Here is a 68,844-nt window from a genome sequence, read left to right as displayed (position 1 = left end):
ACCACTTGCTCCAGGATTGACGGCCCCTCCTGGTTCGTCTCCTCCCCTCGGGAGGACGCGGTCCTCGTCTCTCCCTCCCCCCTGGAGGACGCGGCCTCGGTCTCTTCTTCCCGACTCGGCACAGCCGTCTCAACGCGTGCCGAGTCAGGTGCCGCCTGAGGCTCCGAAGCAGCAATCGCCGTCTCTTCCGCCCTTTCGTCCGGGTCGGGAATCACGACGACGGAAGGAGCTCGCTGGCTCTTTCTCCTTCCGCAGCACCCTTTGCCTTTTCGGCGGCCGAGGCTCCGAAAGAAGAACCGACCGCGGAGGAGCCTTCAACCTCGTAACTGGCCTGAGGGCAGGACGAGCTCCAGTCATCTCCGGTTCAGGGACAATCCTGAGGTTGGGACGAGCTTCGGGCAGATCTGTAAAAAAAAAAAAAAAAAAAAAGAGGATAAGTTATGACGAAGTAAGTCGGGGGAAATTCGGAATACTCAGAAGATACGTTTTCAATTACCTGTGACTTACGAGTCTAGACCTGCAAGATGAAGGCGTCTGTAGAAGCACCTTCCAAGACCTGTCTCTCGGATCCAACGACCTCAACTCTTTGATCCGAGCCGAGGCAGTAGTACCGAGCTTCGGCCGCTTCTTTGGAATATCTGCCAAACACAAGCTCGTCAGAAGAATATTACAAAAAAAAAAAAGGGGGCGAGAGGGAGAGAAGACCCAAGTCACCTGCTCTTTGGAACGCCCGAGGGACACGAGCCTCGTAGGACTCGGACTCATCCGTCTCCCAGCGACCACATGCCCAAAACCAACGCTCTCTCCAGTGTTTGTTGGAAGTGGGAGGGTCGGTTATCAGGGAACCGCCTCCGCCTCGCCAAGCAGCGAAGACGTAGAAGCCGGGGTAGTTCGGATTTACCCGCACCTGATACAGGTGGAGAAATTCGTCGACTGTAAGTGGTGGCTGTTCCATCTCAGCCCACAACACTGCACATCCGAGTAAGTTCCTCCACCCATTCGGGACTATCTGCCTCGGGGCAATCTTTATGCGAGACAAAACTCCCCGGACTATGGTCTGAAGGGGCAGACGCAAGCCGCATTGCATCGACACTTGGTAAATCGCGACTGCCCCGGCAGGAGGGTGATCCGGTAAATCATTCGGACGGGGAAGATAGGTGATGACCGACTCGGGAATATGGTACCCGACTCGGATTCTGTCCAAGTCCGCCTCAGTCAAGACCGAAGGAACCGGACCGCTTAAATCTTCCCCCGATCCTTCTTCTTCAGATTCGGCCTGCGTCGACTCACCAACAGGAGCAAGATCAGGGGTTCCTTCGGCGATTAAAATTTCATCTTCTTCCTCCTCATCCTCCTCCATATCCCTTGGCAAGTTAGGCCTTCCCGGGCGGGTTAATAGAGACGACCCGCCCCGAGAAGGAACGACGGAAGCTGGACGCTCCGCCGGAGCTTCGGTGACTCTCTCCGGTAGACAAGCAGCGTTGGCGTCCACTGCTATCTCCGTCAGTAAGGAAGGCGATTCCGCAACGTTCCAAAAACGTTGCGCTTCGCCTTCGTCTCCGGAAGCTCCCCCCTGGGGACTTTGAGAACTCCTATCCGCCATTATTACCAAATAAAGAGGAAGGAGAAACTCACCGGAGGGAGAAAGGAAAACGGAGATGGCGGAAAGAGGCACCGACGGTAAAGAGAAAGAAAAGGAAGGAGACGAAAGGCTATGTAAACCCTAAAGAAAATACGGAGCGGGAATGGCAAGAGCAGTAAAAGTTTAAAGTGCGGGGCCCCTGACGTTATATAAGGTCGCCATACGGCGGAGACAATTAATGAGGAAATGATTCGACGCCTGCATCGATTCCCTCGCTCGACACGTGGCGCACGTCAACTGGCAACAATAATACCTTCGCTACGTGTCCAATCCTCATTGGCGGGATGTGTGATTTGACGGCTGACGGCGCATGCGATGTCAGAAGCTGAACCGTCCCCCATCAAAGGCCTCATGGAATGCATTTAATGATCACGACTCATCTCGGACTGAGTTACGAACCGACTCCAAACTCGCTACTCCTCAGTGTCATATGAAACACTCTATTAGATGCCCACTGTTGGGGCAAAAATACAAGTCCGAAGACTCGGACTTAATGCCTCGGGACTCGGACTTGATACTTCGGGTCGCCGAAGGATGCGTCAAATCCGAGGCATGATTCGCTAAACCGAGGCAATGGTTGAGTCGGTTCGAACGACTTATCAGCGTTCCGGGGATGTGTCGGGCGGACCGCCTTGCAAGACCGACCGTCGCTAGGTCAGATCTCATCCCGGATATCTTGGGATAAGATCTCCGACCCCGAAGCTCACGAGATCGGATGATGGCTCAAGATGGGCACGATCCTATCTCCGTGATACCAGGAGAAGATCCCGCGCTCGATATCAGGAGGACCCGAGAAGATCCCGCGCTCAATATCAGGAGGACCCCAGCAGCTATAAAAGAAGGACCCTTGTCACCTTGAGAGGTACAAAACAAATTCCTCCTAAAAACCTTCCAATACTTTGAGACCCCGAGTCCAGGCCTGACTTTGGCATCGGAGGGTCCCTTGCTCGAGCCAGGGTCTCCTTTGTTTTCTTTCTGTGCAGGCATACAAGGGTTCAGGAGGACGAACCAGATAATTGCATCAACAATTTCAAACCTCCTGTTTGAGAGGAATTGAAGGGATTTCAAATTGCCATATTATTTGGCAATATAAAGTAACTGATAAAAGCTTGGATTTGAGGGGATTTTAAATCCTCTCAAACAGGAGGTTTGAAATCATGGTAAGGGCTTGGATTATATTTAAAATTCTTTTAAAAGTTGCATGTGTTACATGTGTGTCACTGGACTAGTATTCTAATGGGCACATGAACTCACTAATGATATCCCGAAACAATTAGATTATCAATTGCATTACTATAATTACTTTAAAATAATGACCAGTACCGTCCAAACATTGTCTATGTAAATTAATAGTTAAAAATCATTGATTAGTCACTCAGACATGATCCCGTGCTTGTGACTCATTCTAGACTTGTAATTTCATCATTTTCAGGCAAAACATATATTTCAACAGGCTTATTACTACTACCGTGTCAAACATTACATATGTTACTAATTAGAGACATTAAAGTTGATTTAATAACTAAATTCAAACCCATGTAAATATACCATGCATAGCTACTCTTGGTTTAAAGTTGATTCCTAGTCTAGGGTGCCAAGCACAATAAGGCGATTTTAAATCCCACAGGTTTCAAATCTCCCAAACATGCCCGTGGTCTTCTTGTTTATGGGTCCAGTTTGGACCAAGTCAGAAAGTATGCACTCATATATGAGCTAATTGGGTTCTTGTCTAGCTAGGCTTGGTGTGATCTTAAGATGTTGTTTGGTTTGTGGGATTAAATGGTATGAATTTGCATTAGATGGAATTAACACTATTATTGTATGATAATTGCATGTTTGGAAATATTATAGTATTTTAACCATCCACTCCCCATATTTGGGATCAAATTCTTTCTCTGGACAAACACTGCATTAAGCGAAGCCTATGTTTTGTAGACCATGGAATTGTAATTAATAGATCAGGTTCACAATTGATGTCGATTACTTGCACACATATACAATTATAATTCCACGTATAAATTAAGGGTGCATATGGCACCCAGATCTATAGCTCAAGTGGTACACTGAGTGAAAAATACCTTGTTTCAACACTGTGGTCTTGGTACCGATTTCCTAGAGGGGGTGGCTAACAGTGAAGTGTCACTTTGAGACTTACATGATGGTGGTAGACTCTCAATAGCTTGGTCATGTGGTACTGGATTGAGTACTCAGTGGTATAAAAAAACAATTGTGGTGTGTAAGTGTGAGGGTGTGAGTGCGTGTGTTAAAATTTATATATATATATATATATATATATATATATATATATATATATATAAAGACTTACATGGTGTATAAACAGGTACTATGAGGTTGACCTAATGGAACTTCCCATGAGGTCACACTGTGGGCCCCACCATGATGTATGATGGACATCCATCCCATCAATCAGATTCCCCCTTCCATGGAGCATCATGGGACTAAAAATTGGGCCAATCCATGAGCTAAAATGATCTCACAAAATGGATGGACAAATTGGATTTCCCACAAACATGACGGTGGCCCCTCCTAGGTTTCCAGCGCAGGAACTTCCTGCAAAGGGCTAGCCATGGATAGGTTGAGTAGCCATACTCACTACTGAAGAGACGTCACCAGGTTCTATAGCCCCCACCATAGTGCATGTTTTGTATCCACACCATCTATCCATTTGGAGAGATCAGTTTAGGTCATGACCCAAAGAATCAGCTACATACAAAGCTTTAGTAGACCCACCATAGAAAACAGTGGGGGGAGTGACGCCCACAGTTAAAATCTTCTAAGGGCCACCAAAGTTTTCGATCAAGATGATATTTATGTTTTCCCTTCTTTCATATCTACGATTAACTTATGAGCAATTTGGATCTCAAATAAACATAATGGTGAACCTTAGGAAGTTTCCATCCATGGGCGTCACTCTCCCCATTGTTTTATGTGATAGGGTTCACTACAACTTTGGATTTGACTTATTCTTTGCTTTAAAAATAATCTCTCCAAATGGATGGATAGTGTGGATGTAACACATAAATCATGATGGATCCCACAGAACTTGATGACGTAAGTTCAGTATCCAGTCACATCTGCGTGGATCGCGTGCAACCGCTGCCCGTCTCTAGCTATGAATGGGCAGGAGTTTTGAGTGGTCACGTGATGTATGGGTTTTATCCACACCATCCATCCATTTTTTCTTATCATTTCAGGGCATTATCCCAAAACTGAGGCAGATCCAAATCTCAAGTGGACCACACCACAAGAAGCAGCGGTGATAATGATTCTCAATGTTAAATTTTCTTTAGGGCCCACCATGATGTTTATTTGACAACCAAAATGTAGATTAGGTCATACGGACCTGGATGATGGCAAAAAACAAATATCAGCTTAATCTAAAACTTTGATAAAATGGTGAGAGTTCAATCAACATTGTGTTGCCCGCTTGAGATTTTGATCTACCTCAATTGTAGGTTCATGCCATAAAATTATTTTAAAAAATGTATAGGCTGCATGAATTTATCATTAACATTTTAGTGGGACCCACTTAACATCTCAACGCAAGAACTTCATGAAAAGGCTTCCGCCACATCTTTGGGAGAGTTAGAAAAAAGAGAAAAGAGGCAATGCCAGAGATAAAAACTCGTAGGTGAGCATACCCCTCTCTCTCTCTATATATGTGTATGCGAGGGCGCCAGAAATGGTACTACGAGGTCGACCTCATGGGAACTTCCCATGAGGTTGAGCTGTGTGGGCCCCACTGTGATGTGTGTCAAACATCTACCCCATTAGTCAGATGCACCATTCCATGGTGGGCCACGAGTTTAAAAATCCATGACTTGGGTGGGCCACACCACATATAACAATCTAAAGGGGTTATCCTTCAATTAAAACATTCATAATCATTTATTAGGCCCACCGAGATATGGTTCACAGATCCAACCCATCCTCTGTGTGTGTCCCACTTGGATGAGAGGTCAGACGAAGTATCAGCCCCTATACCAACCTGAATTCCATATACGACTGATTTTGGGGAATACCATGACCTAAAGGTGACCCATCAAATGCATGGTGTTGATTTTTGACACACTTCACAGTGGGGCCCACACAGCTCCACCTCATAAGAAGCTCCCATGAGGTCGACCTGATAGTATCATTTCGCTCTATACACACACACACACACACACACACACACACACACACACCCCGGCTTATCTTTTTAAGTGAGGAAAAAAAAAAAAAAAGAAGAGGCAGATCAAAAGAGGGAACTTTCATTTTGGATCAAGCTGAAAATTGGACCAGATGATTGATTTCATGGTATGTTGCATCATATGGACTGTTTAGATTTTTTGTCCATTACATGTGTGCATGGGTGCTTGCTTAAAAAAGTGTGCGGGTGAGAATTTCTCCATATATTTATAAAAAGAGAGATTATTAAAAGTGACAACAACGGACCTGGACCCAACTGGACTCGACCTGAACTGACTTTGGTGGGTCAACTTGTACGGACAATCTGGCCTACTCTGAGCCTTGGTGGTCCGGCCGTTAATGGGCCAGGTCCGGATCAGGTCAGAAAGTACCTATACTCGGGCTAATTGGGTCTGGGTTTTGCCGAGTCAATTGGGCTTTTGGATTGAGACAGTGAGGAATAAATATGAGACATTAAATGGTTGGGCCCATCTGATAAATGGATTAGATCTTACACACATGTGACAAAAGTGTGTGGGAAAAAGTACTGTCAGGTGGTTGATCTTTTTGGGCTACACCATGATATATGTTGGACATCCACCCCATGAATAAGATGCACCCTTCCATGGTGGTCCACAAGCCGAAAATTCAAGACAATTCATGATTTAGGTATCCTAGAAAACAGTTGAGAGTGGATACCCACCCATTGAAATATTTATGATCATTTATAGGGCCCACTGAGATGTGATTCACACATCCAGCCCATCCATTGTGTGTGTCCCACTGGGATGAAGGGTCACACCAAGTTTCAACCGTATCCAAAACTCAGGTGTGCCCCACCAAACGCTTTTAGATGTTTTGGCCATGATTTCGCACAATTTCAGATGGTGTGGCCTACTTTGGTTCTAGATATGGATGAGTTTTGATTTTTGGGATATCCCATAACCTAGAGGAGAGCTAGCAAATGCACGGTGTGGATGTCCAACATAGATCGCAGTGGGCCCCACAAAACTCAATCTCATGAGGTCCACCTCATATAAAATATGTATAATTTTACTATTAAAACTAGAATCAAGACGACCTGAACTGAGTTCAACGGGTCCATGACATGGTTCGGGTCCCTCGGGTACCCATTGACAACACTAGCTGGTGGGCCACGCATATACGGTCACAAATCCCACTTGTGGGACCCATCAATGATTATTAAGACTTCAGAGACACAGAAAAACAAGAGAAAATGTCATTTCAATGGGACTAAGGGACCCACCTATGCATTGGTCAAATCTCATTTCCATTAGTTTAAAGGCATGGGAATTTTTCTCAGATTTTTTAAGTTTTTCTTGAGATATTCTTATAATATTAATATGATAATATCACAAGGGTGCGTTTGGTTGAACTAAATATCATGACATTTCATGATACCTTGTTTCAACACTGAGCTCTTGGTATCCATCGCCAAAAAAAAATAAAAATAAAATAAAATAATATCAAGAAATTTCTTCATCTTTGATGCAACCAAACACGTCAGCCATATTTGTGACGGTGGATTAGATGTGTCACGTGTAAAAGTGTATTTCCTACGTGTGAATGGCATGTATCAGATGTGGCAGGTGTGACCATTTGGGTGGACCCCACCGATGCCCTGGCACAAAAGTCGGGCCGTACAGCTCAGCAGATATGGGATCCTAGTGAATCTGAGTCGACTCAGATGAATCACGTCAGACCCGTCCAAATCTTAAAACCAGAAAATGGACGACTGAGAAGGAACTGTCAACATTTCATATTTAACGTACATGTTCGACCGATCTTATGCAAGGGCGGGCCCATGTTTTGGACCAGGGCACTACATGATGGGGCCCACCTGATGAGCGGCTTAGATGTTGCACGTGTGCCACATTGGCATATGTGAGCTAAGCAGATTGTATCCGGTAGGGTGGAGGGTGCTGGATGCGGTTTGGGTACTAGCCAAGCTGGGGCTCTAATGGGCCACCGTGATGTATGGGTTTCATCCACACCGTCTATTCATTTTTCCATGTTATTTTAGTTTATAAGCCTAGAAATTAGGCAGATCCAAGGCTCAAGTGGACCACACATTGTGGATTAAATGCCTACCGTTGAGAATTTCTATGTTATTTTAGTTTATAAGCCTACAAATTAGGCAGATCCAAGGCTAAAGTGGACCACACAGTGGGGATTAAATGCCTACCGTTGAAAATTTCTTGAGGGCCACAGAAGTTTTGAATCAAGTTGATATTTGTGTTTTCCCTTCACCCAGGTCCACATAACTGGCAAATAAATATCGCAGTGGACCCTAGGAAGGTTTCAATAGTGGGTGTGGTATACAACTTCTTGTGGTGTGGTCGACTAGAGCCTTAGATCTGCTTATTTTTTGGGTCCTCCGTAGCCCCGGCCTGTCCCAAGCATGGGATAAGCTGGGGTAGTACCGAATAGGGACCCTGTGCGTCTTATTCGGAGCCAATGAAAAGCGTCATGTGTGTATGTACAGGCATGAAACATATTTTAAAAGTAAGATATTGGGCTCTACTCAAAGCCAATGAAAAGCGTCATGTGTGCTTGTACATGCATGAAACATCTTTAAAAAGGGTAAAATGGTGGTTTCAAGCTAGGGTGAGTATTGACAATGAGAACTTCCTTTGGTGTGAAGGTAGGTGGGGCCGTCGTGAAGTTTGTGAGAAAGAGGAGAAAGTGCCGAGGAAAATGCCCACTATTGAAACCTTCAAGGTCCACCTTAATGTTTGTATGCCATTTAAACTGCCCATAATGTCATTTCCATTGGAATGAACTGAAAATATAAAATTATTTGCCCGATACAACTTTCGTCACCACAAGAATGTTTCAACAATAGACATTCAATCCCTGCTATTTCTTGTGGTGTGACCTACTTGAGTTTTGAATCCACTTCATTTTTCGTCTCATCTCCTTAACATGAGTTGTCCAAAACCGGTGACTTTCTCAAAAACATCGCAATGAACTCTACCTAGCAGGCTTCCTCATGCAAGGGTCTATAAAGACATCCTAGCCAATAAGCCAAACGGTCAACATGCATCCACATGCCTTGCCCAATCAACGAAAATCTACGTCCACATTATCTAATCTTGTAAACTTATGCAAAGCTAAAGATAGATGGTCTCCTTCCAACAATCCACCAAAACTATTACAAGAGTACAAAGGAAATATTTCACACACCACCCTAATTAAGGTCGTCCAAATTCAAATAGGGTTGTATTTAGGGCATTTTGAATATGTGCGGTAGTTGAGCTTGTATGTTGTCCATGAATGGTGGCTCGATTTGTTGAAGGAGAACGTCAGTGGATATCGAAGTCGTTACTCAGTATGCTTATTGGATATTAGCGAGCTGGTTTCAGATCTATATAATGTCTGGCCTTGAGGAGACCTCGCTTTCTGTCATGGCTTCTAGGGTTTTCTTTTCCGGACTTATTGGCTGAGGCCAGAAATAACCATTATCCATAGTTGGAATCTCCAAAATTGCATTTCTCTATTGGCTTAAGACATGCCCCATTGGCCAACCTAGATCTCCCACCATCCAAAAGTACATTATCCGATCATATCCACCGTCCAATTTCTATATGATCTGAGCAATCTTGATCCACGAGGAGATCGAACGGCCATCTCAATCGCCAGCCATTGGATGCGGGTCCTTTGCTCAGCCCTTGCACCACAACACCCCACCACTCATGATAAAGAACCCCTTCATCATGGTTTTTTCCCAATGGCCGTGAAACGCAAGTTGGTCAGTGCATTGACCTGATTTTCATGCCAGGTGACCTTCATGGAGGGGTCTACCATTTACACGGTTCAGATGTCTTACACAAGGGACATGATTATATGAAAGATGGGGCTGGATGATAAGTTAGCGTACAGTCAGCTGTATGTGATGGTTTCTTAAGCAATCTCTGATCTTGCTTTAAAATAGTAAGGGCCTGTTTGTTAACACTGAATTTTTGTACTAAACACCAAATTTGGAAAAAATTTCATGTTTAGTGGTGTTTGTTAATGCAGAAGTTCTCCACCATTTTATGTTGAAATTTTTTTATGATGGGAGTCTAGCTTAACGGGAAACCAAGAATGCTCTCTTTGATTGATTTTTTAATCCGAAATTATCCTTCGTGAGAGAGATTTTCTCCCTTGCGATATACATATTCCAACTTTTAACATGGGAGCACTTCTCTGAGCCCACCATGATTTATGTGGTTAGATCCACACCGTTCATCAACTTTTTCATATCATTCTAAAGCATAAGCCAAAAAATGAGGCACATGTAAAACTCAAGTGGACCACATCATAGAAACCAATAAAAATTGAATAACTATTGTTGAAACTTTCGTAGAATCCAATGTGACGTTTATTTCTCATGTAACCTCTTCATAAGGTCACATGTACATGGATGAAAAAGGAAAAAGATAAATATCAACTTGATCAGGGCTTCTATGGGCCTAAGAAATTTTCAATGATAGGCACCAAATTTTCACTATTTCCTGCACTGTGGCCCACTTTAGCGTTAAATCTACCTTTTTTTTTTCTTTTTTCTTTTTTTTTCTATTTATCTTATGCTCCTAAATGATATAAAAAGGCAGATCGACGATGTGGATAAAACATATACATTACGGCAGGCCCCACATATCCCCTAATAGGGTTGCCCTTCTCCGCCGGCATTGCCTAGATGGCATGCGGATGAAGCGACTTTCCGTTAAAGCCTTTCCTAGTAGGTTCGTTGTTAGGATGTAAGGTGGGGTCAATCGTGATGTTCATGAGAAATCCAATTTGATCCATCAATTTTTTGAGCTTAATTTAAGACATGCTACCAAAAATGAGAAGGATCAAAAACTCAAGTGAGCCATACGAGATGAAAACATGAGTTCAATTCCCACTGCTTTCTCTAGTGTGGCCCACTTGATTTTTCGATCCACTTAATTCTTGGTGGAAAGTCCTAAAATGAGCTCACAAAAAGGATGGATGGGGTGGATTTCCCACAAACATCACGATGGGCCCCACCTTGCATCCCAACGTGGAAACCTTTGGTGGAAATCTGCTTCTTGGTGAAGTAGTACCCAATCGGACGCAAATTTCCTTCGAAAGCCTTCCGCGGAAGTTCCTGTGTTGGGAACCATTGTGAGGCCCACCATGATGTTTTTGATAAATCCACAATGTCCATCCGTTTTTTGAGCTCATTTTAGGATAAAAGTCCAAAAATAAGCTAGATCCAAGACTCAAGTTACTGCATGTATAACACTATACAATTATATCAGAAAAGAATCCATATTCACTCTTCCAACAATACAATGATAAAAATTTTCTTTTTAAGATGAATATCAAATCAGAAAATGATATGCCTGAAGTGAAATGGGTATTTGAAGACTTTGAACAAACTATTATGTCCAATATGTGTAAAGAAATTACCGCCACACTTATACATGCAAATCCTTGATTTTCTTTATATATATATATATATATATATATATATATATATATATATATATATGGGAAAAGGTACTATGCGCTCGACCTCACGAGTCCGTCCCATGAGGTCGAGTTGTGTGGGCCCCACCGTGATGCGTTTCGAACATCTACCCCATCAGTCAGATGCACCATTCCATCGTGGGCCTAGGTCTCAAAAATCAAGTCAATCCGTGACTTGTGTGGGCCACACCACATACAGAAGTGGAGAGGGGCTGTGCACCATTAAAACATTCATAACCATTTTTTGGGCCCACCGAGATGTGGTTTGCAAATCCAGCCCATCCATTATGTGTCCCACTTGGATGAGGGTTCAGACCAAGTTTCAGATGCATGAAAATTTCAAGTGGGCCCCACCAAGTGCTTTTATATGTTTTAACGGTGTCTTCACATGATTTTAGATGGTATGGCCCACCTGAGTTCCGTATATGGCTGATTTTTGGGATATCCCATAATTTAAAGGGGACCCATCAATAGGGCCCACACAGCTCGACCTCACGGGAGCTTATGGTGAGGTCAAGCGCTTAGTACCTTTTCCATATATATATATATATATATATATATATATATATATATATATATATATATATATATATATATATTACGAATAATGATATTTTGGTTTATTTGAATTAAATATAATGATTTTATTTTCATTTAATAAAAATATTTTCTTTATAATGTAAAATATTTCCAAACTGAAGATAAGGGCAAATGCATAAAATTAACGTATTTCAGACATTTCAGGTATTTGTTATCAAACAAGTTTTTTTACTGCACATTACATATTTAACATGCAGGGCCTAAGATAAGAGATGCATTGCATGAGACATAATACATGCCAGATTTTCTAGCCCCACATGCGCCTCTACAGGCAGCCACACGTGCCAATCTAACAAATATACAGAACAGCCGTGTATCAGGTAAGGCCCACCTTATAGATCAATTGGCCGAAAACCCATGTTGTTTAACTATCAAGTGGGCCACAATCATAGCGAAATAATGGATGGCCTAAAAACAAATCTACTGTTTGCAGAAATGGACGAACCAACTAATTGTCAAACTGCCTGGGTTTTTGGCCATAAGATCTATATGGTGGGTCTCACCTAACAGACGGCTCAGATAAATCTCTATTTAGCTAGTTATGCTCTTTAAAAAAATTAAAAAAATAAATAAATAAATAAAATCCTTTCAGGCTAAATCTAATGATTGAGGAAAGGTCTCACCTACAACTAGTTGTAGTGTGGGGCCCACCATGGTGTATAGAATCCAATTGGTCCAATATGGTTGCCTCATATTGAAAGTAGGAAGCCCCCAAAATCATGGGGATCCAACGATTGAGTGGATGGCGTCGGCCATTTCATGGTCAAACGATTGGGAAGGAACGCCCACCCATGATTTGCACATAGGCCAACCTGAGTTGCCGAAAAAAAAAAAAAGGGCCTGATTGTTTGTATGATCCGTCATCCAGATCAGAAGAAGGGTATGAACGGCCTGGATTGTATATAAACAAGTGGACCCCACCCAAATCAATTGGGGCATTCCATGTCAAATTATTTTTGACCGTATGTGTTGAAAATCGAATGCCTCATATCTATGCTAAAACAGGGGCCATCAACCGGTCAGATGATCAAAGAATATGGCAAATACTTGGATTATAACTCTTTAGACAGATTTTGGAGTTCATCGGAAGCTTTAGTCGATGGGTCAATCCAACCGATTGAAGCATCTTGATTAGTCGAATAGAGAGATTGCCGGATTGCATAGCTTGCGCAAATTTGTAGAACTAGTTTCTATTACCTTTTATTATTATTATTATTTTAATTAAAGGGTGTAATTGAGATTATGGCATAGGAAAGATGTGCTTAAGGGTTTAAGAGGGGTTTTAGAGACGGAAAAAAGCTAGGGATTTTCTCTTGAGCTTTGAAACGATAAGGTTTCATATCTTGTAACCAGTGTTTGAAGTATTGGTATCACTACAAGTTTCGCTAGCCAGGGATATGGAAATAATATTGATATCGCCGATAATATCACAGATAGCCGGAAATACAAGAAAACATAGGAAAAACGGTGGAATTTTCAGCGAAACTTTAGAAAATGTTAAAATGTACATATTTGCATATTTAGGAAAAAAATAAAATTAAAAAAGAATGCACACATAACAATTTTCCATTTAATGGGGCCTTAAAAACATGTGCTATTGTAAGAAATCAATCCAACCATCTAGTAAGAAATCAGTCCAACCATCTCATCCGGCCTATTTAACCATCCAACCTTCCAGATATCGATATTGCAAAATATCAACAACACATGAAATTTCACTAAGAAATCATCAACAATTGAAAAGAAAACAAAAGATAATGGTCTCAATATCGTGCATGTTGTAATATCAATAATATCAAGATATTATCAATCTTATCAATGACAATTTGAACACTGCATAGAACCATGTACCCATGAAAAAAATTAGAATAAATTTTATTCTAATAAACAAACTTTTGATGATATCAATACGTTGGCGATGTAATTGAAATATCATTGATACACTTATGATATGAGCATTACCTATATTTTACATAGTAAAAAATACTAGCAATACATTGGCAATATTGATGCAACACCTAGAATTTACATAGTTGAAAATTTAGGTGATTACATTAGCAATATGGATACGTTAGTGATACTGAGTGATACATTGCTAATGCCTGAAATTTTCAATACTACCAACGTTATCACTATTGCTACCAGTGTTCTAATGCCTGAAATTTTCAATACTACCAACGTTATCACTATTGCTACCAGTGTTTTCGGTATCGCTAAGCTGGAGATAAAGATAATATCAGAGATATTTCGAACATTGCAGTTTTTTACCACAACGGTTTTTTCATGTAAATTCAGATTATTCTCTGTTTGGATTTTTAAGCGTGCAATTGTGATGACTTTGTTTGACTCTGCACTTTGTATTTTTCTGCAAGTCCCAACAGTATGACCCAGCTAACTCTTGGATTGTCCCCATTTTTTGGACCAGGCCAAACATGACTGAGCATCTGATGATGAACAATCTGGATTTCATCCATGCACCGTGTGGGTCCCACTTCTGCCCACTACTACTGGAGTGCACACCTTTGTACATATGGTTGTAGGTTAAGTTAACATAGAACCAATGAACTAACCATTTCAATTCAGTTCTTCAAACCTGAAACTAGTTGCGATATAAAAGTATTACTGATTTGTAGCATCCCAAATGCCAATACATACAAAAGTAGAGATCAAGTAAAGATCAATGGCTCCATTATAGATATAATAGATTAGTGGGCCAGTAGATTAAGACATTACCAGATCGACACCCTCTCTCCGGCGTCAATCCCCACCATTCGTTACTGGAAAATGCTGGGCCAGCAGAACTCTCACTCCTCAAGCTCTTCCATGACGGTTGTGATTGGAAATGTACAGATCTTTGTATTCAAACAACCCATTACTGACATTCATATTTTCTCTACTTCTGCTACGGCAACGTCATTGATGCTGTCTGTTTCCTTCTTGTGTCCCACACTTTCTTCTGTTTTCTCTTCAATTCTTCCCTTCTCCTTCACAAGCTGCCCGACCTTGACATACTTCTCCATGAATTTCAACTCCCAGTCATTGAGAACTTCTAGCTCATCAGAACTGAGACCTTCTACGTTTCCTGTGAGGTCATTGGGGTCGAATGACATGAGGGCTAGGGCCCGGCTTGCATCCCGTCCCGCAAACAAAGCATACGGCCCGCCAGGACCATAAAACATCCTACAATGGGAAAGCAATTGAAGCATCTCATTCTCAATTCTGACTTCAAAGGAACAGATTACTCTCTATAGAGCCTTTGCTAAGCCCACATGCATGTGCAATAAAGCTCATGTACATGCCACACATGTGCCCGCATGGCATGATAGGTCTGAGATCCAATCCATCCATCAAAACAGTACTATCATATTGATGCCCTACTTTGCAGAACAAATGTACAGCTCTGAAAAACTTGGCTGAATGGACCAGATTTATTTTTGGGAAAAATGTAAATGGTTGGACCCACTTGATGGATTGGGTTGGATCTCACACCTGTATGAGATGCTGGCTCGCATAAGTGGCATGTAGATGAATTTTATTGAACGCATGTGCGCTTAGCAAAGCTAAGCTTATACTGCCTTTGCCTTATCGTCATTCTGGAACAGAGTAAAAATAAGTTGTGGTCTGAGTTTCTACCCTTAATAGGATATCCTATGAAACCCAAGATGGGCCTCTTTTGGAGTTGTATTGGAAGGAAAGAGATCTTCCATATCCAGATTAGCATGGGACCCGCCATACATCTGAAAACCCAGATGGGTGTAAGAGAGAGAGAGAGAGTTTTACTTATCATCGTTTTGGAATTTTATTGAACGCATGTGCGCTTAGCAAAGCTAAGCTTATACTGCCTTTGCCTTATCGTCATTCCGGAACAGAGTAAAAATAAGTTGTGGTCTGAGTTTCTACCCTTAATAGGATATCCTATGAAACCCAAGATGGGCCTCTTTTGGTGTTGTATTGGAAGGAAAGAGATCTTCCATATCCAGATTAGCATGGGACCCGCCATACATCTGAAAACCCAGATGGGTGTAAGAGAGAGGAGAATGAAACTTCAAAAGACATTAAAAGACAAATTTTACGTGTAGGAATCAAAATATTGCAAAAAACAACTAACAAAATAATTTTCCATTTTATAGTAGCCTAAACATGTTTTGTCAACAAAAAAAGAAGAAGATCAATATATATATATATATATATTGGCTAACATTCATTGAAATATAAAATTTCCACACTAATTATCAGTAGAAAGCATATATTTTTTATATACAAATGTGAAAATTAGTATTTCACTTATTTCCCCAAATTTTCACTTAAATGTTCATTTTCTCGCCACAAATCCATGTCAATGCATGAAAATCATGCATAGACATGGATTTCCATTGCAATTCATACTAACATTTGAAAAAAAATAATTCCTATGGATTTTTCGTCACTTTTTTAAGTTCATGCCTGCCTTCGTTTCAAGTCATGATTCTCCCAAAATCCAAACTTTCATTCAATAAAAACAAAGAGTGATCGAAATCACCTAAGGAACAAAATTCCAAGAAAAAAAAAAAAAGAAGAAAAGAAAAAATAAAATTAAAAAATAGAGGAGATTTTTGGATTTTCGGAAAATTTTCCAATTTTCTGTCAATTTTTACCTATTTATGAATGTTTTCTTGGTATCGGGGATATTATTGATGGCACTGCTAACACTAAGGAACTTCTATAAGGAAATCTTCTCAAATATTGTTGATATCAATAATACCGCCAATACTATTGAAAATACGGACAACGATATTTCAAATATTTTAAATTGCCAGTAGTTTTGATATGACTGACATGGTGATACTGATAATATTGGCATTATTATTGTTTATATCACCAAAATTTGGAACATTGGGCGGGTGAATGTCAAATTTGAAAAATCCACAGCATCAATAGAGGATCTACCATCTACATCACGAAAAACATGCTACAATGGATTGGCAATGGCCAGATAGCTTGCTCAATCCAACTTTAAGCCAAATTAAGAGGAGAAAAACGAAAAACAAAAAAAAAAAATCATCAAAGAAAATGCAAAAAAAGAAGCGTTTTTTTTTGTTGTACGGTTATTTTGATCTATAATCTTAGTGGGACTTGGCTATATCCTAAACTAAGTTTGCCTATAATAACTCCGTAAATCATACCACCGGAAATCCCCATTTGAGATCGTAAATTGGATGGAGTCCATATCATGTACTTGGTACTATCACCAATACGAGATCAAGTGAGTGAGATGTTGATGCTTTCACCAAGCACATCCGAGAATTGCAAGCTGAGAAGAAGAAGAAGATTGAAGAAAGCAAGAAGCCACAAGTGAAGATCAGCTAAAAAAAGGTATAAAGAAGGTGATTTAGTTAGAGTTTATCTTTGCAAAGAAGATTTCTAAGGGGAACTTGCAACAAGCTCAAGTCTAAAAAGATCGGGTCCATGCCAGGAAATTGAGGGTAATGCCTATATGATCAAGAGATGACTTAATATCTTGCTGACTTTCAATGTAGTGGATTTGTTTGAGGACAATCGCGAGGTATCTAACGTACAAGATGAAATCATTATCGATGTGGATAAACAACTCTTGAAGAAAAAGAGCACGAAGTTGAACAAGTATTGCATATGAAGACTACTAACACTCGGCGGGGCCAATATAACTAATATTTGGTGAAATGGAAGAACAAGCCCTATTCTGAATGCACACGGATCACGAACGACAAATTGAAAAAATTGGATTTGTAACGCTACTAATTGTATAAGTGTCCAACTCGTTGGATTCGAGGCCGGAAAATTGATTAGGCATCTAGGGCCCAAGCTGGTCCGCAACCAAGCTAGATGGATTATTTTAAAAGGCATTTCTGACTAGATCTAGATCAGATGTGAAGATCAAAACTCGTGTTTTTTTTTTTTTTCCATCAAATCGAAGAATCAAAGCTCCTAAGTCCGATTTTACAAAAATCAAACAAAAAAAAAAAAGTATTTTTTCTGTTTTGATCTAGAATCCCTCTGAAACAACAATATAAACTATTTTGATGAGATCTTAGTTGATTTGATACGGATTTGGAGTGTTTTCTTCTTCTTTTTTTAATTATTTATGTAGGTATTTTCTGAAATTTTTGGAAAATATTTAAATTAGTTTTTTAATTTAAATAAAATATTTAGGAGTATTAGAATATTGATTTACTGATTTTTTAGAAAATTTGGGTTTTTAATTTCTTTTTTTATCTGCACATGTATTTTCTAAAAAAATCATAAAAATGTTTTAAAAACAGTTTTCTTTTTTAATTCTTATTATAATGCTTGAGAAGTATTAGAAGACTGAATCTAATGATTTCATACATACATTGATTCAAAAAAATATTTTCTACATTTTTTCTATTTTCGAGTTAATTTTTTAGCATTACTGTTGTTTAAACTAATTTTAAAAAAATTACGTTAGTAAATAGATAATCATATTTGCAATATATAATATCAATTTCTGACATATATTAATAACTTATATAAAAAAATCGATACCACACTTTACAGTAGGTTAACCCGTTAGGACAACATTCTTACCAAAGAACGGTTTGATGCACCATTGAATACATGGTAAAAATATTTTAAAAAACAAAACAAAACAAAACAAAACAAAAAACAAAAAGATAGATTCTTGAATATCTCATTTTTCTTATTTTTCTAATATATTCTGCATTTTTTTTGCTTTAAAAAAATTCCGAACAATACAGGCTGATACAGCCCCGATACCAATATGCAACGCCGTTTCGTATCATTTTTCCACCAGGCCAATACGGCGACCAATGCCGTCATTCAAAACCATGACTAAGATACGTTGTCGCCGATGATACTCCTCAAGAAGTTACTAAAGGCTCCTATTGATTATCTCAGTTTGGCCATCTATTTGAGGATGATATGCACTAAAGAAATGAAGCTTAGTCCCCAACTGCTTCCCTAAAGTGTGCCAAAAGTGCCCCACAAACTTCAAATTATGACTCGAAGTTAATTTTCAGGCCTCCGTGAAATCAAACAATTTCTATGAAAAATATGATGGCGATATACATAGCGTCTATAGTCTTTTCACATGGAATGAAATAGACCATCTTCAAAAAAGGGTCCACCACAACAAAAACTGAATCTGCTCCCCTTTGAATCTTAAGAAAACCCATAATAAAGTCCATAAAAATGTCCACCCACGGTGCGATTGAAACGGGAAGTGGCGTATAAAGGCCAAAATTCTACACGTGACCTTTGGAGACTTGCCATCGACAACGCTACTAACCATTCACGTCACAACTCATACAAGGCCACTTGTATTTTTTTCTCTACCATAGTCAATGTTTTATCTCTTCCTAAGTGTCCACCTGGTCCTCCATGTAACTCAAATAGGATTTTCCCTCGCAATGATCCTTTAAGAATGCATAAGTGAGAACCTTGAATAAATATACATCATGTGAAATGAATAAATACCCAAATCGCAAAGAAATGGACAAGAGTACACCCAGAAGAATGGTGGAGTAGAGAGAGAGAGAAATAACTTTATACATATCGAACTCAATACTTGAGAAAAACACACTTGGAATATTTTGGATTGCTTACCTCTTACACCACCTCCCATTTTATAGACTCTAAATGAATCTTTAATACGAATTCCCCCAACTACGAGATTGATTTCAAAACAATCATAGTTGATTCAAATAAATCGAATCTACCTAAGATGTAAAAGCCTAATAATAGTATAAGCAAATCTAGGAAATAATCCTCAAAATCTTCAATCACATCTTAAAATCAGCCCCCATATCATTAAATACATTCCCCCATATCTTCCACAAGTAGTAAATTGTAGCTCTTGATATTTGGGAGCCAAAATTATAAACAAACAGTCCAAAATCAACATATTCCTAGCCCTACGGTGGTAAGCATCTGTTTCTAAATTTTAGCAGGTAGAAATAATTAGGTGGGAGTAGGAGAACGAGTCCCGAAGTGCAATTCGAAGCAAGAGCAGCATCTGTTTAGAAGGATCAGGGGAAAGCCTAAGGGACCCTTCAGAAATATATTGCTTAATCTAGGAATATGCTTCAAAATCGTGTAGCTGAATGCAACAACTGAGTAGCACTTACCAATCAACTGCTTCAAACATGGCTAACAACGAGTTGGGCTTCATGCTACCCAATCCCAACCCAAAATCTTCTAGTTTTTATTTTTTCCCAACCAGGGTCCATCCTTATGAACCTTACGACTCTTAAACTTTTAGATGGATATTATTCTTATTCCCTTCTTTCTAGTACCCAAACAGGCCAGATTTGAAAAACTTTATATGCCTTCACCTCATAACGTCATTCACCGAGCCATTCATCTATATAACATTGAGTTAGGAAAGATCTCATTGTTTAGAGATCCACAACATCCATATAAAGGTGACTTAGAAAAGATGGTGTATGGATGATCAAGATCTCTAATCTGCAATACCTATTTTCCATGTGGGCTATCCACTCTGGAACCATTACAAGTGACACCCATGTCCATAAACCCGATAACCCCATACTCTTGGCACATTGTAAGCATGGTGCATCTTTGTGAACCCTATTACCCTGGAACTTTAGGTGAATATGCTTCTTATTCCCTTCTTTACATCACAAAAATGCTTGATTCTAGCACCGAAACACCCCTACACATATTTCTTATACCATTACTAGGGGTGACAATGGGCCTTGCTGGGGCCTGGCTAAGGTTGGCCTTGGCCCAGACCTAAAGCCCTAAGCCCTAGTCTTAACCCGGCTTCGGCCCTAATTGGTTAAAGAGGCCCTGGCTCTAGCTCTTGGCCCAGAGGGCCAGGCTGAATTAGGGCTGGGTCTGGGCCAAGGTCTGCCCTGTAAGTTAAAGATAAGCTTCATGTTCAGTCAATGTACAATTGGTGAGCATGTATGAACAATCATGCTCTTCCAAGGAATCAAAGTATTTTTTTTTTTTTGTCGCACACCTATGTCAAATAAGATCATTAATCAACCAAGAGTATTCCCCACCCAATTATCCATCAAATGCATGGACTTTCAATTGTATCAATATATTGTTCACTATTTAAAGTGGGGTTCACGATTGGGATAGTTTACAAGTGCATGTGCATCATCCATCACGCTCTACAAGAGTCTCAAAGTTCTTCATGTTACTATATACAAACTCTACAGTCAACATAACCAATGCCTATGTACTATTTAGTATACACCAGGAAATGGGCCAAGCCGGCCTGGCTATTCATCATTGGCCCTAGCCCAGCCTAGCTGGAAGAGCAGGCCTAGATTTCAAGCCCTAGCTCAGCCCTCGGGACTAGTTTGGTGGCCCAAGCCTTAGCCCTTTAGCGCCGAGTGACTCGAGCTGGGCCGGGCGGCCCGGCCTGTTGCCACCCCTAATGATTACATAGTTGTATCCTTGTATTGTAAACCTAATTTTTCAAAAAATTCCAATAACAAACCTTATAGGTCATAACAAGTGGAGCTTGCACGGTTTTTAAGACCCTGCAACTCAAATTGAATCATTTCGTCTCGAATCAAGTTGCGACTCGCTCGAGTCAGCAGTGACTCAAGGAGTGACTCGTGGCATCGACCTAGATGAGGCAATACTAAATCCTAATCATCTCGTATGAGTCATACCAAGCTCGTCCAAGTCTTAAAACCATGGGAGCCTGCTAATAGCATGACCTAAATAATGCAGGGGCATTTTCACACCGGACTCAAGTGGGGTAGCCTATGGGATGCAAGGGCACACTCAGGGCAGGCCCCACCCATGTGAAGCGGGTGGCTCGTGTGAAGCAGAACCCATGTAGAGTGGGGCCCACGAGGGGGGTTCAGCTGAAGTCCTGACCCATTGGATGTGGGGCCTAGGCTATGAGATAAAGGGATTAATTCGCCATGCTCCACCAATTCGAGCTTTTAGAGCAAGTGGTTAATTGTCCTGCATCACTAAAATTACACACCATAAGCATCAAATCAAGTTGCGACTCGGTTGAGTCAGTAGTGACTCAAGGAGTGATTCGTGGCATCAACCTAGATGGGGTAGTACTAAATCCCAATCGACTTGTATGAGTCGTACCAAACTCATCCAAGTCCTCAAACCATGGGAACCTGCTAGTAGCATAGCCTAAAATTGCACATCATAAGCATTTCCCCCCAACAAACACTATAGAAGTTCAGATACCTTCAGAATATCCAAAGTCTAGATCACAAATTCACCAAAACTCAAAAACCATCATGAACTAATCACTAAATTCTTAGTTGTCTGCCCAATTAAAAGCTTGAAAATCATAACCTTGAGGCAATCACAATGTAAGCATGAATGATCGTAAGAAGCATGCGATGAAGATGTGTGCCTCAAAAGCCCAATTTTTTTGCCCTATGGCCCATCCAATCCCCACATTTTCAGTTATACTTAGAGATTTTTAAGAGATGCGTATCCTATGTGGGGGCCTAGCTTAATTCCTTTAGGTCTTTATTTAGTAAAAAATTGAAAATATCTTTAAAGGGATATTTAGTCATTAATGGTTTTCTATTTCAAGTTATGAACCTAAAGAGATATTTAATAGGATATTAAAAAAAAAAAAAAGTTGGCAGATCTTTAATAAAACAAATTAATACGTAGGAGATCTTAATAAATTAGAGATAAGCATAAGCAAATAAAATGAATGGAGAGATGTGTCTTAATTTGGGATAACTGAGCTTTTTTCTACATTTATCTTTGTAGATGACGTATGGCAACGAAGATTGGAATTAAATGAGTGTGTGAGAGAGAGACAGAGAGAGAGAGAGAGAGAGAGAGAGAGAGAGAGAGAGAGAGAGAGAGAGAGAGAGAGAGAGAGAGAGAGAGAGAGAATGAGTTTTGGGAGAAATTATTTTCTTCTTCTCAAATCTGGATTTTGAGGCATGAGTGTGTGTCCATTGCCGTCATTAACATCGTCATCTTCTTCCTCCTTTTTTCTTCTAAAATTTTATAACATGGCCGACTCGGTGAAATCGTGTTGATTCAATTGCATTCTAAGTCAACTCTGAAAAGTAGGTCTAAGCTAAGGACAACCTGGTTTTTCTGAACCAATATCCATGCCCATGACCACTCCGAGTTGACCCATTGTGTTTGCAAGTTATAAGTAGGTATTTGAGATTACTAAGAACTCATGTGATATTTATGTATGGGAAATAGAAAGGAAATCAAAGTTTAGCTTCTTGTAGTAGCAAAGAAATGAGCCAAACGGTTAAAAAGATAAGTAAAATTGAAGGGATGTACCCAAATTTTCCTTTTATGTGGCACACCGCACATCTGAGTTATAAATCACGCCAGATTTGGGGTTTTGAGCCTAAAATTAGGGACACATCCAATGGTTGGTTTGATGATACCCATACATCATGGTGGGCCCAACAAATCTCCAGTCAAACTTGACCTATCGGGTTTTGCCATGCCCTTAGTACACATTAACCAATAAAGAGATTTGAAAGGAAGTGAATTAGACATTTGTTCCACCTTCCCAAGGCACTTACCCCTCTTCTCCTTTCAATTTCACTTATACTCCTCAACAATAAGCTCATTTCCATGTTACTGCAAGAGAGTAAACTTCAATTTTCCATCTATTTCTCATACAAAAATATCACGTGCATTCTCAGGCATTTCAAATACCATACTCATAGTTTGTAAACCAAGTGGATCAACCTGGGACTTGCCGGAACAAATCTAGCCCAGTCATGAACTTGGTTAGTAAACCAGGAGTCCCTTAACTCGGACCTTGTTTTCTGGTTTTTTAATTATTATTGTTATCACAATTTTAGAAGAAAAAGAGGAAGATGATGATGTCAATGACAATGATGACAATGGATGTCCAAATCCATGGTGAAATATCCAAATTTGAGAAGAAATAGCAAATTTTCATATTTGAGAAAGAGAAAATGGTCATGATAATGGGGACAGCAATGGCAATGACGGATGCCCAAAAAACTCCATAAATCGACACCCAAAAAATAAACAAATCTACACCCAAAAATCAAGGTTGCTTTTGTAGGTTTTTCTCCCTCTACAAGAGAATACTTTCTCCCAAAACTCACTCTTTTTTATTTCAACCTTTATTGCCCTATGGTATCTACACACAAATATAAGCTCAACTAACCCACATTACACAGAAGAATCCAAAAAACAACACCCAAAAAACACATAAACCCAAGTATCCAAATTAAGAAAAATAATCCGAAAAACGACACCCATGATGACGAATGCCCAAAGATTCCCACATATAGCCACCCAAAAAACACACAAAAAAACTATCTCACAAAACCAGTTGTCCATCGCAAAATGGATTTGGTCACCCTAACCAACCAAGAAGAGAATGCCTTAAAATCATAGCCAACTCTACTTGATATTAATCCATGCCCGATTTCCTTGATCTAGACATCAATTTTGGAAGACTTTCAAGTCAGCTCTCCAATGGGCCTAATTTTGGCTGAATCCAATTTTTGAGCACCAACTTCTGCAAAAGACAGGAAAGTGTGCAGAAATCAGTTGACCATAGCAGCACCGACAGTTTTCTTATTCCTTAACTCGCATTCCTAACCTCTAGGAATTTCAAACCCAAACCATTAGTTAGCCCCATTTAATCAGCTTTCCAACAAACAATAGATCACTAAAATCCAAAACTCAAGCACTAAGATCCAATCGAAAAACCAAGAGAAACACAAGCTGATTTTCATGCAAGAAACAGTTTGGCCCCTTGAAAATTCTAAATCCTGGAACCTATAAGAACAAAACACTTTTAACTCTTAGACAAAATTCTGCAACAATTCAGAGAAGAAGGTAATAATAACCAGTGTTCACAATATCGATACTATCAGCTCATATTAGCAGTATTGGCAGGTCAAGCTGCCCAGAAATACAAAAAAAAATATTGAAATTTTGCCAAGACTCCTGTGTATCGTGCAATATATCGCATGATATCCCAAAATATCGTGAGATATTGACGACACATCGCACAATAATGCCTGATATTGCAGATTTTCACTTGATTTGATACATGATATCGTCAATATTGGCAATATCGCGCAGGACTGTAGCCACCTACCACGAATCACTGTAGCCAACTACCCCGTGATGTCGATAAAATAGGCGCACGGCGACATCATGCGACATCTCTTCCTATCCAAAAATTCCATACACACACACATTTGTGATCTGTCTGAGGGAGTGGCTTTCGACTAGATTTGGTGGGCCACGGCCAATATCACCAGATTCATGTAAGAAAAACCCCAAAACCCCCTTTTTTTTCTTCGAAGATAATTGTTTTGGAAGGAAAACAAATTTCCGGGGAGGATTATGGGGATTTGGGTTAGGATTTGCCAAAAAAGGAATTTTGTGAGAGAATTTTGGGGATTTTGTGTTGGGATTTCCAGCGAAGATTTGGGTTGGGTTGTGGTCGTGCGGTTGTCTTTAACGGAAAAGAGTATTTCGTCTCTCTCTCTCTCTCTCTCTCTCTCTCTCTCTCTCTCTCTCAAGGTAGGGAGCGGATTAGCTATTATGCGGGTAACAGCTTAGTGCATATTACCCTTACCGTGTGGGGCCCATCTTGATGAATGTGTTTCATATCCACACCACCCATCCATTTTTTTCATATCATTTAAGGACAGTATGCCAAAACTTAAGCAGATCCAAATCTCGGGTGGACCATACCACTAGAAAAAGTAGTGAATGACCATTAAAAGCATTTTGTAGGCCACAAAAGTTTTAGGTCAAACTAATCTTTGTATTTTCCCTTCATCTAGTTATGGTTGACCTTATCAACGAGTTGGATGATAAATAAACATTACGAATCTTCTTACATTGGGCATTGGAAAGTTTTTAATAGTGAGCGTTCAATCATCACTGTTTCATGTGGTGCGGTCCACCTGAGATTTGGATGTGCTTAATGTTTGGGACCACGTCCTAAAATGGGTTAGAAAAACAAATGGACAGAGTGGATATACAACATATCATCAAGGTGGGCCGTACAGTAAGGGTAACACCCACTAAGCTATTACCTAGGTAACATCTAATCTGCACCCCTTAACTTAAGGGAGAGTGGATTTGGTGCGACTTGACCACACCAAAGATGGTGCGGCCCTTACGGTGGGGCCCACCTTGATGTATGTATTGTATATCCATTCCTTCCATCCATTTGGAGAGATCATTTTAGGTCATGAGACAAAGAATAAGTCGTATCCAAAGCTCAAGTGGACCCCACCATAGAAAATAGTGGGGATTGAATGCCTACAATTAAGTGGTCATTTGGATGGTGGTAAATGAGTAGAGTTGTACACGAACCGAGTCAACTCGATTAACTCGCTCGACTTGGTTCAATAAAGCTTGACTCGACTCTGCTTGAAATTGGGTTCGGGCCGCATCAAGCTAATTTTTGGGAGCTCGAAAAAATTTGAGCCGAGTTCGACTTGACTTAGTACGTGGTGAAATTCCACTATGGCGTGAGTGTGTGGGGGTGTGTATGAGAGTGTAAAAATTAAAAATAAAAATAATTTAAATATATATATATATATATATATATATATATATATATATATATATATATATATATATATATATATATAGAAAACCCTCCCCCTTTCTCTTCTCTGTCCAATGCCTATTCAAAACCCACCCCACTTTCTCCTCTCTCTAGCACCCATCCAGCGGTCGGACCCTAACCCACCACCCCACCCATTTATCTCTCCCTCGCTCTGTATGAAGTTCCGGCCAATCCCTCTGATTCGGCGAACACCAAGCCCAAGCCCTCTCTCTCTCTCTCTCTCTCTCTCTCTCTCTCTCTCCTTGCCCAAGTTAAAAGCACAAACTTGAACTCGACTCAAAAGGTTGAGTTGGCCTGAGCTGATGACCAAACTGGGCCAAGCTGGACAGTTGGGCTCAAGGATCAAGGCAAGCCAAGCTTGAGCTAGGGTTAGCCAAGCTGAGTCGAGCTGTGCCAAGCACGATTCGACTCGTGTACAGCTCTATAAATGAGGCAAGTTGTAAATCATTTACAGCTTGCTTTTGGATGCCCTAAAATGCTTGTAAATCATTTACTAGATGTAAATGATTTACCACCTTTTCCCCCATTTCATTTGCTAGCAAAAAGTTGGGATTTCATTTGCTAGCAAATGATTTACCAGCAAGAATCCTCTTATGACTCTTTTTTGAATCCTGGGAGATATGCACCTCTCTCTCTCTCTCTCTCTCTCTCTCTCTCTCTCTCATGCAGGAGCATTATCACATCGGGCTCTGGTGGGATGACCTGTGTGAAGCGGGGGCACACTCAGGGTAGGTAGCCCATGTGAGGCGGGTCTCATGTGGGGCCCCAGAGAGGGGTTCAACTAAGGGCCTAACCTGGGCTATGGGATAAAGGGATTGATTCACCACGCTCTATGAGTTTGAGCTTTTAGAGCAAGTGGTTAGCTGTCCTGCATCTCTCTCTCTCTCTCTCTCTCTCTCTCTCTCTAATCTCACAATCTCTCCCTCCCTCCCTCCGCCAACGGCTTCAGATCTTGCTACCGGCCTTATAAAAGAGCATTTGAATTTGTGGGCTCACTTTTATGGCTCACATAGTACTTGGTTTTATGTGAAGATCAACCCTAAGCTTTAGTGAGATGGGCTTAACCCAATGATCCACTTTAAAATTCACTCTTATATGGCATTTGAATGTTTTTTAATGAATTACTTCACTAAACTATCTCAGGAGTGAATACACAATTACAGGATATAAACCATTTACAAGTTATCCAAACACGGTAAATGATTTACTAGTAAATCATTTACAAGTTAAAGCCAAAAAGACAGGCTGTAAATCATTTACTAGTAAATGATTGTCTTGAACCATTTACAACTCAAACCATTTACCACAATCCAAAGGACCCCTAAAAACTTCGTGGGGGCCACAAAAGTTTTCGATCAAGTTGATATTTGTGTTTTCCCTTCGTCCATATCTATTTGAACTTATGAATAGGTTGGATCTCAAATAAACATCATGGTTAGACCCCAGAATGGTTTCAAGTTTCAACGGTGGGCATTATTGTCCCCACTATTTTCTGTGGTGGGGTTCACTTGAGCTTTGGATCGGCGTCATTCTTTGGCTCATACCCTAAGATGATCTCTCCAGATGTTGTATCTAATAATTTCATTTTCCAAAATTCTCCCACCAAACATTTTTCCTTCCACAAAGTGGAATTATTAGATACAACATCTGGAGAAATCATTTTAGAGCAGGAGCCAAAGAATGACACTGATCCAAAGCTCAAGTGGACCCCACTACAGAAAACAGTGGGAGCAGTGATGCCCACCCTTGAAACTTAAAACCATTTCTAGAGGGGTACCATGATGTTTATTTGAGATCCAACTTGTTCATAAATTTAAACAGATATGTATGAAGGAAAAACACAAACATCAGCTTGTTCGAAAACTTTTGTGGCTCCCACGAAGTTTTTAATGGTAGTTGTTCAATCCCCACTGTTTTCTGTGGTGAGGTCTACTTGAGCTTTGGATATAACTCATTCTTTGTCTCATGACATAAAATGATCTCTCCAAATGGATGGATGGAATGGATATGCACTAAATACATCAAGGTGGACCCAAAAATAAGGGTCGAACCATCTTTGGTGTAGCTGAGTTGCACCAATATGGATGGATGGAATGGATATACAACACATACATCAAGGTGGATCCAAAATTAAGGGCCGCACCATCTTTGGTGTAGCTAAGTTGCACCAAATCCACTCTCCCTTAAGTGAAAGGGCGTAAACTAGGTGTTAACCAAGTAACAGCTTCGTGGGTGTTACCCTTACTGTAGGGCCCACCTTGAAGCACACCCAGATCTCAGGTGGACCACACCACATGAAACGATGATGATTGAGCGCTCACCATTAAAAACTCCCCAAGGCCCACTATAAGCAGATCTGTAAAGTTTATTTGTCATCTAACCCATTGATAAGGTAAACCAAAACAGGATGAAGGGACAATACAAATATTAGTTTGACCCAAAACTTTTGCGGCCTACAAAATGCTTTTAACGGACATTCACCACTTTTTCCAGTGGTGCGGTCCACCTAAGATTTGGATATACTTAGGTTTTGACATAACGTTCTTAAATGATTTTAAAAAAACGGATGGGCGGCATGAATATGAAACATATTCATCAAGATAGGGTAACTCCCAGTAAGTTGTTACATGTGTAACAGCTAACTCGCTCCCTAACTTGAGAGAGAGAGAGGGAGAGAGAGAGTCGAACGACTCTTCTCAGTTAAAAATGGCCAAGTGACCGCAACCCAACCCAAATCTTCACCAAAAATCCCAACCCAACCCAACTTCAAAGGACGACAATCAAATGATTGAATATTCTTTTAAGCCAATTTTGCCATTTTGCATTAACTCCAATTCCAAATCTTCAATTCTCTTAAATAGATATCACACATTACATGGGGGTGGAGGCAAGGTATTCAAAATAGTTAAGTAACAGCCGCTACAACCGTTATGTAAGGGCAATGGAGCGAACCGTTACATGTTACATCACTTATGGAAAAAATTGGCTTGTAAATACATTTTTTTTAAAATGGCCATAACATCCACCCATATCATAATGGTAATTACAATGGCCACTAACCCCTTCTCCATAAATGAGGACTTCACACTCTAACAAAGGCCATATTAGAATCAACTCACCAAAGGTGGAGAGATTTACATAGGGTGTCAATGGGCCAAGTTGGCTCATTGGGCCTTGAGGCCTAGCCCACCTCGGGCTGGATAATCAGACCCGCGGCCAAGCTTGGGCTTAAAATTCAAGTTTGTTTTGAAACTGGTCTAGGCTTAGACTAGATGTCCAAAAGCCTAAAAGCCCGTCAACGTAGCCTCTCTCTCTCTCTCTCTCTCTCTCTCTCTCTCTCTCTCTCTCTGTGGCTGGGTTTGGGATGTGCGGGCTTTGACAGATCTCGGCCCAGCCCTAACCCGGCCCATTGACACCCCTAGATTACACCTCTTGACATTTTGGGAATATATAATTCTCTTAACAAGGATTCTAGCCATCCTTGAAATACACCATTAATTGACTAGTGGCGACTCCAAAGAGACCATCCCCACCGCGTAAAGTTACCAGTTCCGTTCAAAAACATGGCCCACCTGATAAGTGGACCACCATGATCCTCATGGTGGGACCCTCCTACATAGCTAGGATGGCCCCACACACATGACACGCTTGGCACGCGAGACATTCTACATATAATAACAACATTCATGAGTTTTGTTTTGCCTCCGCAATTGGATCGCCGCCCACTGGGACCCACATGCTGTATGGTCCGATAATCAGGACCGTCCACGTCATGCAACCAATCCACCACAGGAAAATTACACTGAACAGATGATTATGACCATCAATATCTGTAGATAAATTTAGAACAATGACATGAAATTTTTCAACGGCCCATATTCAACTCTAAAAATCAAACGTTAGTATTATAACTGAAGCTTGACTATGGGACCACATCTTATCTACGCTACTAAAAGAAATATGAACGGTTCAAATCATCGGAAAATCTCGCATGTGGGCCTCTCGGCAGGCAGCGACACACGCTGGACGGTGAGTCGCGACGGACGCAAAACGAACTCTAATATTAATAAGCTTCCAACAACATAAACCCTCGAATCGAAATAAAATTACAAAAAAAATAAATAATAATAATAAGAACCCAATACCTCGACATGGAGACGTCGTAGATCTGTCCCTTGATAGACATCAACAAAGGCTTCTTGGGATCTGAGCCGTTGAAAGCTCTCAGCTCCTCCTCCGTGACATCTCCCACCTGGACGGGTTCGGATGGTGTGACCCACGGCTCCACCTCTCCCACCGCCGCGACGGACCGCTTACCGTCCGTCGTGAGCTCGTCGGGCCCCACGAAGAACCCGCACACGATGCGGTAGGCCCCGATCATGAGGGCGAGGATGGTGAAGAACGCGGTCGGGGAGAGGCCCGTGTATGCTGTGATTGCATCGAAGAGAACCGAGTAGAATGGCATTTTGGGAAATTTGATAAAATCGTAGGGTATTTACAAGAAGAAGCAGAGAAACGAAAAGAGGTTTTTGCAGAAGAAAAAGCAAGGCCGAAAGGGGTTTTGTGGTAGAATTTTGTAAAGTGGAATCATTACATACAGCAGCTGTACCAGAACTTATGATACAGCGCTTTTTTTCCATTAAAATGACCTTATATATAATATCCGATCCGTTAAAAGAGTGGACCACACAATGTTAGTAATTTTTTATGAAAATCAGACTGATTAATTCATTGGTTAGGATACATCGTCGGAATCAATGGACAGCCAATGGTATGTTTCAATGTATTGGTGTTTCCCACTCAATGATTTTGATAGTCTCATTTTCTTATGAAGTGATAATCATGGAGTGGCCCACCTTCTCCATGGACTTTATATTTAGATAGATTTTCTATTGGTGAGAAACAAATAGCTGTATTGTAACTTACAATACAGCCGCTGTATCTGATCGTTTTTTTCAACCAGATGAAATAGGTTTTGGAAAAGACGTTTTCTTGAATACATTCCCACTTATTACAATATATAATACGTCGGGACTTTATCCATTCACGTTGGATTTTTTTTAAATTATCTGGACTGTCCATTTAATATTTCTTTCCATTAATGTTAGATTCCAAAAAAAGGAAAAAATCCCTGAATTGGATTCATCAACACTTATAATAGACTGTCAATTTTCAGAGCAAAAGAGCAAATTTTTAAGAGGATTATATAATATCGGATGAAGATTTTCATTTTTTATTTTTTTATAAAATAAAAGGTGAGATACATTCTATATACGGTTTGGATCATTGTAATGTGAGCCAGATACATCGAATAAATGGTTTTGGATCAGTCAGGTGCTAGAGTTCCGACGTATTGCATTGCAATATTCATGCAAGAAAAAATTAGCACGGTAGACGAGATATGCCCTTTTTTTCGCCCCCGCCCCTCTTCCCAGAAAAAATTCCTACCTCTTCGAGGTAAATTTTCAAGGTACGAAGGTAAACTTTTTGGCGAAAAAAAATCCTATCCCTTCGAGGTAAATTTTTTAGGGTACGAAGGTATATTTTTTGATGAAAATATGCTTACCTACTAAGGTGTAACAGTATAATAGGTCTAGGTCTATACTAAAAAAGTATTCATATTTTAGGGCCCACCTTGATGTATTTATCCTATATTCATTCTGCCCATCAATTTTTATAAATCATTTTAAGACATGAAACTAAAAATTAATTAGGTACAAATTGTAGGTAAACCATATTATAAGAAACAGTAGTGATTGAATGGTCTAACATTAAGAGCTTCTTAAGACCCACTGTAATGTTTAAGTAATTTTTATTTTCCATTAAACTTGTTAATAAGCCCAAAAAATTTTGGATGAATGGAAAAAAATAAATATTAACTTGATTCATAATATTTTGAACCACAAAAAGTTTTTAATGGCCAGTCCCACTATTTCTTATAGTATAGTCCGCTTGGGATTTGGATCTGTTTTGATTATGGGCTCATTCACTATATATATATATATATATATATATATATATATATATATATATATATATATATATTTCTTATAGTATGGGATTTGGATCTGTTTTGATTATGGGCTCATTTACTATATATATATATATATATATGAAGGTGGGCTCACAGCAAACAGTCTAAGGTGTATCGGGAGCCGCACCTAATCCACTCCCGTATGACCCAACACCACCCACGGGATGGTGTAAAAGCTATGTGGGCCTCACTGAGATGTACAAGTTTTATCCGAGCCATCCATTCATTTTGTAAGCTCATTTCAGGACAAGAGCCCAAAAACGAGGCAGATCCAAAGCTCTAGTGGACCACGCCACAGTAAACACCTCCCCCCAACATACTGGGGCTTTTGTGGGGCCACCGGCTAAAATAAAGTCTTGATTTCCTGGCTCTTATTGTCTTAGATAAGAGATGACAAACAGGCTCTGGATTTGGACAGAGGGCGTGTTGAAGGTGGGACCCACTCGACTTCACTTTAGCTTATGTACAGCCAATAATCTCTTAATCCCTGACTGTGGGCCCCACCATAATGTATGTGACTTACATCCACGCCCTCCATTATTTTTGACACCTCATTTTAGGGTATGATCCCAAAAATGAAGCATATCTAAATCTCAGGTAGACTACACCAAAGGAAACCATTGTGATTGGCTATTAAAAACTTAATGTGGGACAAATAAGTATTGGATAAAGCTGATATTTATGTGGTGCCTTCGTCCAAATCTTCGTGACCTTATTAACAGGTTCGATGGCAAATAAACATTTATGTGGCCTACTGAAGTTTTTAATGACAAGTATTCATTCACCAATTTTTTCTGTAGCGTAGTCCACTTGAGATTTGAATTTACTTGGAGGTAAGTAACATACATCAAGGTGGGCCCCACAATTAGGAATCCACTGAAGCTATGTTCTAGTGGATCTCTGCTATGTATGCACTGGGCTCACCTGAGGGCATGAGTCTAAAATTGAAACAGATATAAAATGGACACATTATAGGAAAAACCAGATTTGACCATTAAAAGCTTATCATAGGAAAAGGAAGTTTTGAATTAAGCTAATATTTGTGTTTTTCCTCCATCTAAGTTTGTGTGCCCCATCATCAACAGCTTCGATGGAAAATAAACATTGCGGTGGGCCCTATGAAGTTTTTAATAGTGGGCATTCAATCACCATTGTTTTATGTTGCATGGTCCACTTGAGATTTGGATATGCTGAATTTTTTAGATCATGCCCTAAAATGAGCTAGCGAAATGGATGAACGGTGTGGATATAATACACATATATTACAGTTAGTCAGCATTCCCAAGGGAAAGGGGATGTCTCCCTGAGAAGGTAATGGAGCTCATTTCCATGTTTTATGAGAAATTCACCATGTCCACCTATTCTTCCGTATCATATTAGGGTATGAGATCAAAAAGGAGGTAGATCCAAAACTCTAACATGCCACATAAACAGGAAGCAATGAGATTGAAATATTCAAGTGGCCACGAAAGTTTTGGATAATACTAGTATTTTGTGTTTCCAATTCATCACAATAGAAATGACCTTATAGAGGGTTAGGAAGGCATTTAAACATAACTATAGACCTAAGGAGGTTTAAACTGTAGGCATTTTATTCCTCCTGTTTCCTTTCATGCTGCCCACTTGAATGTTGGATCTGCCTCATTTTTTAGCTCATGGCAAATGAGTTGGCAAAATAGATGAACAATGTGGATTTCTCACAAACATCATGGTGGGCCCCACTAAGCTTCTTGTGGCAAGAACTTCCTATGTCGGGTAATCTGCGTCCAAGGGAAGCGAATTGCGTCCCACCCCACCTAAACAAACTGGGCTCTGTGGGGCCACCAAGATTTATGATTTTATCTACATCTAGAATAAAAGTCTTAATTTTCTAGCTTTTATTGGATTAGATAAGAGATGCCAAATGAGCTCTAAATACGAGGGCACATTCAAGGTGGGACCCACAAGATGAGTTGAGCTGATTCACTTTTGCGTGTGCGATTCTCTCTTTAATTCATCACACACGTGTATGAAATCAGGCCCAATCACAGGGAGGGACCCACCCAATATGCCCTATCCCATGAATCAGGCCAATCTACTCATTAGATGTAGGTTGTCAATGGACTGCGCTTGGGCCTGAAAATCAAAATTTTAAATAAGCTTGGCCTGACAGCTCGGCCCGAAACAGTTCAAAGTCTAGACCAAGACCTTTACCAAGCCCGGGCCATTGACAACCCCAATTAGTTGGGCTTGTTTGAGATTGAAAGAAAATTAACTGGTGGTCTGTATTAAATGGAGGCATGTGACCCACTTAAAAACATTGACCAGCATGGACCGGAAAAGGTATAATTCATGTGGGGCACACATACTATATGGTACGATCTCATACACATATTCCATGGGCCTGATGCTGAGCCCAGCCCTAATTCCCTAAGTGCCTGTTTGGCCAGGCGAATCCCATGGGATTAGGTGGAATGGGATGGATTTTAAGGTAATGATGGTGGTGTCAGTGGATTGGTTTAAGATTCATGGGATTGTTATATCCGGGGACAAGTTTGCTCGGTCTGTTTGGCATGCCTGGCACATATCCCAGGATTTTACCTTCCAATCCGCCCAACCAAGGGATGGAATCAATTTTAAGGTAATGATGGTGATGTCAGTGGATTGTTTTAAGATCAATGGGATTGCTTATATCCCAGGACAAGTTCACCAGGTCTGTTTGGCTTGTCATGCATATCTCGGGATGTCGCGATCCCATCCCTCCTACTACTGTGGGATCGGTCTGGCCAAACAGGCCCTAAGCACTAGTCCTAGCCGGGCTACAAAGGCTATCACGATACACAGCTGATCCATGTTAGAAAGAGTGAAGTTTCACACACGTACACACTCTCTTTCTCTAGAAAAATAAGAAACTAGGCATGACAATTTATATAGTTTAACAATGTGCCCATGTGAGTCTAATAATAATATAGAGCTTTCTCATTCACTATAAGGATAGAAATAGGAAATACAATCTTCCGCCAATGATCTCTTGCTAATCAATCATCTTTCAAGGAGATTATCTTTCTCTATATATGGTCCCCTTTTGTCAGTTTGGAATTCGGCGGCGTGGTATATGTGCAAGGATTGCAGGTGTGTCATAACTTGATTCAAACCAAAATCACTAACCTTCAGGTCGAGATAGAGCGGTGCTTAGTCAAAAACATTACCTACCTGTTTATTGAGCCAACTATCGAGTGCAATATCAATGATTTGCAAAAATTGGAGATACTCTTCCAATAAATACTTTTTGCCTGAGAAACCAAAGACTTTTATAGGTGCTACAACTGTGTAGTCGAGTGGAGGTAAGTAGGAAAATGGATGCAAAAGATGACAATGGATACAAAAGTCAGAAATCAACTTACTACCTAAGTCGGGAGCACTAACCTGGTTGAGAGCAACCGATACTTTATGGAACAATGCCTGGTTTTCAGAATCCTGGCCTTCCGTGGTCTGTCAAAACATATGGACGGAATGGATTTTCCAGGACATCTCTGTGAGCCCCACAAAGTCACAGGCAATCCTCATCCTTGCCCTATTCAACGGTTCAAAACGAGAACCTCCCTACGGTAAACTAAGTTTATACACATGGGCCCATTTAACGGATTATCCAAGCCATTGATGTGAGGGACCCATCGTCCTATATGAACCCTGTCGAAAACGTCTCCCAGATTGGAAGATCCTAACCATATAACCTTTTTACTTTTCTTCAATGAATGTAGATTGATGTTGCATTTCTTTCTAACCATGTATTTGCATGCTAATATTGGATGGATTAGAGAGACCAATTGAAAAGATTACCTGGGAATTGTCCATCCATGATTTCGGTCATCAGATCAATGGTTTGGATTAAGCAATTATGGCCCCACATCTATAAATTAGGTAGAATTTGAAAGTTTTTTTTTTTTTCCTATAATGGAACGTTGACTTAAGATTTCCTTTCATATTATATATATATATATATATATATATATAAAATTAGAATTTGATTGGACTGCAGATCTCTATCAAGATTGCTGACTTCTCCGACCGTTCAATCAAATCTCACAATATCAAGGTCGAAAGAGCTCCGTTCAAACAAGAAACGGGGTGCCCGTAACAACTCAAGTATGTCACCTAATTGAATAGGTGATGTTGGGGGCAAAAATACAAGTCCGAAGACTCGGACTTAATGCCTCGGGACTCGGACTTGATACCTCGGGTCGCCGAAGGATGCGTCAAATCCGAGGCATGGTTCGCTAAACCGAGACGATGGTTGAGTCGGTTCGAACGACTTATCAGCGTTCCGGGCATGTGTTGGGCGGACCGCCTTGCAAGACCGACCGTCGCTAGGTCAGATCTCATCCCGGATATCTTGGGATAAGATCTCCGACCCCGAAGCTCACGGGATCGGATGATGGCTCAAGATGGGCACGATCCTATCTCCGTGATACCAGGAGAAGATCCCGCACTCAATATCAGGAGGACCCGAGAAGACCCAGCAGCTATAAAAGGAGGACCCTTGTCACCTTGAGAGGTACGAAACAAATCCCTCCTAAAAACCTTCCAATACTTTGAGACCCCGAGTCCAGGCCTGACTTTGGCATCGGAGGGTCCCCTGCTCGAGCCGGGGTCTCCTTTGTCCTCTTTCTGTGCAGGCATACAAGGGTCTAGGAGGACGAACCAGATAATCGCATCAACAGTTTGGCGCCGTCTGTGGGACCGTGCAAAAAGCCATCCGTACCTCTATACCGAGTCCAATGGTGATGACTAGAAGGACGGTCCTGAAGAAGATTTGAATGAGAACGCGATTACAGGGCCACCGGGCCCAATCGCCGTCCCGCAGCCCAGAACCCACCTAACAACCGCCGACGAGGGGCGACCGGAACAAGCAACAATCAGCGGGGTCGCGACGATGGGCGGTTGGACAAGGAGGTTCAGGAAATCCGCTCTGATATGAATACGATGAAGCAGATGCTGGAACGAATGTATCAGCAGCAAATGCAGCCACTCCCGCATCTCCAAGGGGAGACAGCGCGCGTACCAACGGCGGCGGTTGATCCTCAACCTTCTGCGCCGCAGTCTTTCCGGCCGAGCCAACCTCAAGGCGGGTCAGAACCATCTCCAGCGCATTCAGCCAACGCCTCCCTCCCCCCGACTGATCTTCGGCACGAAATAGAACGAAGAAGGCGCAATCGCCCTTCCATGGAAGGCACGGCAGAAAGCAGCGAACCTTGGAAAGCCGACATTCAAAATTTCAAAAAAGAAGTGCGGGAAGAGATGGCAAAAGAGATGGCAGACATAAAGCACGGCCGGAACGTATATTCAACCGGGTCCGAAGCGAAAGCGTCCCCCTTTGTGGACTCGGTAATGAAAGCCCGATTGCCCGAGAGATTTCGATTACCTCAAATCACTCCTTTCACCGGCAAGACTGACCCGACCGAGCATATTGAGTGCTTCAGAACCTATATGGAACTCCATGATGCCTCGGATGCGAATGTGTCGGGCCTTTTCTCTTACATTGATGATGTAGCTCGACCGTGGTTCAAACAGGCTGAAGCCAAAGTCCATCGGTTCATTCGTTGCTGAGCAACGCCTTCCTCACCAACTTCATCGGCGGAAAGAAAAATTAAAGCCCCCTGCACATCTGAATAACCAAGAAGAATCGGGAGAGCTATTGAAAGATTACATCAAGCGTTTTAATTTCGAATCCCTTCAAGTTCGAAAACATTCGGAAGAAACGGCCCTCAATGCACTCATGCAAGGAGTTAGGGATAAGCCATTCCTGGCATCTCTAGACAAAACTCCGCCCGATACTCTGGCAGAGTTTATGGCACGGTCCGATAAATATGCCAACGCCGAGGAAGCGCGAATCCTGCGTGAAACTAAAACCTCGGCCAAAGAGTCGGCCAAAAAAGAAGCCGACTCGGCCGGGGGAAGGAAACGCAAAGGATCAAGCACGTGACGAGCGAAGGTCAGAAAGCCGGATCGAAAATTTTCCATATACACTCCCCTGAATAAGACTCGGGAAGAGGTACTGATGGAAATAAAACACGAAGGCTTTGTTAGCTGGCCCAGTAAGCTCAGGAGTAATCCTAATCGGCGGGATAAGGATAAGTACTGCCATTATCACCGCGATCACGGGCATAACACAAGTGATTGCCGTCACTTAAAAGAAGAAATCGAACGACTCATAAAAGACGGCCGACTCAGAGAACATATGGTCAAAGCTGGGGCATCCGAGGCGCGCCCGACCGAGAGTCAACCTATGGAAGAAATCCGGACGATTATCGTCGGTCCACATTGTGGGGTCGTCTCAAACAACGCGCGAAGGAATCACGCACGAAAACTTAGCCTCGGTCCGAGCTCATGATTATAGATCGGCCATCAAAGGAAAAGAAAAGAGAAAGGTATTGCATATCGTTCACTGAAGAAGACGCCCGAGGTATCCATCACCCCCACGATGATGCGCCGATCGTCTCCTTGGCGATCGCTAACCGAAAAGTGTTTCGGATACTCGTCGATACGGGGTCATCTGCAGACGTGTTATTTACTCAGGCGTTCGACAAAATGGGGATCGAACGATCCATGCTACGCCCAGTTCGGACCCCGTTGATCGGTTTTTCCGGAGGAGTATTGCCCGAGGGGACTGTCTCATTACCACTCACTGCTGGCACTGCCCCACATCAGACGACGATGATGGTTGACTTTCTGGTCGTCGATCAACCCTCGGTATACAACGCGATACTCGGCCGACCTTCATTGAGTCTCCTCCAGGCCGTGGTATCCACATACCATCTTACAATGAAATTCTCGACCGAGTCAGTCGGAATCGTTAAAGGAGACCAGCAAGACGCGAGGCGATGTTACATGATAGCTGTAAAAGGAGCCGCCGACAAGAATCCGACCAACATATTAACAATCGAATCGTTGGACCCTCGGGCGAGAATTATGAACGAGGACAGGGTCGAAGATCTTGTCTCAATCGCCTTAGTCGAAACAGATGGATCCAAGACAGTGCGAATTGGCTCATCTCTGCAGTCCCCTTTGAGAGAAAAGCTGATCGCCCTGCTCCGAAAGTACGCCGACGTATTCGCTTGGAATCATGAAGATATGCAAGGGATCGACCCCTCCGTGGTGACTCACCGACTTAACGTCGATCCGTCATATCGACCGATCCGACAGAAGCGACGACCGCTCGGCCCTGAACGATACGCCATCATCGAGAAAGAAGTCAACAAACTACTCCAGGCTAATTTCATAGAAGAAATACACTATCCAGAGTGGGTCGCGAATGTCGTGCTTGTAAAGAAGTCCAACGGGAAGTGGCGAGTCTGTATTGATTATACCGACTTGAATAAAGCCTGCCCCAAAGATAGCTTTCCGCTTCCGAGGATAGACCAGCTAGTAGATAGTACAGCCGGACATGAGCTCCTTAGCTTCATGGATGCTTATTCGGGATATAATCAAATTGTAATGCATCAAACAGATAAATCAAAAACTACCTTTGTCACCGACAAAGGCCTTTATTGTTACCGAGTGATGCCATTTGGTCTGAAGAATGCCGGTGCAACTTATCAAAGGTTAGTTAACAAAATCTTTGCTCGACTTATAGGCCGAACCATGGAAGTATACATCGACGACATGCTTGTCAAGAGCATACACGCGGCGGATCATGTGAATGATTTGGAAGAAATGTTTCTAATCCTGCGGAAGTTCCGGATGAAGCTAAATCCAAGTAAATGTGCTTTTGGAGTAGGCTCCGGAAAATTCCTCGGTTTCTTAGTCAGTCAGGAATAGAGGCAAACCCTGAGAAGATAAAGGCTCTGATTGATATGGAATCCCCCAAAACCATTAAGGACGCCCAAAGATTAGCCGGACGAGTCGCAGCACTCAATCGTTCCTGTCAAGAGCAACGGATAAGTGTCTCCCTTTCTTCTAACAATTGAAAGGAAGACAAGCGATGGGTTGGACGGAAGAATGTGAAGCAACATTCCAGCAATTAAAATTATATCTCGGTTCTGCACCTCTCTTATCAAAACCTGAACCGGGGGAGTCGTTGCTCCTCTATCTAGCCGTATCCGAGGCAGTTAGCTCGGCTTTGATACGAGAATCAGAAGGAAAGCAACTACCGGTTTACTACGTCAGCAAAGTATTGCCAGCAGAAACGAGATACCCAAGCTTGGAAAAAGTGGCCTTGGCTTTAATAACTTCCTCTCGGCGACTTAGGCCGTACTTCCATGCCCACACCATCATTGTAATGACCAACCTTCCGCTTCGCCAGGTACTGCAGAAACCAGAAGCTTCCGGCCGACTCACCAAATGGGCTATCGAGCTGAGTGAGTTTGATATTCAATATCGACCAAAGGCAGCAATCAAAGGGCAAGCCGTAGCTGATTTTATCGCCGAGGGAACGTCTTCAGCCGAACTTTCAGCAAATGATACACCGAAGGACGGTGTAGCTCCGACCTCAACCGCTTCCCCTTGCCCTATTCCATGGAATCTGTATGTCGACGGTTCTTCCAACTCGAAGGCCAGTGGGGCTGGGGTGGTGCTGGAAACCCCCGATCACACCTATATACAGTATGCCTTACGACTTGGATTTCAAGCGTCGAACAATACGGCGGAATATGAAGCGTTGCTACTCGGCCTCCGACTCGCCGCTAGCATGGAGGTCACGCACCTAAGCGTTTTGAGCGACTCTCAGTTGGTTGTTAACCAAGTTACCGGTGTATACCAGACACGGAAAGACCGGCTAAGGGCTTATATGGAGAAAGCGAAAGAACTTATCAACAGATTTCAATTCTGTCGTGTAACTCGGATACCTCGTACGGAAAACAGCAAAGCCGATTTGCTACACCTCGGCCGAAGAAGACGATATACCCAGGTCCGTCCCTGTCGAATACGTCGATAAACCAAGTATAGACGAGCCAATTAGCGAGGCCGTCAATACAATCGACTCGGAACCATCCTGGATTGATCCAATCCGCCAATTCCTTGACGAAGGAAAGTTGCCAGAGGATCGCACCGAGGCCCGACGAATTAAGATCCGAGCTTCCCGTTACACCATACTCAACGGGACCCTTTATAAGAAAGGATACTACACCCCGTTGCTGCGGTGCCTCAAACCCAGCGAGGCAAACTATGTGTTACGGGAAATTCATGAAGGAATCTGCGGAAACCACTCTGGAGGGCGATCCCTCGCCTACAAGGTCTTACGACAGGGATACTACTGGCCCACTATCCAACACGACGCTCGTGAGCTCGTTCAAAAATGCGACAGATGCCAACGGTTTGCGGTAATTCCGAGGCAAGCACCCGAGGCACTGACGCCGATGACTGGTCCCTGGCCTTTCGCACAATGGGGCATCGACCTCATAGGACCGCTCCCTATGGGAAAAGGGCAGACCAAGTTTGCTGTGGTAGCAGTGGACTATTTTACGAAGTGGGCCGAGGCAGAACCATTAGCCAAAATAACCGAGTAGAAGATCACCGAGTTTGTATGGAAAAACATTATCTGCCGATTCGGAGTACCCCGTACCATTGTCACAGACAATGGAAGGCAATTTGATAATAGGAGCTTTCGTGAGATGTGCAAGAACCTCGGGATCAGGAATATTTATTCATCACCGCATCACCCTCAAACCAACGGACAAGTCGAGGCAGTTAACAAGATTATCAAGCAACATCTTCGGACCAAGCTTGGCCGAGCCAAAGGAGCATGGGCCGAAGAGCTCCCGAAAATTCTTTGGGCTTACCGAACTACAACCCGAACGGCCACAGGAGAAACTCCGTTTTCACTCGCTTACGGCTCGGAAGCAGTCACTCCCGTCGAAATCGGATTACCTTCGGCTCGAATCACCTTATTCAATGCAGAAGAGAATGAAGAACTCCTTGCACTCGGACTCCACCTTCTGGACGAACAAAGGGAAAGGGCGAGGCTGCGCACGGAGGCTCGACAACGACAAGTGACTCGGTTCTACAATACCCGAATTAAGATTAGAAGATTCCGAAGGGGAGATATGGTTCTTCGGAAAGTGTTTTCCAACACTAAGGAGTTTGGGTCGGGTACACTGGGACCCAATTGGGAAGGACCCTATATCGTCTCGGGCACCATTAGACCAGGAACATATCGGCTAGAAGACCTAAACGGACAGTCATTGCCTCATCCATGGAACGCTGAACACCTCAAGGTCTACTATCCTTAGCTTGCTATTTGATGTTTAAAGACCCTGAGGAAGAGTAAAGCCGAGTCAAATGAATAAAGACATGCTTTTCTTTTTCATTCGAATATGTGTAAGTACAAAAGCAACCGAATACATCGGAGCAAAAAAATATATACATATAAAAAAACCAAAGTCTTCATGCGTCGGCCCCGTCCCCGGCAGTTGTGCCTTCAGCGGCGGCGTCCGGATTCTCGGACTCTGAGGCTGCCCCGCCTTCGATTTCTGAAAGGTCAAGGTCAGGAAAAGACTTTTTTATATCCTTGACGCATTCCAGATATCCGCTCTGGAACAGGCGGTCCCTTTCATCCTCGAACTCCGCCGACTCGAGGAATGCTTGGACGGCTTGGTCCCTAGCCGTCTCGGCCTCCCGAGTCTTCTCCTCGGCCTGTTGAATGCGCTCCGCCGCCTCAAGCTTAGCCCGAGCTAAGTCATCCGCGCACGAAGCATGGACTGCCAGAACTCGCTGATTCTCCTCTTCGGCTTTGGAGAGTCGAACCAGTGCCTGAGCGACCTCTGCCTTCGCTTCGTCCAGGGCCCTTCTGGAAGAAGCCGCCTCTGCCCTCGCGTCTTCGGCAGCTTTCCGAGCAAGGGACGCCTCGCCTGTCAGGACGCCGACCCGGATCTCGGCCTCAGACAGAAGAGCCTGCAGCCGATGAGTTGCTTGCTGGCCTTGATTAAGCAAGGAGCGAGTTCAAAAAGCATCCGGGCAGCGTGGCCGACGGTCTGCGACGACGGGGCGTTGTAGAGTTTCACGAACTCTCTTTCACACCCATGGGCCAGGGCCCAAGGAATCATCCCCGACACCACTTGCTGCAGGATTGACGGCCCCTCCTGGTTCGTCTCTTCCCCTCGGGAGGACGCAGTCCTCGTCTCTTCCTCCCCCCTTGAGGTCGCGGCCCCGGTCTCTTCTTCCCGACTCGGCACCGTCGTCTCAACGCGTGCCGAGTCAGGTGCCGCCTGAGGATCCGAAGCAGCAATCGCCGTCTCTTCCGCCCTTTCGTCCGGGTCGGGAATCACGACGACCGGAGGGGCAGAAGAGCTCGCTGGCTCTTTCTCCTTCCGCGGCACCCTTTGCCTCTTCGGTGGCCGAGGCTCTGAAAGAAGAACTGACCGCGGAGGGGCCTTCAACTTCGTGACTGGTCTAAGGGCAGGACGAGCTCCAGTCATCTCCGGTTCGGGGACAATCCTTAGGTTGGGACGAGCTTCGGGCAGATCTGCAAAAACAAAAAAAGGAGGGGGAGAGTAAGGCGAAGTAAGTCGGGGGAAATTTGGAAAATTCAGAAGATTCGTTCTTAATTACCTGTAACTTCCGAGTCCAGACCTGCAAGGTGAAGGCGCTCCGGCTGTAGAAGCACCTTCCAAGACCTGTCCCCCGGATCCAACGACTTCAACTCCGAGCCGAGGCAGTGTTGCCGAGCTTCGGCTTCTTCTTCGGAATATCTGCCAAACATAAGCTCGTCAACTTCAGGGTAAAAACAAAAAAAAAAAAAAAAAAAAAACCAAGTCACCTGCTCTTTGGAAAGCCCGAGGGACACGAGCCTCGTGGGACCCGGACTCATCCGTCTCCCAGCGACCACATGCCCAAAACCAACGCTCTCTCCAGTGTTTGTTGGAAGTGGGAGGGTCGGTTATCAGGGAACCGCCTCCGCCTCGCCAAGCAGCGAAAACGTAGAAGTCGGGGTAGTTCGGATTTACCCGCACCTGATACAGGTGGAGAAATTCGTCGACTGTAAGTGGTGGCTGTTCCATCTCAGCCCACAACACTGCACATCCGAGTAAGTTCCTCCACCCATTCGGGACTATCTGCCCCGGGGCAATCTTTATGCGAGACAAAACTCCCCGGACTATGGTCTGAAGGGGCAGACGCAAGCCGCATTGCATCGACACTTGGTAAATCGCGACTGCCCCGGCAGGAGGGTGATCCGGTAAATCATTCGGACGGGGAAGATAGGTGATGACCGACTCGGGAATATGGTATCCGACTCGGATTCTGTCCAAGTCCGTCTCAGTCAAGACCGAAGGAACCGGACCGCTTAAATCTTCCCCCGATCCTTCTTCAGATTCGGCCTGCGCCGACTCACTAACAGGAGCAAGATCAGGGGTTCCTTCGGCGATTAAAACTTCATCTTCTTCCTCCTCATTCTCCTCCATATCCCTTGGCAAGTTAGGCCTTCCCGGGCGGGTTAATAGAGACGACCCGCCCCGAGAAGGAACGACGGAAGCTGGGCGCTCCGCCGGAGCTTCGGTGACTCTCTCCGGTAGACAAGCAGCGTTGGCGTCCACTGCTATCTCCGTCAGTAAGGAAGGCGATTCCGCAACGTTCCAAAAACGTTGCGCTTCGCCTTCGTCTCCGGAAGCTCCCCCCTGGGGACTTTGAGAACTCCTATCCGCCATTATTACCAAATAAAGAGGAAGGAGAAACTCACCGGAGGGAGAAAGGAAAACGGAGATGGCGGAAAGAGGCACCGACGGTAAAAAAAAAAAAAAAGGAAGGAGACGAAAGGCTATGTAAACCCTAAAGAAAATGCGGAGCGGGAATGGCAAGAGCAGTAAAAGTTTAAAGTGCGGGGCCCCTGACGTTATATAAGGTCGCCATACGGCGGAGACAATTAATGAGGAAATGATTCGACGCCTGCATCGATTCCCTCGCTCGACACGTGGCGCACGTCAACTGGTAATAATAATACCTTCGCTACGTGTCCAATCCCCATTGGCGGGATGTGTGATTTGACGGCTGACGGCGCATGCGATGTTAGAAGCTGAACCGTCCCCCATCAAAGGCCTCATGGAATGCATTTAATGATCACGACTCATCTCGGACTGAGTTACGAACCGACTCCAAACTCGCTACTCCTCAGTGTCATATGAAACACACGGAGTAAGGGGGCTTACTGTTGGGGGCAAAAATACAAGTCCGAAGACTCGGACTTAATGCCTCGGGACTCGGACTTGATACCTCGGGTCGCCGAAGGATGCGTCAAATCCGAGGCATGGTTCGCTAAACCGAGACGATGGTTGAGTCGGTTCGAACGACTTATCAGCGTTCCGGGCATGTGTCGGGCGGACCGCCTTGCAAGACCGACCGTCGCTAGGTCAGATCTCATCCCGGATATCTTGGGATAAGATCTCCGACCCCGAAGCTCACGGGATCGGATGATGGCTCAAGATGGGCACGATCCTATCTCCGTGATACCAGGAGAAGATCCCGCGCTCAATATCAGGAGGACCCGAGAAGACCCAGCAGCTATAAAAGGAGGACCCTTGTCACCTTGAGAGGTACGAAACAAATCCCTCCTAAAAACCTTCCAATACTTTGAGACCCCGAGTCCAGGCCTGACTTTGGCATCGGAGGGTCCCCTGCTCGAGCCAGGGTCTCCTTTGTTTTCTTTCTGTGCAGGCATACAAGGGTCTAGGAGGACGAACCTGATAATCGCATCAACAGGTGATCTTGACCATTCAATTGGTGGCCATCAAGACGAAAGAATAGAAGACACCATAAAAAGTCTACATACAATAATATCAATGGTTCGGATAATACAATGAAAATTATTGAATGATCCTGATCATTCAATTAATGACCATTAAATGGATGGTTGAGATTTATGAATGATGGCTAAGATAATTGTGTTGATATCATTTAAGGTCCCTGACTTGATCTATCTTGACTGAGTTAGCATCCCGACTGTTCCAAGCTGCCTGGTCAGGACTATTCCTGACTTTTTCCCACCAATTTTAAAAAATGGCCATGATGGTCATGATTTGGAAGTGGATTGCTTGGGACCCTGTCATTGGGGACCCAACTTTGTGGGGCCCACTATGATGCAAGTGTTTTATCCAAGCACTCTACTAATTTTTTTCCATATAATTTTAGGGCATGCACCCTAAAATTTATTGAGAGCTGGAGATGTTTTAGATCATGCTTATATTTTGAGAGCTGGAGATGTTTTAGATCATGCTTAAGAAGAAGCCTGAGTGAAAGGGAACATATTCGGTCAAATTCGAGCCTAGTCTTACATAGGGCATGATGTAACTAGGCCGCATTCAAGACCGGATGAAATAAATTTAATTCAAACAAGTAAAAATTATTGTTCAAAATGTAAACCATAAATTGGTCGTAACTTTTGATTTGGGTATCTTCACGGGACACACAATATATGAATTCTTACTTTAACACTCCATTTGGAGTGAACCCGACAAGTGTAGTAGGTTGCATCATTCATTTCGCAAGAAAACAACTCATTCCACTTCAAAATTGTAGTTTTTAAAAAAATTTCGATTTTTTGTAAATAAATTTTTAGTATATGATATCTTTTTAAAAATTAGGTATAATCATGCTAGGACACATTATGCATAATTAAATTATAAATTTTTACTTTCAGTATATTTTACTATTTTAATTTATTTTTAATTTAGATGAATTGAGACCATTAATTAGGATTTGATTTTAGTCAACTATCTGCAGCCCAGAGCAGCAATATGGGTTAAACCTTGACTATAGGCCCACGTTAATGTAAGCATTGTATATCTATGTTGTCTATATGTCATGCGATATCAATCTCAGTATGGTAAAAAATGCAGCAGATCTGCATTATATATCTATGCCATTTATCTGTTTCATTCGTATTATTTTGAGCATGGTCCAAAAAAATAAGAAAACTAAATCTAAGGTGGACCACACCACAAAAATCAGTGGTGAATGACCATTAAAAACTTGTTGCAGGGCACAAAACTTTTGGAACAAGTTGATATTTATGTTTTCCCTTTATCCAAATTTATCCCAGACTGTTTATGTGACCTTATCAGCAATACGGTGGACTATTAGGAAGTTTTTAACTGTGGGCGTTCAATGACCACTGTTTCTTGTAGTGTGGTCCACATGAGATTTGGATCTTTTTCATTTTTGGGACCATGCTATAAAATGATCTGGGAAAACGGATGAACGGTGCAGATATACAACGCATATACCAAGGTGGGACCCACGGTCATGGTCCCACCCACATCGTTGGTTCCGCCGTAGCTAAGTCACGTCCGCCCACGACCTGTTCATGCCTGTCCATTAAGATTGAACGGTACATGTAAACGATGCGGCCTTCGACACGTGTAATTAATCCCCACCCTTAAATAACAATGTCTTTCCTTTGTATATATAAAATGTAAAATAAAATAAAATTTGAAAGGGATAACGGAATCCAACACCCGTTTAAACGGCCGTCACAGATTTACCTTCACTTTACAACTACTGGAAACGATCTTCGAACCCTCCGCTAGCTTATCCAACGTCAAATCGCACCGTACCTTAACGGTAATCTTCCACGTCTTAACGGCGCCGACCTTGATCTTAACGGGGACCCTCAGATCCAACCCTAACGGAATCTCGCCCTTTCTCTGCTGCGCCGTTAACGAGTCGGCAAGCGAACCAGACAAACGGATCACCTCCCCCGTTAACGCCGTTTGGAAGACCGTCACGTTCCTGCTCCCCTGATAAAACGTCGGCAAGACGCCGTTACAAAGCGCCACGTCAGCATAAGAGACGGTGGCCGAGCTCCCGTCCACGTAGTAAATCCCGATCTTCTTGTTGGGATTCTCGGCTCTGACGGTAACGTCGAACTCCGGCGATAGTGTCAGACTCGTCTGAAAGGAAGTGAGGTTGAAGCCTCTGACGGAGAGAGATTCGACGGAGTATTTGGGGGATTTTGGCCGGACGACGAGGTAGAAGATGCCGACGGCGGCAGCGACGGCCACGAGGAGGATGGCGACGACGGCGAGGAGCCAGCAGAGGCAGCAGCAGCAGCGGTTCCGGCGGATTTTCCGGCCGTTTTTGTACCGTCGGGCGTTTTCCGGCGGGGGGATGCGGTATATCTGGTCTTTGGGGACCTGAATGACGTAAGTTCCCGGCGGGGGTTGGGGTTTTGGCAGGAACGAGGAATTCTCCGACGAGTTGATGGTTCCGGGCGGGGGAGGGGAATCGGCAGCGGGATGGACGCGTTCTGACATTGCCGGAATCTGACTGCGCCGGCGAGGATTTGGTTTTCTGGCTTTTCGGCGAAAATCTGTTAAGACAGTAGAAAGAAGGGCAGTAAATATACCGGCAAAAGTGCCACTGGCTTATTTTAAAGTGGGATCTTTTTTATAGTCTGGCTGCGCATGATGCTTGATACACTGGCACTCAGAAATTGTATACGTGGCATGTATTGAGTCGAAAGTGGAAGCCACTTTCTCCAAGCTACAGTCCAATGATAAGATTGTTTGAGCAATCCTAACCTCTGATCTGTGGACACTTGTGGACACTTGTTTGTTGAAATGCGACCTTTGGATTTTATTTTTTCATTTTTAACCGTCCAATAAATGGACACCAATCTGATACATGGGCGCCATCGTTTAGACATTTTATTTTGACTTACCTGCATGCCACGCGTGCAATTTCTAATTAACTGCGTATCATCCATCGCACTCTGCCAGAGTATCAAAGGCTGTCTAAACGTAAAACCGTGTTAGCGTGTACAGGAGCGGTGCCCACTGCCCACCGCTAATCGCGTGCCACGGGAATGGAACGTGCGTGAGATCCACTCCGTCCATCAAGCGTGCTGACTCTCGTCATTAGTTGCATGTGATCCGTGGTGTTTGTATGCTATTGATCACACACTATTGAAAAACTCAGGTGGGCCACAACGCATGAAGAGGTCTTATGCTTTTCTTTTCTTTTTTTTTTTTTACAATGGTCTCTGGTGTGTGGCCCACCCGATTTTTGAATCGGCTTGATTTATAAGATCAATAACAGGTGGCTCACCTGATGGACGGTGTGGATTTTTTGCACCGTGGCCCCACGTTACCGGGCGATTTACGCACGTTTCCAAAATAGACAAAAGAATATTTCGAAGAACCGCGCTAGCGTAGTTTAGGGTAGGTACATCGCGACCCGAGAGCAACATGGGTAGAACTTTAATGAGATCCACTCCATCCATATAGTGCATTACCTCATATTAGTGTTGGAACCCAAAAATCATGATCATCCACACACTCAAGAAGGCCACACCATAATAAAAGGTTAGTATGGACACCCAGCATTAGTTTTTCCTAGGGCCCACCGTGGTGTTTATTTCTCATCCAATCCATTAATTTTATGTCCTTCATCAGCATAAAAGAGAATATACATCACAGTATTCCAATACTCAATTGGTCCATACCACACACATTTTGAGTTTTCTAGGTACAATTTTATTGGGTGGTCCACTTGATCATTAAATCAGATTAATTTTATAATTTGGACCACATAAATGGCGGTGATGTAACTGATGAACGGGGTGGATTTTATAAAATTTAACTCATTTACTCAGAGTCAGAGAGAGAGAAACCCCGGTGCGTATCTACGCGATGTACGTGAGAGTATTCCTATTTCTGCAGAGCTCCGTATCTTGAAACGCATAAATGAGATTTTGAGAAGTATATGCGGGTTCTCAATCCTCACCAGTAGATCCAGTAGATTCGTAATCTAGACCGTTGATATGTTAATCCCACCGTCGATTGATAATGCCCAGAAATTCTTCCACAGTGGAACATTCCAGCCACTAACATTGGGTCATTTTCTTATATAAATTCGTATTTCTCATCTTGACCGTCTATTACTAGGCCACTAGAAAGGCAGAATTTATCATATCAAGGAGATCTTATGTAAATCATCCATCCAATATGGGACACAAAAGAACAACGGTCTGGATTCTAAGTCCATGGACCCACTTGTCCGAATTGAAAATCCGTGTACACCGTATGAGATTTCACAGCATTGCTCATTAACGCAAAAGCAATCAGACTTATCTTCCGATACCGGTACGTATCGCCCGAAACAGCACGATACAGGGGAATTACGACCCTGTATCGGTGATGGACTTCGGGAAAAAAAAAAAACTAGTTTTTTCTTAGCGCATTTGCCAAACAGATCTGTAATTACAAAAACCCATTTCCCAAAATCGAAGATGAAGAACAAATATAACAGAGAGAGAGAGAGAGAGAGAGAGAGAGAGAGAGAGAGAGAGAGAGAGAGAGAGTGAAGAACCTGCAATATGATAGTGGAAACAGAACCTAGAACTCCAATTCCAGGGAATGGAATTCCTTGTATTTCTTCCTTCGCTTTAGCTTCTCCTTCTTCGGCTCTGATTCTTTTGACGGGAGATTTTCTGAAAGCGTGTGTGTTGATATAGTATAGAGAGAGAGAGAGAGAGAGAGAGAGAGAGAGAGAGAGAGTACAGAGCAGTATTTGATGGCTGGAAAGCGACTATGAAACGAAACGGTCAAAAACCTTCAAATTTTCCCAGCGATGGCTTACTCGCGGGTGTATGATTTCTTCTTTGTATGAAATGCTATAGTGCTTCTAGTTCCAGTGGGACATTTAGAGATCCAATCAATTGATCTGAACTGTCCATTAAGTTCATAATATATTTCAGAGTCTACCAAGAAAAAATCGCACCGATCGGATGGTCCAATCTATCATAGATTTGGAATTTATGTTACAACCGTCCATTTTCTAAGCCATGGATGGGACAGTTACAATTTTCTTTAAAATTTTGATTATGTATAATCATAAGCAATCCACGATTTTTCGTAATAAATAGATGAATCAAAATTATTGATTGGACTTTTTTTTGTGTAAACGATCCTGATCGTTCATATTTAAGGTCATTGATCAAATGATTAATATTCATTGAATCAATATGACGTTTTCCAAGTAGCCTATGAAATCTGCAATGAACAAAATGGACGGCCTTGATCGTTAGATTAAAATGGATAATTGTCTTAATGCAACTAGGAGCAGTATAACTTATACTGCTCTCAGATGACGCAGCGTTTCTCTCTTTTTATTTTTTTCCTTTTTTAATTGTTTATTATTTTTATGGTAACGCTTGCGTGTCAGGCGCAGCTTCTACTGGGTCACTTTCTTTAACTTTGGGAAAATGGATTAACACGCGTGAAATCTACCCCGTACATCAGGCGCATCTCCCCTATTTTAGCTGATCCCACGAATCAGGTAGATTCAACACTCAAGTGGGCCATCCCATGATTTTTTTTTTCCTGAAAAGCTCTAAATTACATGGTATGGCCCACATGATTTTTTGTGTAACGCCGAGTCAAGGGTTTTGTGTAGTTAGTGGATGGTGTTATGTAAACTTCACCATTATGTATGTCTTTTATTCATACCTTCCATCCATTTTGAAATATAATTTGTAGGCTTGATTCTAAAAATGAGGTAGATATAAATCTCAGGTGGACCACACTATGGGAAAACGGTAGTGATTGAATTATACCATTAAAAAACCTCTTAAGTCCAACTATGTAGTCCACTTGAGATTTGGATCAAAATCATTTTTGAGCTCATACCATAAAATGACACAAAAGAACGGGTGGACAACATGGATGAAACATATAAATTATGGTGGGGCTCATAGAGCATCAACCGATAGTGGCAAGATGAGTAGCCAATCTATTTCTCAAGCATAAAGTGGGATGGTGTCCCAGATTAGATGAGTTTAAGTGGGATAGAATTATCAAAATATAAAGATTACATTGTGTTGGATTGTCAGCCATCCCACTCTATGTTTGGGAAACGGATTGACTACTCATCTTACCACTACTGGTCGGTGTTTTGTGGGCTTTACTATGATGTATGTATTTCATCCATGTTGTCCACCCATTCTTCCATGTCGTTTTATGTTATAAGCCCAAAAATAAGTTTGATACAAATCTCAAGTGGACAGCACAATTGGCCCTAAGAGGTTTTTAATGGTGTAATTCAATCAACTGGCCCTAAGATTTATATCTACCTCATTTTTTAGATTAAGTCCAAATTTTATATTTTAAAATGGATGGGCAGCATAGATAAAACACATATATCATAGTATGGTCCATATATCAACAACTACTAGTTATACTAAACTCATAGTAAAATTGCATAAACCCTTATATGGCCGTTGATTTCAAAAAGGGTTTTACAACTCATTGAGGACTTTAGGTGAGTCCCAGGCAGGTATCCCAGTGATCCATCGGATGTTAAAACCTACTCCTACCGAATCCCTTTTAACCCGATGCGCCATGCGCTGACTCGCGCGTGTAGCTACACCAGAAACAGACGAAGAGGGACGCGGATTGACTGTACCCAAAGTTCCAGTGGTCGGAAGCTTTGTGGGGTCCAAAGAGATTCCGTGGGAAATCCAATCTGTCCATTAGTTTCTCAACTAGGATAGCAATCCAAAAATCAGCTAGATTAAAATCTTAAGTGGACCACACAGAAGGAAACAGTGAAAATGGAAATGTCAACCGTTGAAAACTTCCTGTATCCCACCATGATGCTTATATTCCATCCAAACCGTTCATAATGTAATTAACATTGAGATAAACTGTACGCACAAATATCATCCTGATTCAAAATTTCTGTGGCCCCCACGGTTTCCACCGGTTGTCGTTCAATCCACTCCGTTTCCATACCTGATGTTTGGAGCCTTATTCTATCGCGAGGTTGATAAACTAATGGACGGATTAGATTTCTCAAGGGTATCCATGTGGGCCCCACATAGCTACCGACTACATTAACATCCTGTGGCTGGAGCCCACGGGCAATCCGCGTCCAACGAGGACGCGGATTTCCTGCGAAACCCTTTCGCAGGAAGTTCCTGCGCTGGAAAACTGGGTGGGGCCCAAAGTGATGCTTTAAAGAAATCCAATCCGTACATCCGTTTTCTGATCTCATTTTAGGGTTTTAGGCCAAAACTGAGAAGGATCCAAGACTCAAGTGGGCCGCAATAGAGTAAAAGGTGGGTAGGAAAATTCCTACCATTGAAAACTTTCTGGGGTAGAAAGTGATGTTTACATAACATCTATACCGTTAATAACGTCATTCCTACTTGGATGAACTGGAAACAAAAATATTAGCCTGATTCAAAACTTCTGTGGCCCACAAATATTTCAACTGTGTATGTTCAATACTCACATTTTAGGTCCACTTGAGTATTGGATACGGGTCAATTTTATCGTATCATCCTAAAAATATCTCGGAAGATGGATGGACGGGGTGGATTTCTCAAAAACATCATGTTGGGCCCTACCCAGGTTTCCAGCGCAGGAACTTCCTGCGAAAGGGTTTCGCAGGAAATCCGCGTCCGTCCAACGAAGGGGCGCCTCTCTCCCGGGGCGGTCTCCCTCAAAGACGAAATCCGTGTTTAGACATCCTCGCCACGAAAATACCCCTCTTTCTTGTGAAAATGACAAGGTTGTTGAATGGTTCACATCAGTCAGAAATTACCAATATACCCTTTTATCATCCTCGGTCATTAAAAGCCGTCCGTTCGCCCAAGTGGAGATCCAGGCCGCTGATCTGATGGGCCCGACCGTAGAACAGTTCAATAACCTCCCATTTCGTAGTTGAATATATTGACAGCTGCTTCATTGCAGAGTCAATACATGGTGGTCCGTACAATTCAATGGCAGCCTGGATCACCTAGGGATGGGGCCTGCTGGTAAATTGCACCAACCTCGTGGCATTTAAGATCGGCCAACATGACTTTCAATCCAGACCATTCATTTGATGGGCCACATCTGATGAAACTTATTTCGTCCGTCAGAAAAGATTGATGGATAGGCTGTCAATGAAGCTCCAATCGATGCATTTTTTGGGATATAGATTATCCAAGATGTGGGCCACTGAAAGGACGGTCCAAATCAATCCATTAAATAAATGGTGCGTGGACCTCGTCATCAATCGAACGTCACCTTCTAGAGAGAGTTGTTGTAGTTAAATACTCGGGTCGCATAGGATGATTAATACGCACGCACTAAAAAATTCTACATGTGCACGCTTTAACTTTAATTAAGCCGACAAAACTGTGGGACCCACTGTTGCTAAGGCACAGTGCAATAATTAGATTGTTTGAACGAATCTAACCTCTGATTCGTGTACACTTGTTTGTTGAAATAGGACCATTGGATTATTTTATTTTTAGCCGTCCAATAAATGTTTACCAATCTGATAATCAGATCATCCAATAATCTTATTTTTGGTTCATGATACATCTAAATTTGAATAGTTTAATTTGGCTTACTTGTATGACACGTATGCAATTTCCAAGTTATCTCTTATAGCCTGTGTATCATCCACCACACTTGCCAGAGTATCGAAGTTTTTCTCATCCGGCGGAGTGTTTGTAGAGTATGCTTTAGCTTTCAGTTTCTACTTATTAGGGTACATGGTTTTATGATCCAAACCGTTGATACGATGGACCCCAAGATGGATGTTCCATTAACCAAAAATCGCCTAGATCAGAAGATCCAAGATGTAAGAACCTTTTGACCTTTTTATTGAATTTGAACCGTCGATCTGTTGGCTTTATAAACAGTGTGTTTATTGACCATCTATTGAATCATTATGACATTTCCATGTGGAAGTTTTTTGGTGGGTGGGCCATCCTCGGTAGGATCCATCATATCCATGGTTTGGATTACTGAAAGGGTGACCCATTTTTACGAACTTGAAGCCAGATGGGTAATGTGGTTGAACAGGGACGATTGGCCATTTTTAAGCCGCCTATTTTTCTTTCTCAAACAATTGAAGCGAAATGACGCCTATTTTGCGTCCAGGAAACGTTGCACAATGGCCAAGTCCGATGAACATCCAGGATCTATTCGATTACCGAACTTCCTTTTCGTACACGTGTGAGCCACATGACGAGTGGAGGGGCATTATCTTTTATCTAAGGGACATACATGGTGAGATCAATGTGATGAACGGTCCGGATCTTGCACAAGTGTGCCATGTAATGTGTATGGGTTGAATCACCTTAGGGAGCCTAGACGCGTGGGTCCCTCTATCAAGGGTCCTGATTAAATATATAAGAAGTGGTTCGCCGGCTTTTGATTAAGAGCATTGCTATTGCTTGAGCGGCTCTGCTTGCTGCTCACTGGGGAAAGTTAGTGGGCCCCAGCTGTTATAGCCAGAGTTGTTTGATAGGATTGCGGAGCATGACCATCGATATGCATGCAAATAGATACTGTACACGTGGCATACACGTGCCTCATTCAAACCGTCCAGATCTCGGGGGCCACTGTGGATCCGTCATCAATCAAAGTCGCACGACAGAACGGATGAAATAAACCGTCCAAATTTCGTCCATTGAATGGACGGTTCAAATTAAAAATTCAACAGTCCAAATTCAACACCCAAAGATGTATGCGAATTAGGACCATCCGATCATGGGTCCCACAATTTTGCTTGTTTGGATTGATATGAATATGTATGAAATGTACAAGGGCTCTTTTGCATGCATATAAACAATCATACTCTACCAGAGTATCAATCTTTCTCTACCTGGTGGGGCCCACTCCATCGATTACCTGTACGTGAAGGCACGCTACAAGACCGTATGCTCCGCGTTTTACTCGTTCAGCTCTACCACTGTTTCTCTCTGGAAATACTCGTTTACTCGGTAGTCCCTATCTCATATTTCTACTACAGCTTAACTTTGTAGAGACGCAGTCCACTCGCCGCCACGTGGAGAATAGGAGCACATGTAAAAGATCAGATCCGTTCATCATTCCATCCTCATATTATAGATACTAATATTCATAAATTAATCTAATTTTATCATCATGTGGACCAAATCATACATTGAATATAAACACCAATCAAATTTATATTTTTCACACGTGTGTCATACATAATGATAGCAGCATTCTGGAGAAACTATAAGATCTAGAAATTTTTAATTTATAGATGAAAGGATCCGATCTTTCACACGTATTTTAAGTTTCCACAAGTGATGCGAATACATTTCTAAAGCACACGCGAGCGCTTGGACTTAGCTTTGCTCGTTACGTTTGAGCAGGTGGAAATCCAGATGTGGACAGCTTTCTGTTGTCGTGGTCTTGATTTGGGTATTCGAAAATCCAAAATTCCAAGAGCTTGTTGGACAAGGGTTCTTGTGTCCGTATCCAAAATCCCAAAGTACACGTGGATGAGATTTAGAGTCTTGGAAGACTTGGTTTGTGTAGTGAGGAGCTCTTGTGGTTTCTCTGTGGGGCCCATTATGATGTATTCGTTTTATCCACTCAGTCCATCCGTTTTTACACATCATTTTATTGCATGAGCCGAAAATTGAAGCGTATTCAACGGTCAAGTGGACCACACCACAGGAAAAGTGGGAATTGAACGCTTACCGTTGAAAGCTTCTTAGGGGGGCACATAAGTTTTGGATTAAGGTGATATTTGTGTTTTCCCATCATCCAGGTATCTGTGACCTTATCAACGGGTTGGATGGAAAATAAACATCAATGCGGGTCTTCAGAATGTTTCAACCGTAGACTTCATTATCCCCTGTGGTGTGGTCCACTTGATATACGGATATGTTTCAATTTTTGGTACATGCCATACAATAATCTGAAAATATGTATGGACGGTGTGGATAAAACATATACATCACTGTGGGCCCCACATATAATCCACACAACGCTGTAGCGTGGTTAGCTTCTAACCACAAAATCTGCGTCCGTCTCCGACATTCTCGAGTAACTGCTTTCTTTTATCCACCGGGAAAATGTGGACGCGTGACTCCGTGAGAGAGATCCAAGCCTACACAATCAGATTCTCACGTGTGAAAGTGAGAAAAGAGATGCTCACGTGTGAAAGTCACACGTATGCCTACGTGGCACACGCTTGCGAGATCCGGACCATGTATCAGATGGGGGCGCACCGACGGGATGCTCTGATCAAGCTCAATCTGGTCCGGTCACTAGGTGGGCCACATGTTAACTCTGAGATAAACAGATACATCACGGTGGGCCCCACACAGACATGCCCGTTTCTTGTTAGAGGCGGGGATTGGCTACTCCCCCTGACACCAGCCAATGGCTGGTGGTCGGTGCTCCGTGGGACCCACCATGATGTATGTGTTTCATCCATGCCGTCCATCTATTTTTACGTATCATTTTACGGAAAGAGACCAAAAATAAGATATATCCCAGTCTTAAGTGGACCACATTACATGGAACAGTGTTGAATGAGCGTCGACCATTAAAAAACATTTTGTAGCCATAAAAGTTTCGGATCAAGATGATTTTTGTTTTTTCCCTTCACCTGTATGACCTAATCAAAAAATTAGATGTCAAATAAACAGTACAGTGGGCCTTAGGAGGATTTTAATGATGGATATCCAACCACTATTGTTTTCATGTGGTGTGGTCTACCTGAGATTTATATACTCTCATTTTTGGGATCAAGCCATAAAATGAACTGTAAAAATGGATGAGACACATACATTATGGTGGGTCCCACAGAGCACCGACCACCAGCCCCGGGGCTGGTGTCAGGGGGAGTAGCCAATCCGTTTCCGTTTCTCGCTAGAGACGGGTGGGGGCCGGAAAAAATCCGCTTCGGAGATTTGTACGCGTGTGGCCCACTGGATGAGTGGGCCACTGATTTTTTTTGCGCCACGTAATGTTCATGTGAGGGTCATCTGATGACTTTCACGATCTCACACGAGTGTGTCATGTTGGTACACGTGCATTCAATTGCCTGTTCAAATTCTCGTTGATGTAAGCCGTCCACCAAATTTATGCACGTCGATCTCAACCGTCAAAACTGTAGGCCCCGTAAAGGGTAGGTGATGGCTTGAGATTCACACTGGTTTGAAGATCTCCTACGGTCTGATTTCTCCCTTTCATTTTGCAGCATTTAAAGTTTCCTTCGTGGTTGTTCATTCAAGGTTTATATAATTGGATGGCTAGGAATTCAAGGGTGCACACGGTTCGGTTGGATCGGTTACGAGGTGAAATCGGAACCAAATCGTTACCAACTGTTTACACCCTAAAACCGATCAGAACCGAACGATAAAAATACTACACCCAGATCCATAGTTCGACTGGCAGACTGAGTGGAGATACCTCGTTTCAACACTTGAGGACTTGGTATCGATCCAAGCGGGGTGGCTAACATGGAGTGTGTGTACTGGCATGGGTGTGTACTAACAAGCTAAGTTTAAAAAAAAAAAAAAAACCATAAAATACCGGTTTAGTTACGATTTGGTTATACGTTTGTAGGCTTTTTACAATCCAGTTCAATTGTATAATTTATCTTTTATAATCTAGATCATTCATATGTTTTTTTTTTTTTTTTTTAAATAATCCAATTCAATTGTACGGTTTTTTAGAGACAAAAAGAGGTCATGAAAGAGGGGGAGAACAAAGAAAAATTAAGTTTTTTTTTTTTTTTTGTTTTTGTTTCTATACCTTTTTTTTTTTTTTTTGTTTAAAAACATTAAAATTTAAATATTTATTAACTGAATGGTCCGGTTCCAAGTTCGAATCCAAGGTTTGGTTTTATGGTCTGGATCTTGGTATAGTTCAGTTAAAAACTCCAAATTGCGAACTGAATTGAACTAACCCATTCTTTGATTTTCAAAACCGAAACTGAAACTGGTGTGCTTCAGAACCGGACCAAATTGTGTTGTCTGATATGTTCCGGTCCAGTTTATCAGTTCCACTAGTATTGTGTGCACCCTGCTCGTTCTTGTCTGACACGTAGGGGTGTACATCAAGTCGAACCAAGTCGAGTTGGCCTCAGCTCGACTCAGCTCGGCCACTAGCTGACCTCAGCTCGGCTCAGTCCTCAAGCCTGATTGGCCAGCTCGGCTCAGTTCGGTCAGCAGCTCGGGCCAGTTTGAGCCGAGTTCACCTGTGCAGCATTTTCACAAACACCTGGACTACACCTTCAAAATCTCACTGTATTTAAGACAACAACAATGGTTTTACAGGTATTTTATCAAACACTTTCTAAGTAGAGGTGGGCATCGAGCCGAGTCGAGTCGAGTCGAGGTGGGCCAAGCTTGGCTTGGCTTGTCCATGATGTACTCGAGCTCGAGCTTGGCCTCAAGTTCAACATTGAAGCTTGGCTTGTTTGTCAAAGCTGTCGAGTCGAGTTGAGTTTACCTCGAGTCAAGCTCGAGCTTGTTGGGTGAGAGAGTAATGGATTCTATTCTTAATCCTCCTCCATTGATGAAAAATTCAAAAATCTTAAGAGAATCAAAACAAAACCCGATGAAAAAACCAAACAAAGCTTCGAATCAGATGAGGAAACCTATAAGAATCGATCTGTTCTGGATCTTCTTCCACCAGCAGAAATCCAAGTACTAGAAAAGAAATAGAGCAGAACACAGATCAGAAATCCAAGTAAAGAGCTCTAGCCAATCAGATCATTGGATTTCCTTGAAGCTCTAACAAATTTGAGAAGAACTCATCTCAAATTTCTTGGGTTTCTCGCCTAAGAAGTAGATCTCAAGAGATTGAAATCATACTATTGTTGGAGCTAAAATGAAAACTGGTAATGGTGGTTGGGGCGGGTGTGCGGCTGGCAGTGGGCAGAGAAAGAGAAGAAAGGGAAAGGGAAGGGGGTGCGTGTGGTCAGGTAGAGATTATAGGGTTTGTTTTTTATTTTTAAATTTAAACTTAAAACTTATATTAATATAATATATATATATAATATAATATAATATAATATTTAATATTTAATATATTTATTAATTGAGTCGAATCGAGCTTGAGTTCGAGCTTCGAGTCAAGTCGAGTTCGAGTCGAGTCGAGTTGAAATGCCCCTTGGTCGAACTTAGCTTGAACTCAACTCGAGCTTCAAATAATTAGCTTGGCTCGGCTCGAATCGACCATTCAAGCCGAGTCAATCTGAGCTGACTTGAGCCGAGTCGAGCGAGCTTTTCGAGCTAGCTTGACTCGTGAACAGCCCTACTTCTAAGCATTATAAAAATCAAGAAAAAAAGTGTATTGGTTTCATATATATACCTTTCTTGCCACTAGTCACACTTCGTTGGTTCATTTCATCAAATACTTGGTGAGCAACATCAATATCAAAGGGAGGAAGACCGAGGTGAGCACCTAAGAGAGGAAAGAGAGACTAGAGAGAGAGGGAGGAAGACCAGAAGAGGGGAGCTCGAGCTCGGGTTAGGGTTTAGGGGCGCCGGGTAAGGGAAAGGGGTTAGGGTTCGTGCGGCTAAGGGAAAATGAGTAAATGTAAAACTTAAAAGGGGTTAGTTTTTTTTTTTTAAAGGGTATATAGACCCCTACATCGAGTTGAGCCGGGTCAAACCGAGTCGATCCGAGTTCGAGCTGGATTCGATTTGAGTCGAGTCGAGCTGGGGCAAACTCGAGCTCAACTTGAACTCATTTTCAAGCTCCAATATTCAGCTCGACTCAGTTCGAACTCAGCTTCGAACCGAGTCGAGTCGAGCTTTTTCAAGTCTAGTCAAGTAAGCCAACTGAGCTAGCTCGGTTCGCGTACACCTCTACTAATGCGTATGTGTCCTACCACTGCGAGGGCGGACTCATTCTTAACATGGGCTCTGTGGGATCCACTGTAATGTATGTGTTTAATCCATGCCGTCCTTCCATTTTGACAGATCATTTTAGAGCATGTTTCCAGAAATAGTAGATCCAAGGCTCAAGTGGGAACAATGGTGACAGTGGAGCCCACCCTTGAAACCTTGCTAGGGCCCACCGTAATGTTCATTTGACATCCAACCTTTTCATAAGGTCACATAGACCTAGATGAAATGGAAAACACAAATATTTTCTTAATCAAAACTTCTGTAGCTCCAAAGAAGTTTTAACATTGAGTGTTTAATCCCCACTGTGTGGTCCACTTGAGCCTTAGATCAGCTTTGTTTTTTCTATCATACCTTAAAATAATATCTAAAAATGGATGGACGGAGTGGATAATATACATACATCACTGTGGGCCCCACAGAGCCCCTGCCCGGACCAAGTCCGTAGTCACAGGGGCACGACGCAATCCGTGTACATCTTTGTCATGGTGCGGTGGCTTACAAGCTAGAAGAACTGACCTATTATTATAATAAGGGTTTCCATACACGTAGGCCAGTAGATCGTTTTCCCATGCACCTAGTTGGATTTGAACTCATTTGCATTCAAACCACCTATCTGAACCGTCCATTACGTCCGGTCCACTCCTCATAACCTGCATTTTTAAAATGAAACTGATCTGATTGTGAAAATCATCTAGTCAGCGGAATAAAAATGGATGGACAAGATCATTTAAAAGTGATAGCTCCATTTTTGAATGTTTAGAGCCATCCGATGTTAGAAATTATACAGATTAATATTATTTCTATATAACGTGGAAACCAAAAATAAAAAATTATCTGAACTAAGGACAGGCAGAAGCACGTCTGGGACGCTGTCCTTAAAGCGTTATTTGCCTCTACTTAAGAGAATTGAGTATGTTGATAGGTTACAGGCAAACCACTTCTAGGAGATGACAAGCCTGGTGTGGGTCTGTATTCAACAAACACGAAGGCCCACCAAATGGAACTCTTTTACACTCGGTTTGGCAGAAATATAATAAAAGAGAAAAAATCCCAAAAAAGAAAAGAGAAAAGAATAGAATTTGTGATTTAGATCACTGCACTGGTCAATTCTTTAGCCACTGGTTCAGTTGAACCGTTCTAGACCACACTGTTGGTCTGTTCTTCAAGCAATGTTCTGATCAATCCTTGCTATATTGCTGATATTTTGGTCTGTAGGAGAGGAGATGATTTGATTTGTATTAGTATTGCTGGAGTGTGGTGAGATGATTTGGAAACCCATCCAGGCCTTGTTTATATAGGCTGTGGTGACTAGGGGTTATGGTCCAGGGAAATAAATCCCATGATCGTTTTCTAGCTGTTGGAGAAAACTAGCCGTTTTGTGGCCATTTTCTGACTGTTATGCATGGGCCATTAAGCTGCTGCATGCTGACTGTTGTGAGACAATAGCTAGCCATTTTCTAGCTATTGGGCTAGCCATGCAGCAGTTACAATTGCACCCTGCACTAATTGCACAACTGTTACAGATTTGCTGCAACAGCTCTTTTTTTTTTAGCTCTCTATATATTCAGAGGGACTCTCATTCAGTCTTCTAGATTTCGTCCAGCCAACCATTCACCTTAGCCACTTAGTCGCATCGCGACTCGCACATGTCTCGCTTCGGTTCGCTTAAGGTCGCGAAAGAGCGACCCTCTGCGACACGATGCGGACGTGCGAAGTGCAAAGTGCGCCACTAGCGCCTCTACAGCCACACTGCCTCATATGCCCACGCCCTCACACTGAGCCCATGACTGAGACCGAGCCCAATCACGAGCGCGCGCGCAGCTGTTCCAGTGCTACGCACTGGAATACGCAACTTCCATTCTTCTTTGGACTATGTGAGTAACTATTATAATACTCCACCACTCTCATATACACCACCTTTTCTTCTCTTCATTTTCCAATGTGGGACAATTTACAAAACCCACAAAAAGGTGTTTTTCAAACACTTTTTATATATTATATTATTTTTATTTTAAAATATATATTTATAAAATCAATATTTTTTGCAATAATCCCCCACTTGATTTTTTAAAAAAATATTTTCTTGGTAAAATATTTCTGTAAGAATAATCAGCTTATATGCATAAAGAAATATATCTTTCGATTTTAATATTCCCTTAGTGTAAGTATCTCAAAATTCTATCGAAATGACTGGTAACCGTAGCGTTGAACCAGTTATTCCTAGATAACAAAGTTAGAGAAACCACACACATTCGTTATGTGTTCGTTCGAGTTTCCACAATCTTGCTCAGCACAATTAATGGCCACGTGCTTATCCTAATTCGTGAACGATCCCGAGAGAAAACTCCTAACTCTCATGAGAGACGATACCATCTCTACGTTCATATAGGTAAAATCCTTCCAGTGTCTTCGTTACTATAAGACACTTGTCCTTTATACTGAAATTCATTAAGAGTTCTAAGACTCAACCCTCTTTCGTAACGCTCAACATTTATCTATTATGGATGAGGTCTTATAATTTAGTGCTGAAATTTTTTCACATATCAATGACTTATTCTTACCCATTAAACTCAAAATTAGAGATTTTCTGACTTTAGATTGAGTTATCATCACTGGTGAAACTTTGGTTGAAGAGTTTCAACCCTATCCCTCTAAATGTAGCCTTTACAACCTCTCTCGGTAGAGGTTTAGTGAAAGGGTCTGCCAGATTATTGCTTAATTCCACATAGAAAATAGCAATGATTCTATCTCGAATCAATTGTCTGACATAATCATGTCGATGACTGATATGTCTAGACTTACCATTATTGTGTCGCTATAGGCTCTAGCTAATGTGGCTTCACTATCACAATGTAGTGACACAACCGATATAGGCTTTACACAGAAAGAGATTTCTAATAGAAGATCCCTTAGCCACTCAGCCTTTTTGCCTGTTGCAGCCAAGGCTATGAATTCAGACTCCATAGTCGAGTACGTTATACAAGTCTGTTTCTTGGACCCTAAGATATAGCTGCACCTCCCAGGGTGAATACCCACCCTATATTAGACTTGTTATCCCCAGCACTTGATATCCAGCTCGCATCGGTATATCCTTCCAGTATAGTAGAAAATTCTGAATAAAATAGTCCTAAGTCTTTGATTGCTTTTAAGTAACCAAGGACTCTACTAATTGCATTTCAGTGTTCAGTACTGGGGTTACTAGTAAATAGAGTTGGACATAACTGACCCGATCCGGTAGATCCGACCTGATCAGACCCGATCCAGCCCGTTCCGAACCGAATCGACGGCCTGATCGGTGTGGATCGGGTAGGACAATCCAGATCCGACGTTTTCTCGGATCGAGATCGGGTTGGGGTCAATCCGGACTGATCCGATCCGAAAATTTGGTCCGAATGGAACCGGACCGATCCGATCAGATTCAATCCGGAGTTGTTCTTACTAATAATTCTACTTTTTCTACTGGAATGGTCCACTTGACCTTTGGATATGCATCAATTTTCAATGCAACCACTAAAATGATTTGGAAAAACGAATGTACGGCGTGGATAAACCACACGCATTCACGGTGAGCCGCAATAGAGTTTACTTAGTATAATAAATAGATGATTTGCTGGTGTACCATACACAACTGTATAACTGCTGTAGGATAGCTGATGCAGGCGTAGGTGCGTAGCTTAGGTACATGTCGTGTGAAGACGAGCACTGACGCTCCCTCGAGCTCCAAGTTGTACGAATGGTTCAAAGGAGATCAAAGTTAAATGGGCCCTACAGTGATGTATTTATTATATCTACACCGTTCATTTATTTTTAGAGATCATTTTAGAAGATTATCCAAAAGATGAATCATATTCAAAGATCATCTGGACCACACCACAAATATCAGCAGAGATAATGATTTTCACCATTAAACAATTCGTAGGCCCACCATAACGTTTATTTTCCATCTAATTTGTTCATAAGGTCACAAAGACCTGAATTAAGAGGCAAAACAAATTTCAAATTGATCCAAAACTTCTGTGAAGCTGTGACCCCAAAAAGGCTTTCAATGGTAGACGTTCAATCCCTTCAGTGTGGTCCACTTGATAGTTAGATCTACCTTATTTTTCGTCTCAAGCCTTAAAACAAACTCGCCAAATGGATGGACGGTTTGGATATATGTAACACATGCCTCATGATCAGACACACAAAACTTGCTACCGTGACATGTCAATGCAGCAATAACCTTTCGTGCATGGCACGTTACAGCTGCACGCCGTGTACAGCACGTCAATGCAGCTATAACGCCTTAAACTCTAAGTTGTACGAACGGCTCAAATGGGGAACAGTGTGGTTGGTGGTTTGTGGGCCCTAATATGATGTATGTGTTTCATCCATGCCGTCCATCTATTTTTCCATGTCATTTTATGGTATGAGATAAAAAATGAGATATATCCAAATCTCAAGCGGAACACATTACAGGAAATAGTGTTGAATGAACGTTGACCATTAAAAAACTTTTGGGGGCCATAAAAGTTTTGGATCAATCTGATCTTTATTTTTTTCATTCATCTGGACCTCTATGACCTAATCAACAGATTGGATTTCAAATAAACAGTACATTGGGCCTTAGGAGGATTTTAATTGTGGATATCCAATCGCTATTGTTTTCCTGTGGTGTGGTCCACCTGAGATTTATATCCCTCTCATATTTTGGGCAAAGCATTAAAATGAACTTTAAAAATGGATGAACGGAATGGATTAAAAATACACATCATGGTGGGTCCCACAAAGCATCGACCACTAGCCACTGGCTGGTGGCAGGGAGTAGCCCATCCATTTCCGCTGAAATGAGATGAACATTACATGGGCCCCACAATGAAATAATTATTATATCCATATCGTTTATTCATTTTTCATGATCATTTTAGAGCATTTAGAAAAAAAAGAAATCATATCTAAAGCTCAAAAGAACCACACCAAAAATTGCACCGAGGATAATGATTTTCATTGTTAAAAAAGTCGATCTGAAACGTACGCAACCCGATCCGACTCGGTTTGCCTGACTGAGTCGGACTCGGTTCGAGTGACGCTAACTGTGTGTCGGATCGGTTCGACTTCTATGTCCTGGATCTGAACCCGGATCGGATCGGGTTCGAATCAAACCAATTACGTTTTGGACCGAATCGGGTTGGACTCAATCCGGTCTGACTCGGTCCGATGCCCAGCTCTACTAGTAAACCTACTAAGTTTACTCACACCATATGTGATATCAGGTCTAGTGCATTACATAGCATACATAAGACTTCCTATAACACTCGCATATTCCGATTGTGCAACTGTTCTTCCGTTATTCTCTTTTAGCTTAATACTCGGATCAAATGGGGTCTTTGCTTCTTTTATATTTAGATGGTTAAACTTGTATAGTGTCTTCTCAATATAATGAGATTGACACAAAGCATAACCCCCACAATATTTTTTTAACTTTGATACCTAAGATGGTATCAATTTGTCCAAGATCCTTCATTTTGAATACAGAAGATAGAAACCTTTTTGTTTCAGTCACACCTTCCATTTTATTACTTATTATTAACATGTCATCAACATACATACAAATAATGATAATACAACTACCATCTACTTTAGAATATATGCATTTGTCAGCTACATTATGTATGAAACCATGAGATAGTATTTTGGAATCAAACTTCTCATGTCATTGTTTAGGTACTTGCTTTAATCCATATAAAGATTTGACTAATCTACATATTTTGTTTTCATTTCCTGGTAGAACGAAACCTTCAGTTTGTTTCATGTATACCTCCTCATTGAGGTCACCATTCAAGAAAGCAGTCTTTACATCCATTTGGTGGATGCGAAGATGATATATAGAAGCTAGCGCAAATAATATCCTAATGGATGTTATCCCAGCTATAGGAGAGTATGTGTCAAAATAATCTATCCATTCTTTTTGTCTAAAACCCTTAGTTACTAATCGAGCTTTAAAGGTTTGGATAGTCCCACCAGTGTGATATTTCTTTCTAAATACCCACTTACAACCTATGGGTCTAGAATCTAGAGGTAAATTTACTAGTTTCCATGTTTGATTTGACAGTATGAATTTCATTTCATCGTTTATAGCTTCTTTCCAAAAAGCCGAATCTCTAAAGGATACAACCTCTTTATATGTTTTAGGATCATCTTCTATGGTCATTACCATAGGTATTTTTCTTATAACATTTTCTCTATCTCTTTCTAAAAGATTGAAAATGACGTGTTCTGAGTCTATGTAGTTATCTCATATACTCTTTTTTATTCTTGTTCTTTGACTCTTACGAGGTTCAATAGGAGTTTCCACTATTTGTAGAGCTAAGCTATCTTATTCTCTATTAGAAGTTTGGATTTCATTATCCTTTGACTCCAAGGATAGTGAGTTCTTAAAGAAATCAACGTCTCTTGATTCTACTATTGTATTAGACTCTATATCTAGAAGTCTATAAGATTTACTATTTTGTGCATACCCTACGAAGGCGCACTTAACAGCTCTTGGTCCTAACTTAGTTCTTTTTGGATCAGGGGTTCTGCAATATGCAAGACACCTCCACACTTTTATATATCCTAGGTTAGGTTTTCTACCTCTCCATATTTCATATGGAGATATTTTATATTTTCTAGACGGAATTCTATTTAGTATATGACACGCTGTAAGTGGTGCCTCACCCCATAAACTTAGTGGTAACTTTGCTCTTATCAGCATTGAGTTGACCATCTCTACTAATGTTCTATTCTTTCTTTCAGCTATTCCATTTTGTTGAGGTGTGTATGATGCAGTACATTGATATATTAGTTCATGTTCTTCACAGAAGTTATCGAATTCATTTGAGAAGTATTCTCCTCCTCTATCGCTACGGAGAATTTTTTTCTTATTTAGTTGATTCTCTACTTCTGCTTTATATATTTTAAACATGTTCAATGCTTCATCTTTGCTCTTTAACAGATAAACATACACATATCTAGAGCAATCATCTATAAAGGTTATGAAGTACCATTTACCTCCACGAGTAAGAATGCCGTTTAACTCACAGATATCATTGTGCACAAGATCCAATACTTGAGATGATCTTTCAACACTTGGAAAAGGTTTCTTTATCATTTTCGATCGTATGCACACTTCACATTTATTGGTTTCATTATCTGTGTATAAGATTAAACCATTCTTAGCCATGAACTTTAAGGTACTATACCCTATATGGGCTAGTCTATCATGTCACAGTCCATTGGATTTAACTATATATGCAGAAGTGCTACTTTTATTTAGAGAAAACTTAACTATCCCGTTACAAGTATATCCCTTTCCGATAAAATTTTTATTCTTTAACAGAATCATTTTACCTGACTCGTACACCACCCTTATGCCTGGTTTACCCAGAAGATCTCTATAAACTAAGTTTCGCCTCATGTCTAGGATGTGCAGTATATTAGTTAGAATTACTTTCTTCCCAGAGGTGAATATCAGTTTGACAGTTCCTTTACCGATGACCTTCGATCGGACTTCATTACCCATTTGGACTTCTTAACCATTGGTCAATTCCTCATAGGTTTTGAAGGCTGATTTGTCGTAGCACACATGTACCGTAGCGGCAGTATCGTACCACCAACCTAAAACTTTGCCTTGGATGGTATTCACCTTAGTGATCATAGCCACAATATCACATTCTTCTATTGCACTT

At 42.0% G+C, this 68,844-nt stretch overlaps 2 protein-coding genes across 2 annotated transcripts; both read right to left on the bottom strand.

Annotated features, from left to right (window-relative positions):
• Nucleotides 1–14,486: 14,486 nt before the first annotated feature.
• LOC131251082 (membrane steroid-binding protein 2-like) lies at nucleotides 14,487–31,057 on the bottom strand. Its single transcript, XM_058251584.1, has 2 exons — nucleotides 30,662–31,057; nucleotides 14,487–15,112 (listed from the first exon to the last, which is right to left on the bottom strand). Exons 1-2 carry the CDS (start codon nucleotides 30,979–30,981, stop codon nucleotides 14,815–14,817), a joined length of 618 nt encoding a protein of 205 aa, XP_058107567.1. The 5' UTR covers nucleotides 30,982–31,057; the 3' UTR covers nucleotides 14,487–14,814.
• Nucleotides 31,058–47,697: 16,640 nt separating this feature from the next.
• LOC131251080 (NDR1/HIN1-like protein 13) lies at nucleotides 47,698–50,983 on the bottom strand. Its single transcript, XM_058251583.1, has 2 exons — nucleotides 50,824–50,983; nucleotides 47,698–48,823 (listed from the first exon to the last, which is right to left on the bottom strand). The coding sequence occupies exon 2, from the start codon at nucleotides 48,765–48,767 to the stop codon at nucleotides 47,985–47,987; it is 783 nt and encodes a 260-aa protein (XP_058107566.1). The 5' UTR covers nucleotides 48,768–48,823; nucleotides 50,824–50,983; the 3' UTR covers nucleotides 47,698–47,984.
• Nucleotides 50,984–68,844: the final 17,861 nt, after the last annotated feature.

Source organism: Magnolia sinica, chromosome 7 (assembly GCF_029962835.1).
Source record: "Magnolia sinica isolate HGM2019 chromosome 7, MsV1, whole genome shotgun sequence".
Taxonomy (NCBI): domain Eukaryota; kingdom Viridiplantae; phylum Streptophyta; class Magnoliopsida; order Magnoliales; family Magnoliaceae; genus Magnolia; species Magnolia sinica.
Note: the sequence above shows the minus strand (reverse complement) of the source record. Positions and strands in the feature narration are given on the sequence as shown.

Bases quoted from the DNA above. Each gene is read 5' to 3' on its own strand.
- LOC131251082 (XM_058251584.1), bottom strand. From the start codon at position 30,981: ATGCCATTCTACTCGGTTCTCTTCGATGCAATCACAGCATACACGGGC. The intron at 15,113-30,661 runs GTATTGGGTTCT...TTCCCATTGTAG, and splicing joins TACGACGTCTCCATGTCGAG to GATGTTTTATGGTCCTGGCG.
- LOC131251080 (XM_058251583.1), bottom strand. From the start codon at position 48,767: ATGTCAGAACGCGTCCATCCCGCTGCCGATTCCCCTCCCCCGCCCGGA.